This window comes from Sabethes cyaneus, chromosome 1, assembly GCF_943734655.1.
Source record: "Sabethes cyaneus chromosome 1, idSabCyanKW18_F2, whole genome shotgun sequence".
Taxonomy (NCBI): Eukaryota; Metazoa; Arthropoda; class Insecta; order Diptera; family Culicidae; genus Sabethes; species Sabethes cyaneus.
This window is the reverse complement of record NC_071353.1, coordinates 36,037,103-36,090,743: the sequence shown is the minus strand read 5'-3', so window position 1 is coordinate 36,090,743 and position 53,641 is coordinate 36,037,103. Positions and strand designations below refer to the sequence as shown.

Sequence of the window (53,641 nt, the reverse complement as noted above, 5' to 3'; positions counted from 1 at the left end):
GTATTCTCGGAAAGGGCGTTCCAACGCCTGGCGAGATATGGTCTGCTGAAGCAAAAAAGGTAGAGAATTTCATTAAGGAAGTGATACCTTCTTGGGGGGAAATGCAATTTCATAGGACGACCAACGCTCTGACTCATAGTGATGGAACGAACTGATTATGCAAACAGCAAATCGGAGTATACCACAGTAGATATAACTAATGGTCGCAGTGGTTCAGGCTCCTATAAAAAAAATACTTCACTGTCAACGTAAAATAACGACGATATTAGAGGTCAAAGTAAAGCTAACAGAATTCGGATAAAATCAGAAACACAAAACAAAACCTGTTGCGCTAAATATGGATAAATGTTATTAGTGTTTCAAATGAAGGAATTATGATTGTAGTATTGACCGCACATGTTTGACCGCTTGAATGTATGGAACCTAGAAAAACAACTTTAATTGCGCAATAGTTAGTATAACTTATGGCCTACTTACAAATAATAGCAAACTACGTTAGGTGTAATGAAAAACAAATTCACAGAATCCGTTTTGTCGATTTTTGTTTGCTTGTTGCAAAGCGTATTCAGTGTCCGATAAGGTTCTTTTGTTACTTTTACTCGATAAGAGTTTAGTAGAAATTTGTTTAAAGCATTTTATTGAAAACTCCAATCTACAATTTCGAACTATTTTTTGCCTTTAAACGTTTGTATATTGTTTCGTTGGCGAAAAGAGAACGCAAAATAAACTAAGCCTCACTTTGAACGTTTATAATCTTACATAAAAGGAGCAGACAAAAAGCTGGGTAAATTCGATCAATTAACTTAATAGGAATATACAAGGGTCTCTTCTGGACCCTTTCCTTAAAACTGTACAAACCTTTCCAATCCAAACCGGCCTATCTTCCTTATTCCATGATAGCTAAACGTTACATATTCTCCCATTATGGAATATAGCAAATGCAGCATACAGGCCCCTATTATAATCACTACTTACACGTCACTTTACCTGTTTTCGCCTATTACCAACGTCACGTACGGGAACCGGCTTAAATGAATTTGGCTGGGTGATTGTGAAGATAATGTGTTATACAAAATAGCTCACTTCACTTCACTTCCACCCTTAAATGACGATGGCAATAGGGGCTACAGTTTGTGCCTTAGATGATAATTAATGGTTTACCTAAACCGATAATGCTTACGTGTGCACTAAACCGCGAATATCATTCGTACTCGGCGACTGGAGCATCTGATCCGAGCAGATATCCGATCCGTCTAACATTTCGTCGTCCACATTGTCCAAAAAGTCACCCAAGAAGTTAGCCGATTCGACAGTCATATCCTCAAGAGACTTGACGTGCTCGCCGACTACCTCCAGTGCTCGCTCCAAGTCCTCTTCCTCCTCCTGAGTGGATTCAAATGTGGGAGCATTTTGTTCTTGCTCTGAAGTGATAAGGAAAGATGTTTAGTGAATCGTGACGTGTAGCGTATGCTATGTTTAGGATGCTATGTATTGCAAAAGAATTATTATTAACACTTATTTGTCATATCATTTCTCCCTGGCCATTAATTGCATTATAGAATATCATTTAGTAGTTGGTGTTATATTCTCTAATACTACCTGAATTTTGAAATATCTTCAACTCGATTCATCAATTATGTGCTCTTCAATTCGAAATAAATTATCATTCCAGTGAGTAATATTTCAGATTCAGGCATCCACTGGTAGCTTCCGACCTCGATGGAAACCAATGCAAGTATCAACTACTCTTTACAGTAGCATAATACAGAGTTAGGGGTCCCAAGTAATAATTTAGGTATCATGCACTAACAATGCCTTATATAATCAAAATAAACATGAAAGCCGCGATAACAGTACAATAAAACTCAAGTTGTTACTTGGGGTGTCAGCTGAGCTTCAAGATTCCTCAAAGTTTCAAAACAATTCCAGAAGAGAAGAGAAAATTCCCGGATATTAAATTTATGTTAAAATTCAGTAAACTTGCGTTAAGTACTATTTTCGAAACGGTAACAGCAACCTGCGTAACCATTCCCATCATTCCCGCTTGAGTAATTCTGTTCTCTACGAAACGAATCAGGATCGTCATCGCGCATATGAACGCCCAGGCCCAGATCGCTAGAAAAGTGCCAAAAAGAAACTAAATCGACCATATTTTAATCGTTGGTTGGGGTTGCACGAATATCGTTAACATACGCTCCCTATGGGGTGCGGATATCGACTCGAATCATTACCTAGCAGCAATATAGATGCGTTCGAAACTAGCGATAGTGTATAGGGGTAATAGGGGCATAATGAGCATACGGGGCAAAATGGGCCACCGTTCGTTTGGGCATATTGGACAATCAATTTCGCTAATTTGATTAATGAACTTGTTGATAATGTTCTTAATAAGCCTCTCAACAAAAACAGCATCCAAATTCGCTGACATGTCTGAGATATTGAGAAAAAACTCGACCCGACTCAGGATTGTAAAAATACTATAAGAATTGCAACCCTCAAAATAAGCTCTATAGCTATTTGTTGCGTGCTCTGGACTTCTCCACTCCATATATGGTTACTATTACCATATATGAACAATCGCTATGTATAATTGAGATATTTTTTTGTTTTATCGCGTTATTATAATTATTTTTGATTAACATAGCTGTAAGGGGCATAATGAGCACACCTGGCAATGTATTTGTACATAACCAATAAACGCTGGAAAGTAATATAAACATTAAAATGACACAGTCAAGTATAATGCTGCGTGATTGCACGCAACAATCAGCCCGAAAATAGCGGTTACAGAGCAAAAGTGGTGTCTTTCATCTACCTGCTACTTAAACCACCATGTTGCCTATGTTGTTCAACTGAAAAAAATCGGGAAATAAAAACAATCATAAAACAACCGCTAAATGAAATGAAAATAGTCACCATTTCTCTTTTCTTTGTATTGATATAATCTTTTATGTTATTTTCTATTAAAAACTGGCTAAAATGGTAACTTCAACTGAAGTGCCCATATTGCCCCGTATAGTGGCCCATTGTGCCCCGTATGGTTTTTGAACGAAGCAAAAAGTATCATTTTTTAAACATTCCAATTTGATGGCTGTTTATAGTTAATCAATATTCTAACATTGTTAATTTATCAAAGACATATCAAATCGTAAGTTTATGGCAATTACCAGAATTTTGATTACGCGCTACATGTTTTATGACGCGTTTTGCTTAGGTGGCCCATATTGCCCCTACCACCCCTATAACTGAATTCGAAATGAGATAAGCAACATCTTATGTAACATTAGTAAATCGTATACCATGTGCGAAAATGGCTGATACATACAAAAGAGGAGGCCATATACATAAATCTGTTCTTCAAAACAAATGAAACGCTGATTTAACAAACTAGTTTTTACGAATAACGTTGTGATTGGTCCGATTGACTACATCGAAATCAAAAACTTAGTTTCACCTGCTTAAGGATTGCGTTTCTATCCAATTACGAAATCATTTCGACGTCTTCTCTACAGTGACGTATGCGATCTCGTGTATTCTAGTATTTACATGATCTTCTACGTGGTGTCACATGAAAACGTTAATTTTGCATTTCTTAAATCAAAGTCATCGTATAGGTTAACAACGCGATCGCATTTGATACATCAAGCATGTATCTCATGGGTTGGGTTTATTCTCATCCTACATACTATTTAGTGTAGATTGTGATTATCTCAGTGCCATGTGACAGTGTCTGCATTCCATCGTTTAGAGATTGATGGTAACATTTTGATTTCATGGAAGGCAAGTAATAGTTATTGCACTGCCATAATTATAACTTTCTTGAATTAAAGCACTCTGTGTTAGAAGCAGTAGCCAGTCAGATCATCTATAAACTTAGCAACCTATGCAAAACTATATAGAATAAATCAATTTCTTCACTTCAGTTTTATCCACTAACCGGTGTAGACTCCATATTCGATTTTGCAGGTGGATAGGGGAACCAGTGTAGTAGTTCGTTGACGGTTGTTACTATTAGGTTTTAGGCTCAGTACCAAAAATGGCCAATGGAGGTGGAAATGGTCAAGCTGTTCAGCAACAAATTCAATAAAACACGATGAGAAGGGAAATGTAATACGTTATAAAGCGCAATTATAAAACGCATTGTAAAACATGTCGATGTGAAGACTGCATTTTTGAATGGTGTACTTGAAGAAACTATTTATATGAGACAACCTGAAGGATACGCTACCGGTGATGAACGAACCGTATGCCGTTTAAGGTGAAATTAGTCGTCATCGATTCTGCCAATTTCAAAAGCAGTTTTTTTGTTTGAAACAGAAATTCTGTCTATGAAAATATATTCGCTGTGTTGGCAAGAAGAATGCAATATATACATTTTTATAAACAGAATCCCGCTTTTGGGCCGAAAAACTGCTTCCGAAATTGGGTTTCCGACGAAAAGTTAATGCGACTTCTAGTTTCCCGTTAAGGAGGAGTTTATGTGGGCTTAAACAATCAGCGCGAATATGGAATCACACCATAGATTTTATATTCAAAGCTCACACTAAAAAAGCACCGAAATCGGCAAAATTTTGCCGAGATTTGGACAGCTGAGCATTCGGCAATTTTTTGTTGATACCAACGATACCAACAAACGTTAGTAAAGGCCGTAAAGGCCCGTAAACGTCGATATGCACCACCGAAATTTTCACCGAACGCTCGGCTGTCCAAATCTCGGCAAATTTTGCCGAGGTTTATAAACGTGTATGACATTTCAACCTACGAAAAATAATCCATGTTTATATGTACGTCGAATCAAAGATGTGTTCGCATTGTAAAATAATTTATGTAGATGATATGGTTATTATAACCCAGACGGAAAATGAATTTGCAGCCATATATGAACACCTGCAGAGTAATTAAATCTTAACGAATCTTCACGATATTCATAGTTTTCTTGGTATGAACGTTGAAAGGTCCGAGAATGGATTTATGTTGAGTCAAGCTGCATACATCCGGAAACTAGCGAAACGTTGCTGTCTTAAAAACGCCAAATCTTGCAAGATACCGATCGATCCAAGCTACTTACAGCAGAAGGAGGAGATATCGCTTTTACCGAATAACCAAGACTATTTAAGTTTGATAGATTCTGTATGTAGCGGTTTACACAAGACCTGATATTGCAGTAAGTATGTCAATTTTGACGCAAAAATCGAGCTGTCCGAATCAGTGTGATTGGAATGAAGCGAAGAGGATTTTACGTTACTTGTGTGGTACATGCGAAACCCAGTTTCAGGTAGGTGCAAAAAGTGATAGCCTGCCGATGTTCGTCGATGCGGATTGGGCAGGCGATTGTCGTAACAGGAAATCAATCTCTGGATATCTTATTTTGTACGGTGAAGGTGTAATTACATGGGGATCGCATAAACAAATTCGTGTAGTCTTGAGTTTAACAGAAGCCGAGTTTATCGTACTTGCAGAAGGATGTCAAGAGCTGATCTGGTAGAGACGATTGGTGAAAGAAGTCGGAGAAGTGTTAATTAATTGATCCAACAACGGTGTACGAAGATAAACAAACCTGCATAATAACGGTGGAAAGCGACCGAATAGAAAGAAGGAGCAAGCATATTGACACAAGGTTTTACTTTGTTCGGGATTTGAACGAAAAACGTCTGCAGTACTGTCCTACTGAGTACAGTCAGTCCACAACACAACTATGGGTCATTTCGACTTTATCTGCTGATTATTGCGTAAATATAACACTAATTGATTAATAAAATTTTTACCCATAAGTAGCACGAATAATTTGATCAATCGTGAGATGATATTTAAACGGAAATTAGCAGCTAAAGCAGCTATTGTTGTGTGTGACCCATGATTGTGGACTGACTATATATGCTTGCTGATCTACTCACAACACCACTACAGCGGGTGAAGTTAGAAATCCTGCGTAGGAATATAGGAGTTTGTCCGATGCTGTCTGAGGAGGAGTGTTAGAAGTAGTAGCTAATCAGATAATCTATAAACTTAGCAACCTTGGAAGAGCTTGGAAAAATGATATGCAAACTATACTGAAATAATTAACTATCCAGGTGCAAACTTTGAAAAATAATTAACTGTTCAGGTGGGACTTGAATCCACAACCCTCAATCTCGCGTCGAGTGCAATACCATTACACTACCGGTCAGTTTATCAACAGGGAGTCTGATATCAGTTTTCTTTTCGCACTTCCAGTTCGTTCGATCCTCACTCACATGTTACCCAGCGCAGAGTATTGTTTTGAATGACTTATAGTAACCGCAGCACGTTACGTAGGCATATAAGCACAGGTACTGTATTTGGTACGGTTAAGGCCCACACAGAATAAGTACTTTATGGTAGCGGTTGCGTGGATTTGACAGATTGTCTGTCAAATTGTATGAGTGAACTGTCAGATTAACGCAAACGCAACCGCAAAGTGCCAATTCTGTGCGGGCCTTTAGTCTGAACCAAGTATCAACCTATGTAAAATTATATAGAATAAATTTTCTACACTTCAGTTTTATCCACTAACCAGTGATAAGTCGTTTACGGCTGTTATTATTACGCTGATTACATCTTTTCAGAGTATTGAACATAATTTTTTATGGTAATGGTAGTTGTATATAAATTTAAAACGGTGTAAAACAAGACATTTTGCTAAGCATAATTCGATACAGACTGAAATTAAATATGATGACATCTTCGCAATAATCATTGTTGGATCGGCTGGATTACTGTAATTACCGCGGCATTACGCTGATCAACGCCGTATACAAAGTGCTCTCCCAGATTTTGTTACGTCGTCTATCTCCAATAGCCAAGTGCAGTAAAACCCCGGATCTGATTAAATCTTAGTAAAAAAGATCTTCGGGTAATTACTGGTCTGTTGACTGGTCACTGCCCGAGCAGATATCACTTAAACAAAATAGGCAAAAATGATACTACTGAATGTCGTTTTTGCCTGTTAGATATAGAAGCTGCTGAACATATACTCTGCAACTGGTGAGCATTATTCAATCAAAGGATGTTAATATTTGGAAAGGGTTTATTAGAGCCTTTCGAAAATTGGCAAAACGACCCTGGTAGGGTATTAGGCTTTATAAAACGAGTCGAGCCTAACTGGGACCGTGTGCTATGTTAACCATTGTTCATCACACCTTAATTGTGATAGGATATCTACCTAGCACCAAATCAAATATGGGTCATACAACAATATTCCTGATCAATGGACGCAGTTGTAATATGGGTCTACAGGAGAGGAAAAAAAATCTCCAATAGCAAAAGATTTCTGAGGGCAATATCAGGCGGGCTATACGGGGCCTGGATCAAATTTTTACTCTCCGACAAGTTCTCCTGAAATATCGGAAGTACAACGTGCCCACCCATCATATTTTAGTGGATTTCAGGGTAGCATATGATACAATCGAATGCAAGCAGCTTCGGCAGATAATGACTAGAACAGCTTACCAGACAAACTGACACGCCTGATGAAAGCTACCTTGAAGCGAGTGATGTGCTACGTGCTTGTTTCGAGGGCACTCTCGAGCCCCTTTGAATTGCAAAGAGGGTTGAGACAAGGGTCAACAAACAAACATACAAACAAAGGTAATAGGAGATAGACCGGTGATCGGGCCCATAATCTGCACACTAACACCAACTAGGAAGATTTTGTTACAAATTAATGCATCGGAAACTAAATGACAGGAAAGATGCTCCAGAGAAAACAACGTTCCCAACCCACGGACAGTGACTATTCACAGCGATGAACTGGAAATGGTTGATGAGTTCGTATATTTGGGATCTTTGGTCACCGCCGACAATAATACGAGGAGGACGTAAGGAGATCTAACGACGCATTCAAGCTAGAAATCGAGCCTCCTTTTCCATCCGCAAGACGTTTTGATCAAGGATCAAAATCAAGTGATATGTCAAGGTTTGGGTCAACTTTTTTGAAAACATCCTGGCTTCTTGGCGAATGAGGAGTCCATTCAAGGTATCGAGTAAAATTCTTATTTTAAAAAGCTCACCTCATCTTTAAATTCTCACCCCAGTTGACAGGTTGGCTGATAATATTTAAATATTATTAAAACCAGCGAATGATATGCTATCATTATTCAAGCATCTATCTGATCTGTCCGGTTGCTTCAATCACTGAATTTAGATTATTCATTATACCCACCCATATGGTTGTTATTCCAATCATAATCACGAAAAAATATCGCCGTTTGTCACCACTAGCACTAAATCAATACATACCGTTAAATAGCAACTCGTTAAATGCATCGGGTGGCAAGTGGCTCAGCACGTTGTTCAGACTGCCGATCTCGAAAGGAATCTCCTCTGCAAAGGTAAAATAGATGCTTAATTTTATTATCATACGAAACCAAGCAGTCAAAGCTTACCGATGACGTCTTGGGCAGCCATTAGTTCCGACTCTGACAAACCGCCTACGCCGGTATCCTCAGAACTAGCATATGCCGAACTGTTTTCGCAAATATTTAGTAAGTCTTGCGTGCTACTATTACCTAATATTTGATGTACAGGTTGTGGCTGTTGAACTGCGTAATTCAACATTAGATCTTCATTTCGATTAACTATACGATGTTGCAAAAATTGTTGCTGTTGTTGTTGATGAAGATTAAGGTGGGTTTGAGTAACGGCTGTTATTGGTTGTTGTTGTTGTTGTTGTTGTTGATAGGGTTGGACAATTTGACGCTGATGTAAGGCAATATTTACCCCACGAGCGCTGGTGACAGGAGCCGTGTGAACCGAATTCCCAGTTGCAATATGTGGCTGTATCTTAAACTGCTGCTGCGGTTGTTGATTTAAATAATTACCCCCTTGACGGGATAGGATGGTTTGCATTTTCTGATCACTGCCGACTGTAGATGTTGTTCCATATGCTGGTGGATGAGTACCCGGTTTTGAGTTGATAATACTTGAATATTGTTGTTTGTAATGCAGTTGATGCAAAGCCAGTTGTTGCTGAAGAGGCGTTAGCTTCTTTTTGTTTTTCTTTTTGTTGACCTTAGCGGACGTTACACTGGTCGGGGCAATTTTTATGACAGGCGCTGGCGACGAAGCCGTTACAGGCTTCGGCATTTTCTTTTTGGCAGCAGTGCTTGATGTTGGTTTTTTCTGAAGTTTAACTTCAGCTGACATCTTGTCATGGTTGTCGTGCTTCCAAGCGTGCTCTCGACACAAAATCAATTCGTGTTTAATATCAAATACCGGCACTCGGCATTGACTATTGTCGGAGAACTTAGCCGTGCATTGCTGGAAAAGGCGTTGCTCGTGATTATCTGTGATATGCTGGTAGCAATGTGTGGTTGCCAATAGAGCTACTTGATTACATTCTGGCCGCTGGCAAATGGATTGTTCAGTACCTCTGAAATAGGAAAAGAAGAGCTTTATCGTATACAAGTCACACACTTTTTTATATGAGTTGCTGCGCTGCAACATGTTGCTACTTGAATCTCGAGTCGACATGCGAGCCTACCCAGAGCAAAATGAACCGACCTAACTAACCGACGTCGGTCAATTGAAGGTAGGACACAGCTGATTGTTTCACCCATCTAAAATTATTACACCCATTTTTACCTTGTGTGAACAATACAACTTAATGTTGGTTTCAAATACTTTGCATACTGTATAGCTAACTCAACACAAACCCTCCTAACCAGGAATGGTTCGATCACTTTGCCTAAATTTTGATTCATTTGAGAGTACCGCCTCAGCCGAACAAAACTTGACAGTGATATATGGGACATTTATAAAACTGGTTATTATCTACAATTTTGCTGAATAAAGTGTTGCTGTACTTTTGTAGTAACAGCGCTACAATACTAGTAACTCATTAGTGATAAAATAAACGTTCATTTAGTTACTAAAGAGATACTAACATTGTAGAACCGTAACTACAGAAGATACAGCAAAACTTTATTCAGCAAAATTGTAGATCATAACTAGTTCTACAAATGTCCAATACATCACTTTAACAAATTTTGCTCGGCTGAGACGGTACTGTAAAATGAATCAAAATTGAGTCAAAATGATCGAACCATCCTTGCTCCTAACTCTGTCTGTCCCATAGTACCACAGGTGCTCTATGACTTCCGATGCTAAAATCGGCCGATAAAATTCGAATATGGATATTTTGATTTTATAACGTAGTAAAAAAATTGTTTTACAAGCCTGGTATTTCGAACCAGTAACTGCGAAGTGTGCAGGATTTGGCTTCAATTTTACTGTATATGCACTGTGTATACCTACAAACATCTGAAGTTGTTGCATCACGACAAATACACAAGCATTGCCGCTCCCTTTCTATTCACCAGGTCAAACCTGAAGTCAACCCTGCTCAATTTCGCTAAGCTAAATTATACAATACTACCTTCTATACATATAACTAAATTAGTCCAGATTACATCCTGCTCACGGAACCAAAAAAGCAGTTGTTTAACCCTCAATTGACCAAAAATTCAACGCAATCTGATCATCGGGGTATAGGTGTACCCATTTAGTAGTTCCATAATAAAAAGTACTGCGAAGTTATTCAAATTTTGTGTATTTGCTCCTTCCTTTTCTGAAAACTTCTGACCTATATTTTTTTATTTTGCACTTAGGGTACCCCCTCACAGTCCTAAAAATAATTGACGATGCTTTAAATTTTGTTTAAAGATAATGTTCAAAAGAGAAATCAAAACATTAAAATTTGATGCATCGCGATCTATTTGATACAATTTGTATGATGGGTTATCTGTAAATATTCAAGCTATAATCTATTAAAATCAAAAAATATAGCTCGAATTTAGCTTTTGAAATAATACCTAATATTGAAACAGTGCATTTTACAGGTTAGTTAATTTAAATGTTTCCTTCTACTTACCCACTCTTCTTTAAATTTGCTTCCCGCTCTCCATCCCATCGAGCAAGAATTTTACGCACTAGCTTGAGCCGTTTTCGGGCAGGAACTGAACTACGCAACCTCTGCCCATTCCAGTATTGTACCGCCTTACGTCGAAGGTATGCTCTCTTAAGCTCCAACCGCTCATCGCGACTGAGTTTCTTCAACTCTCCTTCTGCGTCTGTAGTACTCCAAAGTAATTTATTTTGAGCTTCCTCGTTCATTAATGCTTTCCGACCCTTACGAGATCTCATAGCCAGTGGATTTGCAGCTTCAGCTGCGCCCAGCTCGTTACCAGCATAAAATTCCTCGAACCAATAATCTTGGGTTAGGGTGGAATGCTCCAGCGAACTTGAAGTAGTTGAACCTGGCGCACAAATGTCATAAACGTACGAGCCAGGAGCATGCCATTCTTGATTTAAAGGAACAGCGACGGCACCTGGTGGTTTCCATTTAGGAAAACGAACTGCGGGAACGGGTTTTCCGGAATCAGCAACGGACTCATTGTGGTCGCTTTTGCTCGCTCGTTTTCCCGAAGTGGAAGATATCCTTTCCAGAGTTTCATGGTGAGATGAACGACTATATGACCGTTTGGTACGCTTAGTTCCCTGTGGTTGTGGTTGTGATTGGCTGGATTTACTAGATTTACTAGAATGCTTACCACTGGACGGAATACTATTGCCAGTGGACGACGTAGAAGCAATTACCGGCACCGGCGTTGTTGGCTGTAACTGCTTAGCAGCAGCCGGGATTTCACTTTTGGGAGATTGTTTCGGGATTACAAACGAAGGAATTGTGAAACCAACATCATCTTGCAGATTTGGAGACGCCTTTGGTGGTTGTGGCTGTGGCTGTTGTTGAGTTTGTGGTTTCAAAATAGATGTCGTTGGTGTTTTAGATCGTGATATTAACTGTAAATTTGACGGATTTGGAGTGATCGTTCTAGTGGGTGTTGTCGTCAAGATAGTTGACGAAATAGTCGGTGATTTAGTTGTAGCTACTATGGGTAGAGCTACAGTCGGAGCAACTATAGTAGCTACCGGCTGAGGAATAGGTTGGTTTGCGGTCGGTGGTGAAGTCCGGCGGATGCTTATTGCCGCTGGCTTAGGTGCTGTTATCGTCGGTGACGGTTTAAACGCTGGAAGAACTGTATTATTGTTTATTTGCAGAGTTGTAGCTGCTTGCGGTGATGTAACCGTATGTGGAATCTTGTTTAACAGTGAAGGATTCTGCTTCACCAAAGTGCTTCGAAGTGCTGCTATGCTAACCGGGTTAGAAATATGCGTTGCTGCTGCCAAGCTGTTCGTACTGTTGGGAGTATGAAGAAAAATTTTTCCTTGGGGCTGCGGCTGGATTAGTCGAATTTTTGTTGGTGAAATCGCTTGAAGCGGAACAGAAACAGGTTGCCCAACTGCCTTTCCGGCTACTACTGCAGGGGATGCTGGTAGCGTTAGAGGACTTCCTAAAACGCTGGTACTGGAATGATTGAGATATCTTCTTGCGTCTGGTGTAATAGTTGGTCTTCCACCAATAGGTTGTTGCTGCTGTTGTGGATTTGCACTCTTTACTATTCGGAGCGTCTGAATGGTGGTACCAACCGGAGAAACATTGGGCGACTTGCTAGCTAGAATACGCCGGGAAAATTTTCCTATCTGCTGCGGTGATATCTGAACCTGAAAAGGTTTCGTAAATACTGTTGTGGGTGTAGCTTTCGCAGTAGTGATTGCAGCTGTAGTCATCATCGTCTGAGGCGACACAGCGCTAGCCAGTGGTCTTTGAACAATTGTTGTAGCTTGTGGAACAGATACAGAAACGGTTCGAAAGACCGTTCCAGTTGGGTTTCCCACAACAGATGCGCCATTAATACGGTTTTTAGCCAATGTCACTGTTGGGGACTGTACAAGCGTTACTTTAAGGGGTGCCACTTTGGGTGATCCAGCAGATACACGCTGTTTAAAAAAGATAACGAAAACATCAACAAGCACAGCAAATGTTCAATACTAACCTGCACGACATGATTAACCCCACTGTTGTTTGTGAGCAAGCTGGTTCCAGCTTGTATTACGGTTGGAGTGCCACTAGAATTCGAATTACTATTGTTTGGGTGCGGATGCTTGTAAATTGATGTATTTGCTTGCAAAGGAGCCGGCTCTGAGAAAGCATATGGATCTTCCTGAACCCGAGATGCCTGCTGGCAGGACATGACCACCCGTTTTCTGTTAATTTTAACGCTTTGTTGTCTACAAATGAATTAACTACACGCTGCTACTGAAATTCAATATTTGTGATTGTGGTTGCTGAAAATAAAACAAAAACAAACATTAGTTAGCAGAAGCTAACTGAATTTATAATTATTTAAAACACAGAAATATATTTTTAATGTCTGTTGTTGAGGAAGAAGTTACGAATCTACCATTAAACGTATATTGATATAATTTTTGCCTCTTTGATCAAGATTAAACAAATTTAATAAATGCTGATGTATTTTTATTTTTGAGGACTTTTGTGACTAATATCACAGTTGTGACTCTAGCGCGTCCCAAGATAAAAATAAATTGTTCTGCTGTTTTTCCAAACGACATCTGAGAATCTAAATTGCTTTAACTAAAATTCTTATAACTAAAAAAAAGCGGTATTGGCTTCGGATCAACTTCTGCAAATACAGGTTCAAATATTGATTAATCAGAAAACGAACGGGACAGGAGAGGGAATTTATTAAAATAAATCTTTCCTTCCGCAAAGCCCCAATTTGTAAACGCAAATTTATACTTTTTCATAAATAGTGCAATAGATTAATCACTGCCATAAGTTTTTTGGCTTAATTTATAGCTTTTTGAAATGTTTTTTTTTTTCATCCCAAACATGAAATTAAAAAAATAAACAAGAGATATAATACCTATACTTCAAAATTAATATTGTTTGCATAACTCACGCTAAGCTTCCCGCGCACTATGCTGCCCACTGGATCTGAGTGCAGAATGCCAGACTGATCAAGCAGTATACGAAAATAAATAGATCAAGAACTGGAAAGTAGTCGATCAGCCTGAGAATGGTGATGCTTGATTTATGCCGCAAACACGCTCTGCAAAACCGACATAGAATGTCTAGACACTGAATTCATTCGCAGCACACGCATGGCCCATGGAAATGTATTGTGTCGGGAATGGGGAATGATTCAGCTTTTCGCTCAACGAAATTGTTATTTTGTCAACAATTGTTGATAGGAACAGTAAGAAATGTTTTTATTGGCTAATGACTAACCTTTCAGATAGAAGAAAATTATAATTTTTGTGTAATTACGAGCAAATCATTGATGTAGTCAACCGAGAACCGGAAAGATCACGGATAAATGAGAGGAAGCTCTTCCGGGAAGAACGTAGATTCTTCCGGACACATATAATGGAAAGCTATTTGAATTCGCTTTTTCACTCACAATGCAATTCCTAGCCAAGTACTTCTCGGATAGCCACGACGCGGTGTATAATTTTTTGCGTTTCGTTTGCTATTTTTTTGTTGTTGCTAGTGCTGTTATACCTCTTCCTCCGCAGTTCAGCAGAATAATCGTGTATGACGATTGCCGTTCGTTTGCTTGCCTGCCTAGTTGCGATGAAGAGCAGAAACTGGAATTCGTCCGGACAAACTAGCACGTTCACAGATCTGTCGATTTTCACTATCAAACGTTACACAGACATGCACTGCATCGGACATGCACAAATTCACTCCATTTTAGGAAAGTTTTAAACGCAAATTTAACTAAAATTTATGCTCGGTTCCAAAATTTTCCTTACGAGCTGTCAAAACTTTGAAGACACAACGTGAGTGTCAAAATTAGCAATAGCACTCATATTTGACATCAAATTGACATTTGAAAAATGAGTTACCTTATCGGGACAAAAAGCTATTTCAACAGAACACAACGCTGTACACTCAAAAAAATAATCACTTACGTTTCAGGTGCAAAACCATATAAATATTTTCCATAATACTTTTCACCTAAATACTGTCGTGCTTGTCGAACCGTTTCGTAGCCATTTTCAATCTTTTGCTTCCTACGCGTTTATACAAGGGATAGCGCGAACTAAAACGCAGCATTCAATCTAAACTTCGCTAACAGAATGATCTTCGTCTCCTTTTTAGTTTTTAGCAACCCTTAGCTGCTCATCTAACTGAGAGCCGAATTGCTTCTCTTTTTCGCCCGAATCCCCGAAAGCTCAAAAGAACAAACGATACAGACCGATTCTCTTCCGATCGTGCCATTATTCTCTCGACAATAAAATCGTAAGAGAATATTCAGTTATCGGGCGGGCAAGCCATGTCTGTTGGCGGCAATACGGTGCTGGCTTCAACCGTTTATTATATGGGTGAAGTCAGAATGGCACTTTCCAAGAAGCGCTTGAGACAAACCCAGCTTGCGCTCACACTCACACATGCGCAGCTCTGTAAGTGGACAAGAGATCGCTCAATACCGTCAACGCGAAAGCTACGGCTAACGCAATTTATGCTCACATATCATGTTTGATGGGTTTCCACTTTTTCATACCTAGCAAGGCAGCCGTCTGCCAGTGTGCGTGTATGCGCTTGAGGTCTATAACTGGAAGAATATAGCGAACAAACATATTTGGCGAATGCCAACTTTTATTAATACCAGGCTTATCTACTACAATATCCTTCACCTCTACTCTGGGCTGTAAATTTTTGAATATTTATTTGGTATTTTAAAATTCATTATAAAACGCAAAAAAAATAATTAAAAAATAAACGCTCAATTTCCGCGTCCTAGAGTCCTATTACTCCATAATAACACTATAATAGTTCAATATCAAAATGCACCGTTTCTACTTCTTGGAGTCCAATTGCTTCATACTAATTTTAAAATCAGTGTCTAAATGCACCGTTTCTATATCTTGGAGTCCAATCGCTCCGTAATATCTTTAAAATCATAGTGTCCAAATGCACTATTTCCATGTCTCGGAGTCCAATTGCTCTAATCATAGTGTCCAAATGCACCCTTTCCACTCCTTGGAGTCCAATTGCTCCGTGATTTCAAAATCAGTGTCCAAATGCACCGTTTCTACATCTTGGAGTCCAATCTCTCCGTAATATCTTTGAAATCATAGTGTCCAAATGCACTATTTCCATGTCTCAGAGTCCAATTGCTCTAATCATAGTGTCCAAATGCACCCTTTCCACTCCTTGGAGTCCAATTGCTCCGTGATTTCAAAATCAGTGTCCAAATGCACCGTTTCTACATCTTGGAGTCCAATCGCTCCGTAATATCTTTGAAATCATAGTGTCCAAATGCACTATTTCCATGTCTCAGAGTCCAATTGCTCTAATCATAGTGTCCAAATGCACCCTTTCCACTCCTTGGAGTCCAATTGCTCCGTAATAACTCTAAAATAATTCAGTGTCCAATTGCACCGTTTCTACATCTTGGAGTCCAATCGCTCCGTAATATCTTTAAAATCATAGTGTCCAAATGCACTATTTCCATGTCTCGGAGTTCAATTGCTCTAATCATAGTGTCCAAATGCACCCTTTCCACTCCTTGGAGTCCAATTGCTCCGTAATTTCAAAATCAGTGTCCAAATGCACCGTGTCTACATCTTGGAGTCAGATTGCTCCGTACCAATTTCAAAATCAGTGTCCAAATGCACCGTTTCTACATCTTGGAGTTTAATCGCTTCATAATAATTTCAAAACCAGTGTCCAATTGCACCGTTTCTACATCTTGGAGTCCAATGGATCATTGAAAAAGCCGAAAAATCTTACAGATGGCTCCAGCATAGACATGTTCTGTCAAACACACTCGACGAACGTCTATGAACGACTGTCAAACTGCATTGCAATCTGATTGGTCCACCCAAAAAAGAGCGATTCAGATTAACCGTTATCAACCGTCAACAACAACGGAACGGCAAGAAATTATGACGTGCAATCTGTATCAGCCTTAGAGTTTACTCTAAATATGCCACGTGGGGCTTTAGTGTCCATCTAGCGGTAAGCACGAGCAAAAGCAACCTACAATGATCCATTGCTCCGTAATAATTTCAAAATCAGTGTCCAATTGCACCGGTTCTACATCTTCCAATTCAGTCCGATCGCTTTGTAATATCTTGACAATCAATGTCCAAATACACGTCCTGGAGTCCTATCGATTGGTAATAACTCTAAAACCATACAGTGTCCAATCGCAGTTTTTACGTCTTCAGATCAATCGCTCCGTATAGAGATGGTGAATGACTCACGAGCCGTTCAAATGAACCGGTTCACAGAAAGAAATGTTCAAACGAACGACTCTTGAAAAGGAACCACGGTTTTTCAAACGTACGCGAAGGGAACACGAAGACACGACCGCAGCAAATGAACGGTTTAGAGCCGCTCACACAAAAGAGCCGTTTGGCCCACCTCTAGCTCCGTAATATCTATAAAATTATACAGTGTCCAAATGCACTATTTCCGCATTTTGTTTTCTTATTGCTCCGTAACAACTCTAAACTTATACAGCATTAAATTTCACCATTACTACATACCAGAGTCCAATTGCTTTGTAATAACTCAACTCATAAAACTCTGAACAATTTTACCGTTATTGTTTCTTGAAGTTTTCGTTTCATTTAACTTTTTCGGAATTCTACATTCCGTATTAACCAAAAAAACTTATATATATATGGTTGTCAATCCATCGTGTGAGCAATACGACAAATAACAATCGAACACTACTAATACGAATAATTTCCTTGGTCGATTGTTTTTTTTTCTTCCTCGTCTTTCATCATCTCTCACCAGCAAAATTAATCAAAAAAACTCACTGATCATACAGTTGCGCGCCCCAACTAACCATACATCGTCGAACCAATCGACAGCATTGCAACATTCAGAAACACATCATTCAGTTTGAACGATGTTTTTAAGAACGGAAAATTTTCTTCGTCCGGAGCTTCTGAAATTGACTTTGTGTGCTTGAAAACTTCCAAAAGAACTGGGCCTGACTTAACTTTGTACGCTCATCCTCTATACTAGCTCGATCTAGATAATCTGATAGTAGATCGATCGCAAAATTAATAGTCTGGACAGCCCACCTACTCTCCCACAACGGCAGGCTTGCATTTTGGGATATTAATTGAGGAAATCGACATTTTGTTCATCGAAGACATAAATCGTGATAATTGCATACCTGTTTCGTTACGTTTATGCTTAGCGCTAGAAGGACCCGCATCTCTCAAAAATTCTACACTATTCACGCTTTCGCTATGGGTAAATGTCAATCTAGCCTGCAGAGCCAAGAAAGTCCCGTTTACTATTCTCAGTTCCTTGCTTAACTGGATTCTGGCGGATCTCTCTTCAGCCTTTTATTTTTTTTTATTTAAACAAGTAGAATCAAAACCTCAAATATTCAACACGAGTTGTATTCAATATCAAAATTGTAAAAATGTATGTATACAATCAATAATCTATAATTTCTGCGCTTTTTATTACTATCATACCCATAACAGTTAATATATTAAATATTTATGTTTCATCATACCTCATACCTTTAATATTTCAATATTTATACTTATACTATGCGGAAAATGCACCTTCTTAGAGTCCCATGCAAAAATTATTTGCGTGGTTTTTTTGCGTCTAATTCACACATTTGCAATTTAGCAATTTTTGTCTCTGTTTACCCCCGATTTGACACCTCTGTACTCCCCTTTGTTTGCAAACATATCTTCTATGTATGGTTAAGTGTATAATAATTAACGTCCAAATATAAGTTTGCATAGAACTCGGAAAATTACTGCAAAGCACAATACATATTCTTCGCATTTTATATTCATAAGAAGATAAAATAATAGGCAATTTGAAAGCATACAGTGTCCAATCGCACTTATACTACAAATCCGACTTGCTTTTTTTTTGCTTCATTTATCCAGTGGGAGACCAAATGCTCCTGTATCTACTTTTTTTAATGTTTCCTCTTTATTTTCCATTCGTAAAAATATGTATAGCCAAATATATGGGACCATCCCCTGCCCATAAAACACTCCGTTTTTATTTTCGTTTACTTATATGTATTAGCTCTGAAATAATATAAAAAGTTATGTGTTCGATTGCCACTAATGCCACATATTGTGTATTCATCCCCTAGGAGTTTAAATGTTTCTTATTTCGAGCAATTTTGCTTTATTTACCTTTTTCATAACAATAAATATTATGTAAGCCCATGAACTAAGCAGGTATATTGCAAGTATCCGCTTTTTTTACTTCGTATTAATTTACTTACAATATTTATCACCCCGTAAGGTGTCAGTGCATCCTGCAAAAACCGTTTCTTGCTCCGCATGCAAACCATATCAATTTTACCTGATATTTGACGCCATACTTTTTTTTTTTTTAATCCCACACTTTAGTCGATCCTAAATCCTTTATTGTTTCCTGCATTCAACCAGAAATTTCTATTCCGTCCTTTGTACCTTTACCTCCATCATAAATAATTTTCTATGCAATTGCATCTTGTTTCACATCACTAAATCCATAAACACGTGTGTGCCTCACTAAATTATTGTTTGCCTCGTTTACCGTTTAAATCTGAAACCCACACCTTCCAATTTGAAAAATATTTCACTCTACCTCACTTAGATTCGGCAATTCCACTCAATCGCCAACAAATAAAACGCGCACCACCCACCATCGGGCTTTTCGTAGCACCGTCTTTCTTCTCTAAGTATATCTTTATATGAAACTTTCCCCCCGAAACTAACATATCACTATCATCCACTTTTTTCAAATATCCAATGGCAGCTTCACTAAGAATCATCGATTGCTCCGTTTACCACTTAATCATTAACCCAAATCTTCAAAAAAAAACCAAATTGATTACACTCTGTCCCCCTTGAACTTCAAAATTCCAATCGTTTGGCACCAACAAATCTGCGCGACTCGTCTATTCAAACAGCTTTTCACGCACGATGTTTTTTTTTTATGGGTGTAATTTTCTTCCACAATTTCCACCCGCAACTAACAAATAGCTATCTGCTATCATTCACTTTACTTCCAAATGCTTGTGGCCGCTGTCGCAGTTACCAGCCGGGAGCCTGTTCTGCGCCAATGTCGTGCTTGTCGAACCGTTTCGTAGCCATTTTCAATCTTTTGCTTCCTACGCGTTTATACAAGGGATAGCGCGAACTAAAACGCAGCATTCAATCTAAACTTCGCTAACAGAATGATCTTCGTCTCCTTTTTAGTTTTTAGCAACCCTTAGCTGCTCATCTAACTGAGAGCCGAATTGCTTCTCTTTTTCGCCCGAATCCCCGAAAGCTCAAAAGAACAAACGATACAGACCGATTCTCTTCCGATCGTGCCATTATTCTCTCGACAATAAAATCGTAAGAGAATATTCAGTTATCGGGCGGGCAAGCCATGTCTGTTGGCGGCAATACGGTGCTGGCTTCAACCGTTTATTATATGGGTGAAGTCAGAATGGCACTTTCCAAGAAGCGCTTGAGACAAACCCAGCTTGCGCTCACACTCACACATGCGCAGCTCTGTAAGTGGACAAGAGATCGCTCAATACCGTCAACGCGAAAGCTACGGCTAACGCAATTTATGCTCACATATCATGTTTGATGGGTTTCCACTTTTTCATACCTAGCAAGGCAGCCGTCTGCCAGTGTGCGTGTATGCGCTTGAGGTCTATAACTGGAAGAATATAGCGAACAAACATATTTGGCGAATGCCAACTTTTATTAATACCAGGCTTATCTACTACAAATACCATATGTTTTTCACGTAAATAATTACATTAATATGATCTATGGGTGCACATACAAGTTACGTGAAATGCAGATACCTTGTGTCAGAACTTCATTTAACTTTTAGTTGAACGTCACATATATCTTATCTGCTTCATGCGAAACGGACAATTCCATAAATAATGATATTAAAAGTTGTTTTTTGCGCATATTAAAAAAACGAATTTTTCATGACGATATAAAGTTTATTTAAAATTGTATATATAAGCACTATATACCTACATTCCATGTTTACATTGTGATTGTTTTATTCCTAATTTTTGCCTCAGCATTAGTCTGAAACCACTTGTTCTACAGATGAATAGTTTGTATCTGGATTCGATCTGGATGCTGCAAGCGTTGGTGGTAATACGGTGCTTAGGAGAAGCAGGAGAAGTAACGCGATACAAAGTTTCGTATCTGGAAAATACAAAATAATATGTAACATAATATCTTTAAATTGTTGATGAATTTATACCTTGGCTTGTATTCCTTGTGTTCAAACTTTTCAACAAATCAGCAGCTCCAATCGCTTTTTAGCTGCAAACGTCGCAACTTAGAAATTCATTATCAGGGCCAAGAAAGCAGAAATGGATATCCTTTTACGGAGCGGATTTCCACCTTGTAATAATATATTGTTTTTTCCTAAAAAGATAACTATTTTATAAATTGATTACTGAAATATGAGAACAGTTACCTTTTTCCTAAAGCCTAAAGAGTGTCGGGACTGTGATCGCAAGGACCTGCAGAAATTCGCAGTCTACCTTCTTTCCTGGCTCCAAATAATATTGTGCGACAACTCCAATAAGAAAAACGAAATCCTGAAATCATTGATATAAATGTATTTTATTGCTTATTTGAATAATAATTTATATTTACCTTTGAAAAAGTGCAGTAAGTTACCTGCGAAACACCAATTTAAAGACAATTTGCCTCACTGTCACTTGACGCGATCTTGAATGTTTTTTTCGTCGCTGTTTATTTTGCATACATGACAATCACGTGATAACTATGTGAACGGCACATGGAAAATACGTTAATCATCTATTTATTTTGCATACCTGACAGTCATGTGACAGTTATATGAATGGCACATGAAAATCAAGTTACATAATCTGTATTGCATACCTGACTATCACATGACATCAATGTGCACGGCATATGAAAAATATGTTACATCATCTATTTATTTTGCATACCTGAAGGTCACGTGACAACTATGTGAACGGCACATGAAAATTACTTTATATCAACTATTTATTTTGCACACCTGACAATCACGTGACAGTTATGTGAAAGGCATATGACAATGAAGTATATGTATATAAAATGTATATGTTGTCTACTTGAATATTAATATTTTACTATTTGAATATTAGATGGTCGTGATAAAACTCATATGAATGCTGATATTTTAAAAGTATGTGCATTTACACGTAAAATGTATGTGGTCTTTTGGTTGAGTGTATATATTGGCGACCCTATACACTCAAAATAATTTTCCGGTCAAAATTACTTGAAAAAACGCATCAACATAATGAAAACCACACGATGTAAAATCACAGAGAACAGATTAACAGGCTCGAAGGAAGTAATCGATTTTTTGAGTGTAAAATCTATCGGTGGTGCTCTCCAGAAATAGTTTGTCAAACGCCTCAAAATATATCCATGCACCTTTATCAATATTTCTTTGTGCAGGAGTTACATAGCAGCAATGGCAGCGACGGCAGCGACATCAAGATTTAGTTTGCCACTTGCTGCTCGAGGGGTGCTCTATTGAAGGATTACTTGTAGATTACATAAAAACCTTTTACACACTTTTTGTCGATTACCTGGTAGTATGTTCTCTGTGGTAAAATCTCAGTAAATGAATATTGCGAACATTAAATTTTCTGCAGCGGGTTAGGAATCTTATTTACTAGCTAGCGCACTGGTGGTTGCAAATGAAATGTGTACTTAGGACCTAGGACAGGACATGACACGTTGTATCGCAAAAGAGCCAATTTGCTGTCAAAAAAGAGCCAGATTCCTGATTGGCTGATTTCATGCGTGCAATTGTAGAAACAAAAATTCACAAGGGAAGCGCAAAAGTGTTGCTGGAAACCACAGCAAACCCTGTAACAATCAAGTTTTTCACGTTACTAGGTTTTTAAGAGTTTGTTTATCGCGGCGTGTTAACATAAAACACATTAAATCGAAATGTAAGTATTATTCGATCAGATTGGATCTATTTTTGTGTAATTAGTGTTCAACTAGGACAAGTGGCTTCTATCATAAACTGCAGCTGCATTCTTGGAAACAATTTTCGCTTGCCGTAGTAAATTTTGAAAGGAAATCGCCAAAACAAAAACAAGAAGAAGAAGTCACAGTCCTACTGTTTTACCTGACTCACTGCGAATATGCGTATTATTGAAATAAAACGTAACCATACGTTTTATTCGTTTATAACGCAAATGCAGTTAATATCGATAACAAAAGATTTTTTATAAGTTGTGCTTTTGTTATTACATTTAATTTGTAAAAAGTTGCATCCATAACAATTCAGTTTCACAATACAATTATTGCGTACTACCCAGTAAACCATTTGGTTTGTATATCTCGATTGCAACTGAGATATACGAAATCATATCTGAACGAAAAAGTTATATTTCACGCCATATAAGAACATATATGTACCAAAGTGGAGGCGATATACGTGCGAAAATGTTGACAATTATTTGTAATTCTATTTTGCGTAGTTTTTATAACACGCAACTAAATACTTCTGAATATATGATTAAGATATAATCAAATATTGCAATCGTCTATACTGCTTTATAATTCACAGTCATGAATTGTATACACTGAGGCAAATTTCCGTATACTCTTTATGTGTGAAACTACATAAATTTTTGCAATTTGATCTGACAAATAATATTTATGTTTGAGGCAAATAAAAATCATGTGTTCTCGCTAATAACATTTATCTTCAAAAAGAGATAAAATTCATTTCCTTTAGCAAATAAAAATTATGTGTGAGCTTTTAACACTTATTTTTGGTGGTACATAAAAGCTATGTAATTCAAATGAAAATTATGGGCTAAACCTTAATGTTTATAGGCAAATTGCGTATAGCTTTTACATGCATTAAAATGTTCTTTAGAAGTTCAAACAAGAAAAGCGTTACTTGTAATATTGTAAATTATATATTGTTACATTATATTAATTAATTAAATACCTATGCCGCATCGATCACTGCATTCCTTGCGATTTGATTACCGAAAAAGCCTGGCTGCAACTCCTGCAATTATCAATCCGGACCGGACCTCTTATAGCGTCGCTGGCCTTCTGATATGTCGTTCGCTGCGGGACAGTGTTCCTTAGTCTTTGCTGAAACATTAAACTTTATAATTAAAATGTTAATTAACAATTTTTGCTATTGAGACTTACGTTGTACGTTGAGGTTTTAAGACCTGACGCCATCTTAATTGCCCGCGCACTCAATCAATGTGGCACATTTAAAGTATGTGTAAAAGCACATGATTTTCAACTATACGATATGAAACATAATCTTTATGGCAGTTCACACATAAATGTAATTTGTAAGCCATATACCTTTTATGGACTGACTCATAATAAATAAGAGATTTTCTTTTGATGTTTATGTTCAAACATTTAAATATAATGTTTCAAGTAACATGAAAAGTATGTGTTCAGCTCCTATAATTGTTAAGTTTAAATTTTTTTAAGTGTATGAAGACACGCACGACTGCAAAACAACTTATTGTTCACTTCGATTTGACATACTCTAATCATTATACAATTCCAATGTCAAATTGACATGAAAACGATTTAATGTGAACTTTCTATTACGATTTTGTGTTATCTGGGTAGTGGCACTTGAAATATAACGTTTAAGTACGTACGCAAAAAGATAGGCCAAGAAATGCTAAAGAAAAGATTTTCCGTTTACGATTTCTTTACCAGTATGCACCTCACAAGAAATAATCGAAAGAAATCGAACAAAACTAGTCAAACATCAACAGTAATAATAATGATAATTAGCATAACAACACGATAACATCAAAAGAAGACCGAATTTTGCCACGTGTGTTTCACAAATCGCAAATCATTTCTAACAATGAAGTTTGACGATACTATCATACCACACTAGTTTCGATAGTATTAACAAACCTTTGTATCATTCCCATCGTTCGGTTTGTTTACTGATGAGCTTTTGATGTTTTTTGGTCTTTGCATAAGTAAAAAAGGGAAAGAAATATATTGGATTTCAGTTTTGACAGATGCTTGCGGGTGGCGCCGCCATCAAACGAATCGCCAAACTAACAAAATGCGAGGGATAACTTCGGGTAACTTTAACATGAACGAGGGGTTATTTCGAAATGGTCGTTACAAAAATTTACACAGGTTGGGTATGTCAGCCTGGATATCTGTTCTCTGTGGTGAAACTGAATTGTTATTTATGCAACTTTTTACAAATTAAATCGTTTATAACGCATATGCAGTTAATATCGATAACAAACGATTTTTTATAAGTTGTGCTTTTGTTATTGCATTTAATTTGTAAAAAGTTGCATAAATAACAATTTTGTTTCACATTACAATTATTGCGTACTACTGGCACATGAAATATAACGTTTAAGTGCGTTATTTTTAGTAATCAAAATTAACGATATTTTCGATACAAGGGCGATATTTTTTGAAACCTTTCGAACCAACACGATCCCGCGAACACAACGCATATTCGCAGTGAGTCAGGTAACACAGTACTGTTACAGGGAATACAGCTAATATGAGCTACGAACATATATCACAGAGAACAGACATTCATCTTGAACTCGCCACGTGTGTAAAAGCTCAGCTGCCATTTTGTAAGTATGTGGTAATGCTTCCACTACGTGGCGCTCACATCGCTGACAGAATGAGCTTTTGTTGTTAATGTCTGTCAACGCGTATCAAAGCTCTCGTCATTATTTTAACTAAAGCATTCAGCAGTTGCTATAGTAACTAACGCGATGTTTACCGCTTAAAATAAAAGTAAACATTTATTAAAAATAGTAACGATTAAATATCTTTTTAATTTAGCTGAATGGCTAGCCCATAACTTTGGCCAATTGAATTTAAAACAGAGTTCATGGCGACAAAGGTGATTTCGATTACGAATTCAGTGTTTCGAGCCATGAACAGACCAAGAATACGCTGTGGTTTTAGCGGCCGCCGCCTTCGAGGTCGATGAAACAAAGCCAAACGCTGCACTAACGGTGGACCTCGATGAAGTAGTACCTACAGGTTTTCCGGTCCTAAAAGACGAAAAGGCTACTGCTAGTACCACGGCACCCCAGTAAACCATTTGGTTTGTATATCTCGATTGCAACTGAGGTATACGACATCATATCTGAACGAAAAAGTTATATTTCACGCCATATAAGAACATATATGTACCAAAGTGGAGGCGATATACGTGCGAAAATTTTGACAACTATTTGTAATTCTATTTTGCGCAGTTTTTATAACACGCAACTAAATACTACTGAATATATGATATAGATATAATCAAATATTGCAATTGTCTATCCTGCTTTATAATTCACAGTCATGAATTGTATATGAAGACACGCACGACTGCAAAACAACTTATTGTTCACTTCGATTTGACATACTCTAATTATTATACAACTCCAATATGAAATTGACATGAAAACGATTTAATGTGAACTTTCTATTACGATTTTGTGTTATCTGGGACTTTATGTAAAACCATGAAATACAATCCGACGCGAAAAAACTAAATAAGATGCCTATTTCACATTTACATTTAGTAAAATCAAAGAAAAATTTGAAATGCCGTTCGATTTCTGTTTTCCATGTTTAGCCGTGTTCAACAAATAACATAAACAAATTCGAGCCGTTGCTACAACCGTTGCTACAGAAACTGATAATAGAGTTGCTAGTATTTCGAATATGCTGTTTATGTCAAGAATATATAATAAATTTGGCAACTTGGATTTTGGGCAACTGGTGCACCATAAGAGAGATGTCGCTAGTGTCTTGTTCAAAAGTTTACACACCATTTGCATGAAATTTTATATGAACATAATTATCTGTTCTCTGTGCATATATTGCCCCTTTTATGACTATTTAGACTACTGTGATAATCATTTAATGCAACATACCGCATTTTGCACTGTTAATCTGACACTAGAGTGACTTTTAGTTTAATCAACTTATGAGTTTGACTTCTTTTTCCTTCTTACCCTCGTTTTCCACTCCATTTTCCTTGAGCGAAATCGCGTGCGAGATTCGACTGTGATAATCGTTTAATCGGGATAGTCTAAATAGGCGAATACACGCAAAACTAATGAAGCCCATGCGACTCCTACATTTGGCTGTCCGAACTAGGAAAATAATGATCAATTACAATTTTTCGCTGGACGGATATAAAAATCAAAACATTTTTTATTTAAATCTCAGTAAAATGAATATTGCGAACATTAAATTTTCTGCAGCGGGTTAGAAATCTTATTTACTAGCTAGCGCACTGGTGGTTGCAAATGAAATGTGTACTTAGCACAAGTAAATTAAGATCCGGATTTAGTTTAGGTGTGTATGGTTATGTTTATAGGTGCGGAACTGAAAAATTTAGATCCAGTTATCTGGATGAAAGTGTTCTACTTAACTGTTTAAGGTAATTTTAATGGTTGTAAGCAAACTTATAACAATGTTTTATCCAAGGCATGCTGAATCAATGTCCTTATTGTTTAGTATTTATCATGTAACAAAATTTTAATAGTTTTAGATAAAATGCAGGCAAATAAAAATTATAGTAAGTATATATGTTATTTTCTAACCCAACCATAACATTTGATTGATTCCAAAGCGCGTATTTAAAAAAAAAATTCAAACTCGCTTCTGATGATTTTAGTTTTCTACATGTTTTGACAGCTTGAAATAAAAATATCATCATTTTTACCGCGGCGCCAACTACTTGTCGAATGAAGCTTTTGTTCACTTATAGTAGCAACTCTAGTGCTGCTTCTGTGACTTTTCTGTTATTCAATTTTTCGCTCTTTCTCCTTCAAGTTTTGTCCGCCCTGGGGAAACTATAAAACACTTACGATTTATTACTTTCCTTATTTAAAAATTTATTATTTTTTGAAACTGTTTTGAAGCTGAAGTGTTCAATAACTATTTTGACATCCTGAAGTAAGGCGTAGTCCTACGTCAATATAAAAATGTTTTTGGAAACATTGACTACCAGAATGTTTTGCATTTTATATACTCACCAATTTTTCGTCATTTGGAACATATATACGAAAATTGATTGATGTTTAAGCATATTTCTGAAAGTAAAAAATATTTTGTGTTGCCACCAAAATCGAATACCAATTTGCCAAAATCGGACCGTACCAAAAACGAAATTCTTTTTTAATTCAAAAATCTGTTTTGTCGAAAGTGCAAAAATAACATAATTGCGGGCCTATTATTATAAAGGATTAAAAATCTATACCTATAAAGAAGGATTTCTGTCTGTCTGTCTGTCTGTCTGTCTGTCTGTCTGTCTGTCTGTCTGTCTGTCTGTCTGTCCTGTGTTCCTTATAGAATCAAAAACTACTGAACCAATCGGCGTGAAAATTTGCATGTAGAGGTTTTTGGGGCCAGGAAAGGTTTTAGTGATGGTTAGAGACCCCTCCCCCCACTAAGAGGGGGGGCTCCCATACAAATGAAACACAAATTTCTGCATAACTCGAGAACTAATCAAGCAAATAGAACAACATTTGGCATGTGGGTGTTTTCGGTGACAAGAATTTATTCTAGGGTAATTTGAGACCCCTCCCCTCTTTATAAGGGGAATTATAACTCCTCTCCCCTTTAAGAGGGGGGGTTTCCATACAAATTTCCTCATAACTCGAGAACTAATCAAGCAAATGGAACCAAATTTGGCATGTGAAGGTTTTCGAGGGCAAGAAAATTTTCTATGTTGAATTAGGACCCCTCCTCACTTTAAGAGGGGGGGCTCCTGTACAAATGAAATACCAATTTCCTCATAACTCGAGAACTAATCAAGCAAATGGAACCAAATTTGGCATGTGTGTGTTTTTGAAGACAAAATTTTTTTCTATGATGAATTGGGACCCCTCCCCACTTTAAGAGGGAGTGGGCTCCTATACAAACGAAATACAAATTTCCTTATAACTCGAGAGCTAATCCAGCAAATGGAACCAAATTTGGCATGTAGGTGTTTTTGGAGGCAAGAATGTTTTCTACGATGAATAAGAACCTCTCCCCACTTTAGGAGGGGGGGCTCCTATACAAATGAAATACAAATTTCCTCATAACTCGAGAACTAATCAAGCAAATAGAACCAAATTTGGCATGTGGGTGTTTTCGGTGACAAGAATTTATTCTATGGTAAATTGAGACCCCTCCCTCTTTATAAGGGGAATTGTAACTCCTCTCCCCTTTAAGAGGGGGGGCTTCCATACAAATTTCCTCATAACTCGAGAACTAATCAAGCAAATGGAACCAACTTTGGCATGTGAAGGTTTTCGAGGGCAAGAAAATTTTCTACGGTGAATTAGGACCCCTCCCCACTCTAAGAGGGGGGGCTCCTGTACAAATGAAATACAAATTTCCTCCTAACTCGAGAACTAATCAAGCAAATAGAACAACATTTGGCATGTGGGTGTTTTTTTTGGTGACAAGAATTTATTCTATGGTGAATTGAGACCCCTCCCCTCTTTATAAGAGGAATTATAACTCCTCTCCCCTTTAAGAGGGGGGACTTCCATACAAATTTCCTCATAACTCGAGAACTAATCAAGCAAATGCAACCAAATTTGGCATGTGAAGGTTTTCGAGAGCAAGAAAATTTTCTATGGTGAATTAGGACCCCTCCCCACTTTAAGAGGAGGGGCTCCTGTACAAATGAAATACAAATTTTCTCATAACTCGAGAACTAATCAAGCGAATTGAACCAAATTTGGCATGTGTGTGTTTTTGGAGACAATTTTTTTTTTCAATGATGAATTGGGACCCCTCCCCACTTTAGGAGGGGGGTCCTATACAAACGAAATACAAATTTCCTCATAACTCGAGAACTAATCCAGCAAATGGAACCAAATTTGGCGTGTAGGTGTTTTTGGAGACAAGAATTTTTTCTGTGATGAATTAGGACCGCTTCCCACATTAGGAGGGGGGGGGGCTCCAATACAAATGAAATACAAATTTCCCCATAACTCGAGAACTAATCAAGCAAATAGAACCAAATTCGGCATGTTGGCATGTGGCATGTGGCAAATTTGGCATGTGAAGGTTTTCGAGAGCAAGAAAATTTTCTATGGTGAATTAGGACCCCTCCCCACTTTAAGAGGAGGGGCTCCTGTACAAACGAAATACAAATTTGCTCATAACTTTAGAACTAATCAAGCAAATGGAACCAAATTTGGCATGTGAGAGTTTTAGATGGCAGAATTTTTTTTCTGTGGTGTATTATGACTCCTTTCCCTTTTAAGAGGGTAGGCTCCCATACAAATGAAATACAAATTTCCTTATAATTTGAGTACTAATCAAGCAAATGGAACCAAATTTAGCATGTAGGAGATTTTTGAGTCTTGAATTTATTTTATGATAGTTAGAGACCTCTCACCCCTGTGGTAGGGGGATATGGACTCTCATACAAATAAAACAGAAATTTTTGCGAAACTCAAAAACTAATCCAACTCGAGAAATTCGAGACTCTTCCATAAAACATTAATCAATAACAAGACCACAAAAACTATCTATAGTAACACTAGATCATTCAGGACGAGCCGGTCGCGAGAAGCGCCGTCGGAAGCGCCGCCCACTGGGGGGCTTGCAAAACTCGAGAAGTGACAAAGATCATCCGAGATTCATGATTTATGTACAACACAGGTTAATTTGTGGCAATACGAAGTTTGTCGGGTCAGCTAGTGTATTATATGTTGACGATCACCTCAATCGCGAACGAACGAGTAAAAGTCAAGGTCACTTATGGTCCTATGCATAGTGGCTTAACAAGTATCTTACAACAGGCAGAAAGTAGACCTCGGTGACTACCCGAGGCTACTGGCTACTGGCTTGTCGTGTATCGAATGTTAACGATAACATCAATTGGCTTCAAGTCGCGGGAAAAGAACGTACAGTTTTGTGAAAGATGTATGTTCTCTAAGAGCTTGAACTTGGACATGATACAATGATGTTGGATCAGACAATCCGAAGACTGTCGAAGTTTAATCTTAACAATAACCCATGTAATTCATCGCACTTCCATCTAAATTAAGCTCTTCTTTAAATTTACTTAAGATTTCCAATCAACTTTGTTCATCAAATTTCTGATGAATATATCAAGTAATTAAAAGTCCAAACGCACTATCATTGAAGAGTCAATTTTATATCATTGCATTTCTCCACACATAGGTACAATACAGATAACAGAATGCCTGCTTTACGAATGTAAGTGCGAAGTGGGTCGCTTTTGCACAAGAGGGAAGCGCTTGGAGGTTTCATGGCAAGGGTGTGCCGAACAGCCAAACACCATGCACGAGATCCAGTCACAGGCCATTTGGCAACGTGAGGTGATGGGGTAGTGGCAATAATAGAGACTCGGCTACAAATCCGAGAATGAGTAATGTTTTACTTAAAATTGAATTTAAACCAAACTGAGTGGATAGTTACCATGTAGTTATGCAACAATTAAAATTAACTCAATAATTAAACTTTATGGTGCAATAAATAATTCTGAGTGCTAGCCCTATTTCCCACTGACTGTATACGAAATCACTTTGTTGAACAATCGCAACACTCGTCGATTGGATATTTTTATTCTAACTGGTTTGTTATAGATCAATGCAAAGTTTGAGTCTTGGATTAACTCCAAGAAGCTAAGTAGAAATTAGAATCTAATGTACACCGGGTTACAGTGATGCTTTGGTTTGGAAAGTGCATGTATTGCCTTAATAAAAAAAATGAGTATCTCTATTATTATTGCTGTATAGTTGTACTGCATAAAGCACACAGATAAGCCTAAATAAAATATGCGAGATACGAAAATAAAATATGCATAACAAACATCTCCTGAATGTGGTCTATACGACGGAAAGAATTATAATCGCGGGTTTGTATTACGTCGCATCACGTGTGTAATCAAAAGTAATAAATTGATATTATATTTTAGTTCTTGTTGGCTGTTTACAGCAAATTACACGGTGTGACAAAAAAATTTTTTTTTAATATACTTTGCAAGTGACCTAGTGTACGTTGTTAGTCACACCTAGTACATCATAAAAACACATGTGACATCATCCTAACACCCCCAAAATTTCAAGTTATTCCAAAAAATGTTTTTTGGCTAGGTGTACACATACTATCATGAATAACTCAATAATTTTCCAAGCAATTTTAAGTTTTTTATACATTTTTGGAAAGCTTAGAGGATAAGCTTTCAGTATATATATACATTCACTATGGATCTACCAAAGGTTAGACGAGATTTTTTTAATTAAATACAGTCACCCCAATATTATGGGCCACCCAGTATTATGGGCCAGTCCATACTTTACGTTAGCATCATACGTAACAAATTAGTATTTAACTATCGAGAATGAGTTCAATAGATAGAAGCAACATTCCGCTGCATGCTTAATAGCAATACACTTAGTTCAAATGCGTTAATTTTCTTAATTTTTCGATAGTTGTCAGTTGGCTCCAATCGACTGTCGATTTGTTGCTATTTTTGCGGTTGTTATAAAAAGTCGGCTGTGAATTATAAGCTGAATAGCGGCGTAAATTTGTGTGTCTGAGCATAAAATGAACGGAAATCGAGGGAATAGGTATGTATCCATTGAATTACGGTGAAACCGCTTAGAAAAATTCATTTTCCGCTTTAATATACGAAATTAAACAATGGCCCATAATACTGGGAGCAAAATTGACTTTTCCCAGTATTATGGGTCAAGCATATAGATCAACAATATTCGCTGTTTTTGACTATAATTGTAATTTGTTTTCAGTAAAACGAAAAAACGTGCACAGAAAATCAGTATACAGAAATCGAAGCTCTATGATTCTGATATAGGTATTGCATCGCGCTTTTGATCCAGCAAGACATATCGAAAAAGTTCGAGAAGTTGCAAGGGATCACAATCTACCGTACAGTACAGTTCCGCGTTATTTGTGGAAACCACCCAAAACTAATAATCAATGATCAAATACTTTTCTTCTTCCTGAATTTACTTACTGTACTTAGTTGGCTTGCTATTCTAAGATAAAGCCTGATGAACAAAGTTTCTCCAATGCACTCGGTTGTGGGCCAACGCTCTTCAATTTCTCAGACTCGCTCTGCCTAATCTAACCATCTTGCTCGCTGCGCCCTTATTCCTACCGGATGTGAGCCAAATACCATCTTTGTAGGGTAGTTGCAACTTGCAACATGCCCTGTCTATCGTCGTATCCGTTTAGCTTAGGCCGCTCAGACAGTTGCTGAGTGCAGTATAAGATACAACAAGATCCCTAAATCGCGAGAACCACACACACACACACACACACACACACACACACACACACACACACACACACACACACACACACACACACACACACACACACACACACACACACACACACACACACACACACACACACACACACACACACACACACACACACACACACACACACACACACACACACACACACACACACACACACACACACACACACACACACACACACACACACACACACACACACACACACACACACACACACACACACACACACACACACACACACACACACACACACACACACACACACACACACACACAAACAGGCGCGCGCGCGGGCGTGCGATTTTCTCGAAATAAAACCTATGTTGTTTTACTGACCCATAATACTGGGAACATTGACCCATAATTCTGACCAGGTTTAAAAGTGGCCCATAATACTGGGAATATAATATGCTCACATTTTGTTGTTCTGCAAAAAAGTGTGTAATTTTTGAACAAGTTTGCCTACAGAACATCAAACTATGGTATATTTATAACCAATTAAGTTATAAATAATCTGTAAATTATTTAAATCTGTGTTTCTACCGATAATTTTGTAGCAGCATCATGCTTAACTGGCCCGTAATACTGGGATGACTGTATGAAATTTAACTAAAAAATTAAAATTTTTCTCACTTTAGGGGTCCTTAAAGTGACCTTAAAAATGACCCACATTCCTAATTCCAGATTTCAAATGTGTTTTTATGATGCACTAGGTGTGACTAACAACGTACACTAGGTCAGTTGAGAAGTATTTTTTCCGTGTAACACCGTGTTATGCTTGCCATAGCAACACCTTTAAACGTGAACGGCTTCCAACCAATAGGTAAAAATATACGTTTTTTCGTGTTTTTAAACAAAAAAAAACAAATTTTGTTTTTAATTATTTAAACAAAACAGGTAATAAAATTAAAATATAATAGGGGTATTCACGAAGCGCTTGCTATGTTGCTATACCACTACACTCGCATGATAGTTCCATCTCCATAGAAACTTGGACTGTAATATATATATTGCTGCTCTTCGCATTACAGTCCAAGTTTCTATGGAGATGGAACTATCATATATCACATATATATACACTAGCTGACCCGACAAACTTTCGGGACTATGTTGCACATAAATCGTGGATCTCGGATGACCTTTGTCACAATCTCGAGTTTTGCAAGTTTCTGAGGAGTTCATGGGTGTTTTAATATACAAATTTTCCTCACAGTAAAGTAGAAAACAACTCCCCCCATTGCTTAGCCTGATAAAATAAAACGGATAGCATTTAAATATTCGCCATCATTACAAATTATTTCGCCGAATACCATTTGGCGGACACCAATTCTCGGTTGACCATAATATAGAGTTTCGCAGAATACCATTTCACGAAAACGTACTATTTCGCAGGGGTGACCCAACTGAAGGAAAGTAATAGAGGTCAGTAGATGTAGGAAAATAAATAAACCTAGATAGAAGTAATCTCTACGGGGGGCTGCCCCCCGCCCCCGCAGTGGCCGGCGCTTCCGACAACAGGTCGTTAGTAACACTCGCGGCCTATGGCCGTCTCGCGCTGAATCATCTAATGTTACTACTGATAGTTATAGAATCTAGACTAATGTTTTATTTTTTGAGTTTTTGAGTTACGCAAAAATTTCTGTTATATTTGTATGAGAGTCCTTATCCCCCTACCACAGGGGTGAGGGATCTCAAACCATCATAAAAAGAATTCCTGCCTCCAAAACCCCCCAGATGCCAAATTTGGTTACATTTGCTTGATTAGTTCTCGAGTTATGAAGAAATTTGTATTTCATTTGTATGGAAGCCCCCCCTCTTAAAGAGGAGAGGGGTCATAATTCCCCTTCTAAAGAAGAGATGGGTTTCAAAAATTCTTGTCTCCAAAAACACCCACCCAAATTTGGTTCCCTTTGCTTGCCAAATTTGCCAAATTTGGAGGGCAAGGGGTCTCTAATCATCATAAGAACCTTCCCTGGCCCCAAAACCCCCTAAATGCAAATTTTCACGCCGATCGGTTCAGTAGTTTTCGATTCTATAAGGAGCATACGGGCAGACAGACAGAAATCCATTTTAAGAACCTTCCCTGGCACCAAAAACCCCTACATGCACAGTTTCACTCCGATCGGTTCAGTAGTTTTCGATTCTATAAGGAACATACGGACAGACAGACAGAAATCCATTATTTATAGGTATAGATTTCGTTTTAGCTCATGAAGCACCTCCTACTGTTCAGTGAAAACTCTGGTCGAAAAAAAGTTTAAATAATGCACATGAACACCAGAAGAAAAAACTAAATAATTAACGGATGCAAACAAATGATACAACCCTATTCCATTCGAAGAACTGCTGGTGAGATTGTTCTATTTTTGCTCATATATACTTCATTTTATTTTAGTGGTGAAATCATTGTTGCTATATTTAGTAATCTTCATATATTGTATACCAAAGAAACCTTTATGTGCTGATTAAACATTTTAGCAGCCATAATTATTGAGCCATAGCTGAATATGCATCGAATAAAATTTATGTAAACAATTCTACAATACTTATTCACTCGAAATTGGAGAACATATACAACATATTTTGTTTGAGGCAGAAAAAACATTTTATTTATTTACTATTTGATGGGACTTTCAACCGTTGGTTGGTTCGCCCCAATGCAGAAAAAAAACACTTGTTAAGCAGTTTTATCGCCTCTGTGCGCCTTGTTTCCAGCTTTGCGCAAATTGGTTATTTAAAAACGCGCAAAGTCCTCTATCAAGTTACATTACAGCTTCAAAGCAGCTATTAGCAAGCCCGAAGCTTCGCTTAGATGTTTAAGAGCTGAAAAAACGTTTTTATTTCTTAAACTAAACCATAGTTCAGCCACAGGTTGAATAAATTCAGCTAAAAAACGTTTTATCAGCCTGAAATTGTTACTTGGGTAGCTGCTTTCAAAGCTGCAATGAAACTTAAAGAGGCTTTTGCGTGTTTTTAAATAACCAATTTGCGCAATGCCGTCAATTCTATTTTTAGAACAAGAAATAGTTTTGCATAGTGTTCGACAACGGAACGAAAATTGAAGTCCGGGTTCCGGTCCGGTCCGGTTAAAAGGCGGCACGAACTTTGTTATTCCGACCATAAGGACTAATAATCCGGTCCGATTTGGCTCTGTTTAGGTTCCGGAACCGGAACAGAGCCAAATCGGACCGGAATAAAGTCGGAATAAGACAATTAGTGTCGATTTTTACTGGACCGGAATCCGGAACCCGGACCTCAATTTTCGTTCCGATATCGAACACTAGTTTTGCAATGCTTTTTCAGTCGCTTATTCAACGTCTCATCAACCTTCATGCAGCCAAAAAATAATCTATTTTTAAATTTAAAAAAATAGAAAGCGTCATATTTATTTTGCTATGGCGTCGTATGCTATATTTTAAATTTAGAATAACTTGAATTCGTATATGCAAGCTAATTAAAAATGCAAGTCGTCATCTTTCGGGAATAGAACCGCCATCTTCTGATCCTTAAGCACTCGCCGTATGATCCGCCCCATCTGCATCTGCAGAACAGACAGTGAAAATATCTTTACGCTTGAAGAAGTCGATAATGTCGATAACTGACATATATTTTTCGAATTGCGAAATTCTATGATCTGACAGTATGTGTGCTGTGAACAGAATGAAAGCTTGGTATTAGTTTGTAAATCCACTTTAACACCCTTAAGCAGTTTTAAAGTAGTTCGAAAGCTGTGAGCCTAATGAAAGCCTCTACTGGTTTATAAAGCCATTTTAACACCTTCAAGCAACCGTAAAACGGTTTGATGTTTATGGCTGTTTAGAAGCGGATTGTTTAGCATAAAAATTCGCTATTAAGCTTGTTTATCAGCTTTGGAGGAAAGCTGGTTCGAAAAATCTTAAAGTAGCCTAAACATCGCTTGGTCAAACGCCATTTTTGAGTGCTTACTTCATGCAGCTTGGATCCCCTTAAACCAACTCGTAAACAGCAATTGCTCTTGCTGTTTACGAGTTGGTTTAACCCGAATCAGCCCAGAATTACCCAGTAAAATCAGCCCAATTTTCAACTTGGGATGCTATTGTATCAATATACGAAGCTCAAATACTTTATGTTATATTTTCCGTCAAACTGTATCTATTTACCTTCAAAAAAGTGTCACCTAATGATAAAATAATTAATTTGTTTTTATTTTACGGCGAAAAGTATAAAATTTGCCAAGTGATGCCATATGGCATCATTGGGATGATTCGGGTTAAAGCGATCCAGTGTGCAAGATTTTTCGAAAACAGATACTGATGAAGCCTGCAAGTCGTAGGTGAAATACGTATCTGTCACTGTCACGAATAAATATAAATAGTAGAATGTATATTCCGAATGCTTGAAAAGTTTTTAATTTCAGAAGATGGCGGTTCGATACACGAAAGATGACGACATGCATTTTTAATTAGATTGCATATACGAAATTATTCGAAATTTAAAATATAGCATACGACGCCATAGCAAAATCAATATGACGCTTTCTATTTTTTTTTAATTTAAAAATAGATTATTTTTTGGCTGCATAAGGGTTGAAGAGACCTTGATTAAGTGACTGAAAAAACATTGCAAAACTATTTCTCGTTCTGGTTCGTTATTTAAAAACACGCAAAAGCCTCTATTAAGCTTCGGCGAAGTTATGTATCTAGAAACCAAAAGTCTATGTTGGAAGTAGTGTCTTATATTCCCGTGGAAGCATGAAATGAAAGTGACATGAAAGTTGCTGGGTAGATAAATTCGATTCTGCAGTAATTCTACTTGCATACATTAATTGGGAAACCCTTGAGGTGATGGTAGCTACCCTCATACATACATACATACATACATACATACATACATACATACATACATACATACATACATACATACATATATACATACATACATACATACATACATACATACATACATACATACATACATACATACATACATACATACATACATACATACATACATACATACATACATACATACATTCATACATACATACATACATACATACATACATACATACATACATACATACATACATACATACATACATACATACCATAGTTTCGTGTGATTCTTCTCAACGAATATCCTTTCTCATGCACCCAGAGGTGTGGTGTGTGGCTGTCAAACTACATACATAGCTCATGTTCCATCTTTAATTTTGGTACTTATTAACTGGTTTTAAAACAAATGAAACTAAGCAGAAAGCAGTTAAACACCGCCTTCAAGCTATAATTTACCTATTATTAGCTGTTATTTTCGATATGTAGGCTATTTCAAATTTGTTGCCATCCATGGATGTTTAGTCCATAAAATTTTGACAATTTCATCCCCCTGCATGCACCACGATGACTTGCGCAACTCGAAGTTTGCTGCTGCAGTACATTTTAATATGAGTTCTTTTTACGATCGAAATTTGAATTAACGTCATCTTTTTTCCGTCCGAAATTTGAATTAATGTCTTCTCTTTTAACGTCCGAAATTTGAATTAACGTCCGCTCTTTTACCGTCTGAAATTTGAATTTACCCTTGAGTTTATCTCAAAAATTTTAATTGGCATCCTCGTAAACGACCGATTTTTTGCGTCCGGCAATACAGTAATGACCCGATTTTGTCACCCCCATGATGAATTTAGGGGTGACAAAAATGAGACAGTGACAAAATCGAATATGTATTTTTTAAATTTTTATTTTTTTTTTTGCAGATAACGTAGAACGAACTACATACATATATTTCATTCTGATCACTTTTAGGACATTTCGCACTTCCTTCTACCTCTCTGTGGACATTTGTCACCTTTTCATAGCACAGCTCCCAAAGGTATGAAAACATGCGTTTTAATTGCGCTGAAATGGTTGATTATACTGGGTAACTATGTTCAGAGAAATTTCACAGCATAAGCAGCTCTTTCTTATGGTATGAACGATTCTTTGAATAACCTCCCTAAAAGTAAGATAGAAAATTTATTTTTCAAGCAGTAAGAGATAGAGCCAAATAATGGTCTACAAAATTTTTGAGATTATTATAAAGAACTTTGCCAAAGAAAGTCACCTTCTAGCTATTATAGTTGTAGAGATTTGTGGAAACTCCACGATAATGAACTTGTTGAACACAGTTCTTTTCACAGTGTTTTAACACATTTGACATGTTTGAAAATGATTTTTAAACTAAGCTTTTAATAAATTAAAAGCGTGACAAAAGCGGGTGAAAAACGTGACAAAATCGGGTCAAAAACGTGACAAAATCGTGGAGTGACAAAATCGGGTTACCACTGTAGTGGAAAACGAGAAAATTGAGAGTACAGTTGGATTTCGATTTTGGCAACAAATGCGTGTCGCCTATGTTGCCAAAATCGAAACCGTGCCAAAATCGAGACCCTTTTTCAATATGAAAAAATTTAATGTAAATGCTTTAGAAGTTGACTAAATATCATTAATCACCGATTGCAACCATTTTATGTTTAAAAAGTCCGACAAGAGCTATCCGTCCGATGCAAAAAAAGCTAGTGACACCCTGCGGTAAGACGTAGTCCTGCGGCAATAAAAATATTATTGTTCGAAACCACATAACTTTTTTTCAGGAACATACTCAGGGCATCATTTTTTCGTCATTTAAAGCATGTATGCGGAAACTGATTGATATTTAAGCATATTTTTGGAAGAGAAATGTCTTATGTTGCCAAAAACGGATACTTTTGTTGCCAAAATCGAACCATGCCAAAATCAAACCATGCCAAATTCGAAATCCAACTGTATTTCATCGTTTTCTCCCAGAAATACGCTTAGTTAAAACAATTAACCCTTTATAAGGCCGTGGCAATTATTTTGCCACCAACGAAAAATATTTGTTTTGCGTCTATAATGACATCAATGTAATTATAGAAGCAAAATAAAAAATGTTTGTTGGTGGCAATATAGTTGCCACTGCCTTATAAAGGGTTAAAACAAATAATTTTTACGGTTGTGTTTGGTAAGTTAGATCATAAATTTACGAGATGCTCATCTTGTCCGTGCTTCTGGACAAAATATACTGGTCGCTTTTTAAGCGAATTTTAAAACTAAAGCGGATTTATACACAAATTTCAGAGATTACACAATTCATTTGCATGCGGCTTTGATTTACACGGAACGTATTCGTGTAAAAAGCAGTGTGTCGCGACCGTCGCGACATTGTTATTCTACAGACTTCGCAACCGACTCCTTTAGACTGCTGTAGTACAATTACGGGGCCCACGGGGCCCACAATCCTACACTCACTGACTCTAATCTAGCAGCATCGCCCTGCCGAGTTGCGAACATACGACGACTCGCTTGTTAGACCAGCATATCGTACCTCGAAGCTAACAGGGAACGTCCAAGTTGTCGTTGCCGAAAAATAAGAAAATTAATTTCCTTTCCTAGTTTGTAGATACCTACATCTTCCAGCGTATCGGTATAACCTTGAAAAAGAAACGTGAATAGATCGCGAATCACCTTTATAATGTTTGTTGTGCTTTTCTATTCGTAATTCACAACATTTGTAGGCTTGTTTGCAAATGGCTCTAATGGAGACTGCTAGAGTACTCAGTACAGTAGTTCAAAAAGTTGATTTTTAATGTTGTAAGTATATGCGTTTATGCGACGACAGAGGTGCGTTAACACATGCAAGTTACTTACGAATCCAAAAAATAGCCGTTTGTTTTGATAGTCAATCGCGGAACGATTTCAACTGTTACAGAGACCAGAATATCCAAAGAAAAGAAAATGAATATTTAAGCGCGCAGGGAAGACCGTAATCAACGTCACATAATGTATCGCAAAACATGAATTTGTAATACTGTTCTAAGGAGGAAAACATTCACGAACATAACACTTTTTTCCAAATTGCAATGTTTTACCATGATATGCACAAGTTTAGACAGCATTGACAGCAAGCTCATCCGCAGTTTTGGTGATTCAAGCTGTTGTGTTCTTCATTATGTATTAAAGCAAACAAAACCAAGAACATCACGTATCATCCGGATGCTCCCTTTTATTTAAACAGCAAGTAGCCAATCCAATGAGCCAACCAGCCAGCAGATACAGAAGTTGTTTTTGATCGCCGAAGCAACTGCAAGAGCATACCGAATCGAAGCCGAAGCAAAAGACAGGGACACCAAAAATACGGTATTATTTATATTTTCAGAGTTTTCCTAACAAAAATTAGACATGCAGTGCACAATGGATAGTATACTTTATTTTTAGGGCAATGAAACAAAACAAGTCCTTTTTAGTGCTATCTGCGTCAGGTTATTGGTGCCAACAAATGGGATTTAAAACCTTTTAAATTTACTGCATGATTCTTGTTCATAATGCTTCATATCACTAAGAATTAGTAATAACGTATTTTCTACGTAAGTAAGATATGTGCAAAAGTAGTTTATTCACGTAGAAACTACGATATTATTCTTGATTTTCATACAGATTTGCGGTTAAGTAGTTGGTATAATTGCAAATTATTGCTGCTTTCTTAAATAAATGCATTTTGCCATATGGCAGCCCTGGCGAATAAAATCTAAACAGCAAAGCCGAGGTACGAACGAACCGTCGTCGAACCGAACAGCACATTTCGTTTCGACAAACATACGCGAAAGCACGTCTCTGAAAGGAGCGTTCCAGCATAGCGATTATCGGAGTACCCTCCTCTACACCTATACGTACGGATGGACGAGATTTTGGAATAGTCAGGCAGTAGTGCTTTTTTTGTTTGCTTATACATCTGTAGTGCAGTGATACAGTGTTGTAATCGAGGAGGGGTGCGACTCATACCTAAATATGAAAAGTGGCAACCAATTAATCATATAACGTTATATTGCGTACCCCCATTTGAATAAGACCCTGATTCTTATACCTCACCCACACAGGGATGCCACATATAATTCTGTGTTTTTTGTTGGAAAAATCTGTCAATCTGTACGGCGAGGAAAAATATCTATGCAAAAATCTGTCTAATGCAAAACAATGAGAGTGAAAGAGATAGAGAGTCGTTTTGTTGACTATTTCCGTCTCTTTCACTCTCATGTAAAAGCTCAAAAATCTGTTTAATCTGTATAACTTGGCGAAAATCTGTATTCTATGCATACAGATTCTGTACAGGCGATTTCTTTCAAATATCTGTTAAACACAGAATAATCTGTGCATGTGGCAACCCTGCACCCACAGACCGGTCAGCGAAGAGCGCCACCATCGGTTGCAATAGATACCAGCGAGAGTGAAAAATGGCGACAACTGTTTGGTCGCGTACTGAATCGGTGAAGTTGAACAAGAAAACTGTTTTTGGTCAGTGTTAAAGAACATAAACTGCAAAATTTGAATATATATTTCCTTCGTATTACGAGTGTGCCTGATAGGAGTTTATAATGTCGATGAAAAACGATGAAAACCTTTTGAAAAGTGAAAATTTGCTCGCGAAGCAAAATGACGTCGCACCAGCACAATGTGCAGCAGAAGCGCCGACTGGAGCGCTGTATGTGGAAGCCGAGAGTACTACGTCTTCGGAAATACGAATTGATTCTACCACGACGGCAGACCCGTTGATTGCAACTTCGGCCGTCGCGACGACGATGGCCGTTGATGAGAACGATTCAGCAAGCGGGAATCAATTCGATATAGCCCCTGCTACTTCTAGTGCTGGAGGTTCAACCAGATCCTCGAGCAGTGGTTGCGGCAATAGAAAGGATGTTTTAAGTGAAAAACGACGTAGCTCTGGTGATAAAAGTAGTAGCAAGCGGAAAACTCGGCGCGGTAAAACTAAACGTGGTAAGCGACCATCAGGTTTGCGCGCACTAAAGGAAAGTCCTTGGAAATTCCAAGTGCCCAAACTACGGTCTACTACAGGTAAACGAAGATCAGAAGTGACGCTGGGAACTATTGGTGGGGGTGTGATTCCATTGATTGCTCCGCTCCGTCAATTGGATCATCCGCTGCTAGTGCCATACAACACCAATCGTTTTCTAATGGAAGACCATATGCCGCATGTTCTCACACCCTCAGGTAGAACTCGTGATTCAAGTATATCTATAGATTCAGAAGAAAATTATTTCTACTCACTACCAGAGGATGAAGAGGAGTTTCTTACCAAGGAATTCTCCAGTGTGTACGAGGATGCCCGTTCGGAACGACTTGAAGGGCTCAGCAAAAGTCAGCTAATTCAGGAGTATCTTCAGCTGGAGGCAAACTATGAGCAAGTCACGAGACGATACAATACCGTCAAGTCGCTTTCTATTAAAGAGGAAAATGAAAACGCTGCTAGTAATGCTACAGCAACGACCAAAGATGCACCTGATGGCAGCTCTGAGTGTCGACGGTTGGAGGACAGAATACGAGATCTCACTACCGAGAATCTTGGTAAGTAATCATTAACCATACCAAATTACAAGTTGATATGCGGCGTAGATGCACATAATGCATACAATTTACATGATGACAACTTTCAGAATATTTATTTTAAGGTGAAACTAGTAATCGATTCTGCAAATTTAAAAACTAATTTTTGTGTGAGAAACAAAAATTCTGTTCATGAAAATATATTCGCTGTGTTCAGATTGGCAATCCAAAAAAATCCAGTGAATACATTTTGAAATACAGAACCCTTGTTTTGTGTCCAAAAACTGCTTCCGGACTTGGGCTTACCCACGAAAAGTTAATGACTGCAAGTTTCCCCCGTAATCATGTATGTGATCTATGTATGTCTTGCGACGTAAAATATAACATTGTTATAAACTCCGGATTTTAAAATTATAATCAATTATTTAGCGTGTAATGCATAAATTACAATTTCATGAATAATTTCAAAAATTTGCTATTTCGTATCATAGATCATATTTGTATGAATGACATTTTTCAAACTGCGTGTTCACGCAATTCTGTGAATTGTACCGTCAATTCACGTTAATCACATGGTTTCTCTTCCTCTTCGCATTGGGAAATAATGCTTTAGTTTTGGATGGTGTACTTTAACTACCAATACTCCTGGGAACTTGTTTTGTGTAGTGAGCGTAATTGTTTTATTTAAAATGCTACGGTGACAAAAATATGCATTAATACTGAATAGTGGCGCAATTATTGGTGAATGAATAGATAGCAAAACTCCCTTCGGCCGGCTGTTTGGAATTCAACTTGCTACTAATAGTGACAATATGTATCGGTACAATGGTCCAATAATGCTTCGACTGTTGGTTTAAAATATTTCCAAACATAAATCGGTTCACATAACTAAATTATCTTAAACAGGCTTATCAAAGCAGACGGCTGAATAAATATCGAATATAGGAATAACACTATAAGAATAAATATAAAAAATACAAAAATACACAATATCCTAAGAAAAAAGAACCGATCACATCACTTATCAAGGCGAATCCCGATCCAACGAAACACACCTTACTAACAAAATTCAACTCCTTCCTGTAATCTTCGCGGGGATGCAGAGGTTAAAACGGTCCCTAAAACAACAAAGATTACACTAACACTCCTCCCCCAATCCCACCTGATTGCAAGGACGTGGCCGGCGCAGTTATTGATCCTTCATATATCGAGTCACTGAATTTTGCACAGTGAGAATGACCGGTCACTCCCAACCCCATTCGTTTGATTCATTGTGCAATTTCACTGATTCGGATCAATCACTGAGTGCAACCATTGATATGTGCAATCAGTCTAAGCTAAGCTAAGCTGGTTTCCCTTCCTCTTCACATTGGTTTCCGAATAGAGCAGTGGTGCCCAGACATGGGTATGGTGCGGGCCAAATCTGATCGTCCCACGAGTGCCGCGGGCCGCAACGACATCTGACTATTCCTGCGTATAACAAAATATAAAATATGTGGCAGCGAAAACCATTTAGAAATCACCATCGGAAAGGAATTTAGGAAAGGTTTGAATCGGAAAGTGGATGCTTTGCACGAACTTGGAACATGCACGAGTCATTAGGACTATTCTGAGTGACCCCTGTGTCATTTACTCATCAGTCCACCGTCCGTCAAATCAGGCCGCGGGCCGCACGAATTATCCCGAAGGCCCGCGTGCCACAGTTTGGCCATCACTGGAACAGAGTAAGACTTGCAAATGACAAATAAACAAATATATTGATATTTTTTTTGAAACGATGATTCTACAATTGATGAAGGGACGGTAAGGGAGAAGGATTTTTTTCCGGGAATGAAGGGGAAGGGTGGAAAGGAAGGGGGGGGGGTAATAGGTAGCTATGCTTAACAAGTTGTCGTTGTGACTCCTATCTTTTGTCCAATGCTGGAAGGAATATGTTGTGTGTGTTTGTTTGTTTGTCCTTAATTGTCTAGTAGCATAAGGTATACCCTTTTAAAATGCTATTTCCGGTTTGTCAACAAGTATAATATAGTCTTACATATCTACACCATTATTTAAACTAAATTACTCTACTACTAATTACGATTCCAAAAGTCGAGGAAATGTATATGTAGATTGACGAGCAATGTTATTGAAAACAAAAGTATTGCATAAACCCCATAAACCTGAGAGAGAGGCGCCAGCTCAGTGACAGATTGATTGTTTTCATTGCATTCTTCTTATTTTCCATGCAGAAAATTCAAACGGTACCATTTAAATCAAGTCAGCATGCTCGGGTTTGCGAGGGGTTTGAAATTTCATGGCAAATAAATACATCCCCTGTTTTAGTGAATCAAGCTACCCGGTTCACAGCGACAGTTCACGCCAGAGCTACCACAAATACAGATATTTGTGCATACATAAATTTGGGACCCATCAATTATTTCAGTTGCTGTGAGTTCTGGTTCTACTAATGTTCCTGAATTTTAAAGTAGTCCATAAACTATTTATGTTATTTAAAAGATTAGATCGAGAAAATTAAATACTCCGGAGAAAACGGTAGGGTCCCAAATTTATGCATGCACAAATATCTGTATTTATGGCAGCTCTGGTTCACGCTCGCTTTTTACTGACAGTTCGATGCACAAAAACAATCCCAGCTCTCAGGTATAAACTACAGACGGTAGATAATCTACTGACGCGCAAAGAGCGTGGCATAAAACACCAATCGAACCGTCAAATCGAGGCACCAAATGAGCAAAGTAAACAAACTTGTGTTTCGTATAGGCAGGGAAGACTAAGTTTTGTAATCTACCTGAAATGTTCAAACTTAAACTATTGATTTACTAACAACATATGGATTAGTCACCCTTAATATATCATATAATGCTATAAAAAATTCGATTGGCTTGTTCAATTTGCAAAATATGCGTGGTAGCTCGCACGTTCCACGAAACGTATCTCGCGATTCACGCAACTTACTGCTGATTATAGGAAGATTGATCCAATTCTTACTGGTTGCCAAAACTGTTTGAATAAAATAAACAAAAAAAAGTGTTGCCGAATTGGTAATTTTTCTCTTTGCGCGTCTGTAGATTATCTACCGTCTGTAGTATAAACTATATGATAAAAAAGAAGAAAAACAAAAAGTTATTTATATCCTTTAATTCTACTACTGTGTAGTAGTAGTGTGTAGTACCCAGTAGTAGAATTAAAGGATATAATTAACTTTTTGTTTTTCTCCTTTTTTATCGTTTCAGGTATTCTACTAAGACGCTCAAATAAACATTAGTTAATAAACTATATGACCATTTAGGTTGAGTCCCGCGAGAGTTAAATGCCAAATTCGTTACTTATTTTCTTCTAATGCAATGATGCCAGATGTTGTAAGATCAGACGATTATATGAAAAAAAAACAACAGTCTTAGTATCTTATACGGCATCACTGGAAAAATGATGTGCAAGCAGAACCCTGTTTATTTGTACAAACGCGGATTAGGTGCTTGATCGGTTTAATGTTTTGAGAAAATTCGGCCAATTGCGACAATATTGCGTGAAAATTTAAACATTTAGTGATGCTGAGAATAAATACTGTTAGAAACTCCGTTTCAAGCGAAACGTTGGCCTGGTATGGTTTATGTTTTAATGCTGCGGTAACTTTTGCGGGAGGTTTTTCATAAGCAGGTTTCTCATCAAAAGGTATTTTCTTTTGAACAAATTATGTTCAATTCAGTACATTATCAATCAGCTGAGCAGTGGATATAATTTATTACAACAAATTAATAGAATGTACTTTAAAAATTGCTGTTAAAGCGCTATGAGGATTGATTTACTAATATAATCAGAGCAATCATCGTAATCATTATTAAAGGATGATCACTAATTTCTCGTTAAAGGTTTTGTGCAGTATGAACTGTCGCACTGAAATTTGGCATGGGACTGCGTCTTAACGCAGGGTGTCATTCTATAATCTAGATTCTGGCTAGCATCAAGACAAACGAAAGATTTTAGCATTAATTGCTCTACCGATCCTTAAACTATTTTTAATAGTTTGCATACCAATTGGTTTATAATAGATATATCTTTTGTTGTAGTACTTTTAAATTTGTTAAATTAAATTTAAATTTGTGATAAATCAACGGCGATAAATTATCGACCACTTTTAATTACGCTGTTCCCTATATAATGTTTTTCAGCCTCGGGCGGACTTGGCTCTAACTGCCCCACTAAGTCCCCCCTAACAAAAAAAACTGCCCCACCTCGCTGCAGACGGAAACGGATTGTTTTCAGAACATCTAATATTTATAATTAATAAAACTGATGTCATGTATCTTTTCTACCAATATTATGACAACGCTATAATTATAATGAATAATCATAACACAATTAAGTATTGATTACTTTCGCGATAATCCAATTTTTAATTTTTTATTGCATCTACATCTATAACTCTGGAGAGGGAATCTAAAAAAAAAAAACAAAATAAAAGCTACAGGCCATAAAGTAAAAATTGCAACATTTAACAAAACATGAAATAATCATTGCAACCCTGTCTACTTTGTCTCTCCCAGAGTTGCGGCGACAGTTGGAACATGCTTCCCGTTTTAACATGATCCTATCTGCTAAATCTTCGCCAAGGAATAACGCTAACCAACTTGAACAGATGGACAGTTCTTCTGGAGAAGGAACGAGTAGCGAGGATAGCGAATCAGATAGTTCAACGTCAACTAGTTCAAGCAGTACTGACGATGAAGCTGATGTTGCTGACGCTGCTGGATCAACTAGTAATCGGCGAGGTAGTAGTTCAAGCACTATGAGTGACATTGACGAACACATTGCTCACTCTTCGGCGCAGCAAGGAGGAAGACATGCGTTTGTTCGGTCTCTTGCACCGGAGGAACGTTCGCAAGTTCAGTTAAACGGTATACATGAGGAAGATGACTGAACTTTACCCGAAAAATTTAGGACCCTTGTTTATTTCACTGTCAACACGCAATTAACGGTACTGCTCTTCTTTTATTTCTTTTTATTGTTCATGTTGTTTTGAATTTTAAGTATAACCAGATAAATAAGTCAAACTAAGATTAGCCGTACAGGCTTTCTCAATATTTGAGAAAGATTCTCCCGTGTGTTTTTGATCCATCAATTCAGGCACCTAAAGATGGTCATGGTTATGGTTTACCTTCTTACGGTTATTTGTACTGGCTTACGTTATTTTATCATTAATTTAAAAATTTACATGTGTAAACTAAAATTATCTAATATATTTCTAGAAAAATCCTTCGTTTAGTTTAATGCTGATTAACACTTCATACAGGTTATGTTTTTTATTATATTGCAGAATGCAAACAGAATTATGATTATAAAAAATAAAACATCCACAAATTCACACAAAGACGCAAATTGTTGCGACAAAATGAAATTGATATGTGATTTCTTGAGTAAATAAAAGCAAAACGCTATTTAGGATTTAATACAAGTAATACACGTGGAAACCTAGCAATTAAATGGATACATTTTATAGTGAATAGCGTTAACAACAAATTGTAGTTGGATATGTGATTAATCCAAACGAGGATTATATTTTGAAATACAAAGGAAGAAAACAAATTTAACAATCACGGAAACCAAAAACAAAAGCCTCGACGATGAAATTTCATTATATTCATTATTGATTTATTTCGATGGAAAATCGGTGCATGTATTCTGAAGACAAAAACAACAATTAGTTGATAGTTTGTGACAGGAAAATCTATCAAATAACGCTGATAATTTACGAATGTGTTACATTTGTAATTCAAGTGAAGTTCATGAATAAATACTTATAAAAACAATAATAGAAGGTGGAATGAGATTGAACAGGAGAAAGCTAAATGTGTGAATGGATAGTGCTAATTGCTAACGCTATTCTATATTGCTGAACTAGTGCTTATTCTCATTATACAATACATCAGGCATGCATTATACACTATACATATAAATTACATAATATTTTGACTTCCAGTTAGTCAAAAACGATCGAATGGAAAATCATTTTTGAGCTAAGTGTTGTTTGAAAGAAACAATATATTATTGATTAATTTAATTAATATTTAAGACTATTTCATGTAAAGCAGTGAATTATCACTCTACTTGGATAATTGGGTTTTTATCCCTCTAACGGGTAAGACCGTCTGTAGGTGGATCATCGAATCCTTCAACAACAGCTGATATGTTAATTCTCGAAGTGCAGAACGCAATGTAGATAAATTCAGCTTTAGTTGTAGAATGTAGGATCCAGTAAATTTTCTCGGGATTACTGGCCGTGCTTGTATGATGTCTGCGGTATCTTCAGATATTTTGTAGGTGTGTTCAGAGAATTCATAGTAAAATTTTAGCCAATCTTACCTGCTTCCTGACCAGCTTTGGCCACAATACCAGTCATTGTATTGCTCGAAGCTGGACTGACTGACAGTTGGCCACAACGACTTCCCATTTATTTATGAACTACCATTTATTTTTGAACATTTGTTAACTAAGGAAAGTACCCGATGCGTTTTTCTACGAATTCAATTTTAACCCGCTTATCATTTATTTAGATAAAGTCACTAATAATCTCTTCCGAAAAAATCAACAAGTCCGATTTTTCGAGGATAACATATTTTTTGTGAATACATTTAAAAGACATGTTATTTTGAGCTCTCAAAAAGTACGTGGCAAGACGGGTCAAAATGCGGGGCAAAATAGGTCACATAAAAAAAGCGAATTTTTTTATCGAAGCCCGTTATGAATTCTTTACAAAAACAAAAATTATTCATTGTTACTGCAGAAAAACGGCTTATATATTTCAAAATTGGCGACAAAAATAAATTAAAGGAAACAAAATAAAAATTATATCAGACAAAAAGTGAAATGTCGGAAAACTAACCTTTTGCCGCATTAACTGTTTTAGGATAAAATATATGCCGGGCCAGCTAAAAACTAGTAATAATTTAATAACAACAATAAAGAAACTCAAAAATATAGATATATGGACAAACAGGGTGCCACACAAGTCTTTTTCAAAGTGACCCATCTTGCCCCTATTGAGCTGGTAGAACAAAATACAAATTTATTTAAAACTTTTGTAGTATATGACAAATTTTGTTATACTATGTTGTTTTAGAAATGATAAAAGCACACAGAAAACATATTGCTTTTCTTTCTGCTGACGAAATATTGGATCTTCCTCGTTTTGTATCGTTTCATGTATCGCGTAAGAAATGAAGCGATTTTACATTCAAATTTTTCTATCGAAAACGGGTCAAAGATAAGTTACGAATTATGATGATTATAAAAGAACATTACTTTACTGCCCATAAATGAAAGACAGTCACATATGCAAAAACTTGCAGCGGCGAAAAACGCATTTGAAACCGTTACATTTTTTCTTTAATATTGAGTAAATTTTGGAAACAAATCGTCCAAATCATCATAATATTACTTGAATATACATTATAGAATGCTTTTACAAGCAATTTGTTCACAAGTGACCTTCAATTTGTTCCAAAACTTATAAAAACTACCAAAGTTACTGATATGCGTTTATTTGTGCTTGAATAAGCAAGAATAAACGCATAACAGTCACACTCACAGCATGCCTTGATCCTTATTGCGTTGCTGGTGAGCCGGTGACTGCCGGTGGAGTATTTTCAAGACCACGTGTCGTTGTTATTTTGATAATTCACGTGCACGTTTAATTCAACTGTTTCAAATGTCTGTACTGAACTTTTTGATATTTTACGGGAGTAAGGATAACTCTGAAGATAAACTTCCAGTTCCTAGCTTTTTCTGTTTTTATTTGTAATTTGTTATCGTGGGGTCGCATAAGGGGTTTTGTTCAACTCAGAAACTGGTCCAGAGATTCCGGAACTTGTTCCCACTGCAACTTCGGAATCGTACATCCAATCCAAATTCTCCTTAATAATGTTCTTCTAGGCCATAAAATCTTTCGTTTGGTAGTTGTTGCAGTCAAATCGGTTCAGGAATGTCCAAAATCAAATGCTTATTCATATATTTTCACTACTGTGACTGTTATGCGTTTATTTGTAACTAGCTGACCCGACAAACTTCGTATTGCCACAAATTAACCTGTGTTGTACATAAATCATGAATCTCGGATGATCTTTGTCACAATCTCGAGTTTTGCAAGCCCCCCAGTGGCCGGCGCTTCCGACGGCGAGTCACCGGCAACACTCGCGACCGTCTCGTCCTGAATGATCTAGTGTTACTATAGATAGTTTTTGTGGTCTTGTATTGACTAATGTTTTATGGAAGAGTCTCGAATTTCTCGAGTTGGATTAGTTTTTGAGTTTCGTAAAAATTTCTGTTTTATTTGTATGAGAGTCCATATCCCCCTACCACAGGGGTGAGAGGTCTCTAACTATCGTAAAATAAATTCAAGACTCCAAAATCTCCCACATGCCAAATTTGGTTCCATTTGCTTGATTAGTTCTCAAGTTATAAGGAAATTTGAATTTCATTTGTATGGGAGCTCCCCTCCTAAAAGGGGAAGGGGTCGTAATTCACCATAGAAAAAATTTCTGCCATCTAAAACTCCCACATGCCAAATTTGGTTCCATTTGATTGATTAGTTCTCGAGATAAGAGGAAATTTGCATTTCATTTGTATGGAAGCCCGCCCTCTTAAAGGGGATATGGGCCATAACTCGTTTTCTAAAGAAGAGAGGAGTCTCAATTCACCATAGAAAAAAATCTTGCGTCCAAAACCACTTACATGTCAAATTTGGTTCCATTTGCTTGATTAGTTCAAGAGTTATGAGGAAATTTGTTTTTCATTTGTATAGGAGCCCCCCCCCCCCCTCTTAAAGTGGGGAAATCCATAGAAAATATTCTTGCCTACAAAAACATCCACATGATAAATTTGGTTCCATTTGCTTGATTAGTTCTAGAGTTATGAGGAAATTTGTATTTCGTTTGTATGAGAGCCCCCCCTCTTAAAAAGGTAAGGGGTCCTAATTCATCATAGAAAAAATGGTTGCCTCCAAAAACACCCACATGCCAAATATGGTTCCATTTGCTTGATTAGTTCTCGAATTATGAGGAAATTTGTATTTCATTTGTGTAGAAGCTGTTGCTTGATTTGCCGAATCTGGTCGGCTACGAAGGAGTTTGTCGGAGAACGTGGTTTCCGACGACACTTGGTGGATTTGTGAGATTTTCGGACAAGTAACTAGAGACGTCTGCACGGGTTTAGTTTTAACTTGCGAATAATTATTTAATTTCAGCCTTTCTATTACATCGGTAAGGTGAGTGTCTGAGAGTGTTTGCGTTCTTCTATTTCCGTTTAACTGTCACGAATGAGTGTGGTGTGAAGGCGTATAAATTGTATTCGATCAATGTAAGTATAATTTTAAGGTAAGTAATAATTGTATATAATTTTCATTTCAGGTTTATGATTTTCAGCAAAGTATTTAACGTTCCAGCAAAGGTAAGTAAGTTCCAGAACATCCCGGCCCCCGTTGAAGCAAAGCCTTCAACAGCCAGTGGTAGAGATTGGTTGGGTGGTACCAGTTTCAGATGCTCCATATGTTGTTGTTGGAGCAATTTACAGGTTGTCATCAACAGGCAGTAAACAGAGCTCCGTTGTAGCCCGCCGACGAATGCCGAATTGTGTCCGAACGTCTACAACCCTGGTAATTTCATCTTTGTTCGGATAAACAGCCGTGACACGTCCAAGAAGCCAGTGTTTGGGTGGAGCATTGTCATCCTTTACAAGAACCATGGCGCCGACCTTGAATTCGGTAGGAACCTTTCGCCACTTTGATGGCCGCTGATGGAGCAACGATATGTACTCCTTAGACCAACGTTTCCACAGATCGTTGATGGCACGTTGGGTTGCCTGGAAGTGGGAGAGCCTGTTTAATTGTACGCTAGTATAATCTGGTTCGGGCAGACGGAAAGTTGGTTCTCCAATGAGGAAATGGGCAGGAGTTAGTGCCGATATATCTTTAGGATGGTTGGAGATAGGAGTTAACGGTCGGGAATTTAGAAGACTCTCAGC

General features: G+C 37.5%; 3 protein-coding genes across 8 annotated transcripts in view; 1 reads left to right on the top strand and 2 right to left on the bottom strand.

The window, feature by feature from the left end:
• Positions 1-276: 276 nt before the first annotated feature.
• Positions 277-14,686, bottom strand: LOC128733039 (uncharacterized). 2 transcript variants are annotated; one of them, XM_053826602.1, is made up of 6 exons: positions 14,441-14,686; positions 12,912-13,203; positions 10,889-12,855; positions 8,403-9,388; positions 8,257-8,340; positions 277-1,421 (listed from the first exon to the last, which is right to left on the bottom strand). In XM_053826602.1, exons 2-6 carry the CDS (start codon positions 13,107-13,109, stop codon positions 1,177-1,179), a joined length of 3,480 nt encoding a protein of 1,159 aa, XP_053682577.1. In that variant the 5' UTR covers positions 13,110-13,203; positions 14,441-14,686; the 3' UTR covers positions 277-1,176. The 2 variants fall into 2 exon arrangements, with proteins under 2 accessions (XP_053682577.1, XP_053682578.1); XM_053826603.1 differs by lacking the exon at positions 14,441-14,686 and adding an exon at positions 14,340-14,429.
• A 27,193-nt stretch (positions 14,687-41,879) lies between these two features.
• LOC128733049 (protein HEXIM1) lies at positions 41,880-49,640 on the top strand. 5 transcript variants are annotated; one of them, XM_053826617.1, is made up of 4 exons: positions 41,880-42,054; positions 42,384-43,291; positions 43,355-43,645; positions 48,172-49,640. In XM_053826617.1, exons 2-4 carry the CDS (start codon positions 42,658-42,660, stop codon positions 48,543-48,545), a joined length of 1,299 nt encoding a protein of 432 aa, XP_053682592.1. In that variant the 5' UTR covers positions 41,880-42,054; positions 42,384-42,657; the 3' UTR covers positions 48,546-49,640. The 5 variants fall into 5 exon arrangements, with proteins under 5 accessions (XP_053682592.1, XP_053682591.1, XP_053682590.1 ...); XM_053826616.1 differs by having other exon boundaries at positions 41,880-42,211; positions 42,461-43,291; XM_053826615.1 differs by having other exon boundaries at positions 41,880-42,211; positions 42,426-43,291.
• Positions 49,641-53,185: 3,545 nt separating this feature from the next.
• LOC128745559 (uncharacterized) overlaps positions 53,186-53,641 on the bottom strand; it is a 3,135-nt gene continuing 2,679 nt past the window's right edge. The window contains exon 1 of the mRNA XM_053842633.1: positions 53,186-53,641. This exon is cut by the window's right edge and continues 2,679 nt beyond it. Coding sequence (XP_053698608.1) covers positions 53,186-53,641 — 456 coding nt within the window.

What these genes read in the sequence shown, in the direction of transcription:
- LOC128733039 (XM_053826602.1), bottom strand. Translation starts at nt 13,109, where the DNA reads ATGTCCTGCCAGCAGGCATCTCGGGTTCAGGAAGATCCATATGCTTTC. An exon ending in GGCTGCCCAAGACGTCATCG is followed by an intron (nt 8,341 to 8,402) that starts GTAAGCTTTGAC and finishes TTACCTTTGCAG; the next exon opens with AGGAGATTCCTTTCGAGATC. An exon ending in TAACGAGTTGCTATTTAACG is followed by an intron (nt 1,422 to 8,256) that starts GTATGTATTGAT and finishes TTATCACTTCAG; the next exon opens with AGCAAGAACAAAATGCTCCC.
- LOC128733049 (XM_053826617.1), top strand. Translation starts at nt 42,658, where the DNA reads ATGTCGATGAAAAACGATGAAAACCTTTTGAAAAGTGAAAATTTGCTC. An exon ending in GCATGTTCTCACACCCTCAG is followed by an intron (nt 43,292 to 43,354) that starts GTAGAACTCGTG and finishes ACTCACTACCAG; the next exon opens with AGGATGAAGAGGAGTTTCTT. An exon ending in TCTCACTACCGAGAATCTTG is followed by an intron (nt 43,646 to 48,171) that starts GTAAGTAATCAT and finishes TGTCTCTCCCAG; the next exon opens with AGTTGCGGCGACAGTTGGAA.